At 40.2% G+C, this 61656-nt stretch overlaps 2 protein-coding genes and 1 long non-coding RNA gene across 3 annotated transcripts in view; 2 read left to right on the top strand and 1 right to left on the bottom strand.

Moving 5' to 3' along the window:
- Positions 1 to 8769: 8769 nt before the first annotated feature.
- Positions 8770 to 40341, top strand: LRCH2 (leucine rich repeats and calponin homology domain containing 2). The gene is made up of 22 exons (XM_017737486.1): positions 8770 to 8781; positions 12810 to 13030; positions 15145 to 15271; positions 16003 to 16108; positions 16209 to 16345; positions 16568 to 16701; positions 16831 to 16918; positions 17240 to 17351; positions 17627 to 17724; positions 17821 to 17888; positions 18122 to 18226; positions 19889 to 19966; positions 23437 to 23505; positions 24806 to 24854; positions 25964 to 26080; positions 28043 to 28087; positions 28494 to 28544; positions 29614 to 29671; positions 30304 to 30416; positions 31600 to 31737; positions 32036 to 32113; positions 33254 to 40341. The coding sequence occupies exons 1-22, from the start codon at positions 8770 to 8772 to the stop codon at positions 33371 to 33373; spliced, it is 2124 nt and encodes a 707-aa protein (XP_017592975.1). The 3' UTR covers positions 33374 to 40341.
- A 15488-nt stretch (positions 40342 to 55829) lies between these two features.
- IL13RA2 (interleukin 13 receptor subunit alpha 2) overlaps positions 55830 to 61656 on the top strand; it is a 14000-nt gene continuing 8173 nt past the window's right edge. The window contains exons 1-2 of the mRNA XM_017737615.1: positions 55830 to 57418; positions 60248 to 60399. Coding sequence (XP_017593104.1) covers positions 57340 to 57418; positions 60248 to 60399 — 231 coding nt within the window. The 5' untranslated portion in view covers positions 55830 to 57339. The remainder of the gene's footprint in view (positions 57419 to 60247; positions 60400 to 61656) is intronic.
- The window catches only part of LOC108447476, an 18128-nt gene continuing 16877 nt past the window's right edge, over positions 60406 to 61656 (bottom strand). The window contains exon 4 of the long non-coding RNA XR_001863074.1: positions 60406 to 61495. This is a non-coding gene — a long non-coding RNA (uncharacterized LOC108447476). The remainder of the gene's footprint in view (positions 61496 to 61656) is intronic.

Here is a 61656-nt window from a genome sequence, read left to right on the forward strand (position 1 = left end):
CGAGCTCTCCGCGGTGCTCGGTGTGTGCCGGCGGGTGGAAGTCGCTGTCCCCCGGGTGGTGGGAGCGGAGCCGGCGCTGTCGGTGTGCTCGGGCTGCCGGGGAGCGGGGCTGTGCGGGGAGGAGAATGCTCTGTGTGCGGCGAGGGGAAGGTGCTGCGGTCTGCCTGCGTGCAGGGAAGGGGGGCGGTCTCAGGGAATCGGGCGTTCGTCCCCTGTGTCCGTCTGTACGTGCCTTAAGGACGGGAAATTGCAGTTGTTGTGCCCTGAGCAGGGTGTGCAGGGTGAGGGGAGCGCTTGAGTTCGCGCTGGGGGGAAGGAGAGCTCCGTGTTGTGGTTGGGTTGTGCCTTCAAGGGTGTCGGATCCCTTGCAGTAAAGCGGTATCGCGGTCCCGACTCCGCAGGAAGATGGTTCCAAGTGCGGGTGCGAGGGATGTGTGAGCATCCAGCAGCGAGTATGGGGAGCTTGATGTGTTCACTGTGTTGGTAAATGCTTGGATGCCGTGAGTGTGGGCCTGGATTTACCCAGGCTTTTAGGTGAAGTAAACATGGAGGCATTTTTCTATACAGTTCCTAGAAGACAAAGCTACATTTTCCACGGAGGTTCTCTCATATTGTGGCTCATCCCCGAAGTGCTTGTGGTTTTTTTTGCTGCTGGAGTAGTTGCTTAAAATGGATTATTTTGAATAATGTGCTAGACGAAAATATTACTGAGAGGCCCAGGGTCTTTTGTTCACAAATAGTAGTGGCTTTCGAAAATGTTGTTTGAGTGAATTAATGCTGTGGGGCTTTTTGTTTTGTTTTGGGGCTTTTCTTTCCCCATGGTTTAATAATAGCTGGTATATTGTTTGGAATAGGAAATTGTCCATGATGGTACCTGGAAATAAAAAGAGGTTCCATGAAATAATGGAAGCTGGAGTTTTCCTTGTACCAGCATAAAAATGTATTAAGCAATGTTGTTGGTCACTGCTTCGTGAAGGTATTCAGTAACCAAAGCGTTCAGAAAGAAAGAAGCATTGTAGGCATATAGGCAATCTATTATTTAAAAGACTTTCTGTATCCTGAAGCTGGTCCATCAAGGATCTATACTTTTTGTTTGCTTCTAATTATTGCTGGTTGCATTTTGGTAGGTTTTTTTGTCCATTTATTTTGAATCTCAACATTTGAGTCAGAGCTGTCTTCAGTGATCTTGTTTCTCTGTTTTAGGGTGTAGTAGAGCCCAGTCATTCCCATCAGGATTGAATTGTTGTTGTGAATGATGGTGTGAAAATGTTTTAAGGGCTGCCTCTGACAGAAGTAGCTTTATTGCTTGCTGCTCTAAAATCCTGTACTGAAATAATCAATCTGGGTCTATGAAAGTACTGTCTCAGAAGAATCCTGATTTAATGTAGTCCTGGTTTATGAATGAATCCTGATGAAGTACACATTTTAGACATCTTTCAGATGATGCTTGTAAACAAAAGATCTGTAGTCTCTATTTTGATTTAATCTGTAGAAATTTTTGTCAAGTGGGTAAACAGTGTTCTGCTGGTGAATCATGGACATCCTTGACAGTGTCAGTGTGGCCTGGAGCTTGGTGGGGAATTAGCAGCAGCCTCAGAGGCAACAGTCATGCAGTTATTGGTGTTTCTGTCGAACTTATCCTTGTTTCACATGCAAATATCCCTGTGAACAAGGTTCTAGATGGAGTCAGAGATGTGGGAGATGGGGGCTTGGGTCAGAAATATTTGCAGAGTTTCACTTTCTGTTTTAAGTCAGTGACTACGAAATTCAATTCTGTGGTATTAGGAACAAATATTTTAAAAAAGCAGCCTCTGACCATTGTGGATGTAAGCAATTTCTTCTCTGTATCACCAACCCTTAGGCAGTAGATCTGCAGCGTTACTGTAAACCCAAAATATTCTGTCTTTATCTCAATAAAGTCAGCAAGAGCTGTGTTGAAGCACAACTGCTGATTTATCAAAAATAGCTTGGGATTTTATATTGCATCTAACTTACATAATGGCTTGCCAATATTTAATTTGCAAATACTGAGGCATACTTTTTGCATCTTAAATTAGGTGTCTAACGCACAGTGACCAAATCTGGCTGCTTAGCTCTTTTTTCTGTTTTTTTTTTTAACTGTGAATTGTCCGTGCAGCACTTTGGCCAGGAAATCCTTATTTTGTTATTTATCTGAATTTGTCTTCTGGCTGCCCAAACAGATCGTGTGCTGCTTTTAATGAACTTCAACAAAAAGTAAAATCATAGTATCAAGAGAGATCTTGAATATTCCACTAATTTTATGTGTAATTTTGCTTCTCTGTGTCTGAGCAACATTAGGCCCCCTGGCAGTTAAGTAATTGAGTCTATCACATCCATGTAATCACAGTCTGCTTAGCTGAAGAGTTGTGTGTTTGCTGTTTTATTTTCTTAGAGATAGTTCAGGATGACAGTGTAGCACAGGAGCCTAAGTCAACCTGTGCCTTTAGCAATTTGCCCCCTTTTTAGTGAACACTTATAAAAAAATGAATTTAGTAAATACGGAAGGTGCATGACCGACAGTTCCAGTTAAATGCAGCGGTGCCATCAGGCTTAATAGTTTATAGCTTTGTCACAGCAGCTTAAATTCCCACTTTTTAATTCTGAGGGAGCTTCCAGGCAATTATAAGTAGGTGAATAATTGCCTGTAGATAGATGAATGTTGAAATTTCTCCTTTCTCACCACCTGCTTCCTCATAGCTGAGGAGTAACACCAGTATATTCCAGTATGACTTGAGAGTGAGCCCTCCTGTCATGGCCAGTAACAGTCTGGGCATGGCATTGTTACAGATGCCATTGTCACCATTACTTGCATGTCTCACTTTTTTTACATCCTAATTCTGGCCCTTCTAAGGTATATTGTCATTCACGTGATTACAGATTAAACCCCAAAGCTTAATATTGAGAGTGAAATGCAAAAGAATGTTAATTTATAATGCGGTTCTGCCTCTCCAGTATGCACTTCCAAACCAATTATATTTTCCTTTCTGAATAAAATTATTTCTGTTGGTGGAGCCAATGTTGATTAAATTGAGGATGGCAGTAACTGAAGAGCAGCAACAAATCCAATATTCAGCTAAAAAAACTAGCACTCATATTTGACATATATCCTAAATCTAGACTACATTCTGGAAATGTTGCAAAATGTAGTTTTTCAGCAGCATTTCCTTCAGATTTGAACAAAAAGAGGAACTCTTTGGGGGAGAGGGACCAGTGTTTATGCTCTGAAATGCATCTGATGCAAAATCTGGTAGTGAGAGTTTATAAACAAACAATTGTGGAAATTTTCCACGGTGTTTTCACAGCCTGTCCAGTGTTTGGGCTAAGGGGAAATGAGCTGTGTGTGCTTGAGGCTTTCTTGCTGAAGGCCAGTAATAAGGATCCTTGTTAAGGATACTTGGTGTGATGGGCAGGTTAGGAAAAGTCTCAGTTCAGTGACTTGAAGTCAAAGGAGCTGATTATGACTATTTGCCTGCCTAAAAGGATTGTATTATGAAAAATTCTACTTATATCTTAATATTAAAAAACCCCTATAACGCAGTGTTATAGCCTTATCTGAAATACTGACCTACAGAAAACATGCGATGTGTAATTTTTTGACTTCTTACCGTCTCCATCCATCAAAATTAAATTTGCTATTGCATTGACTATTTGTGTTTTGTAATATCCAACATCTAGCACTGGTAGTATTTCTGTGTTTGATCAACTAAGGAATTTTTTTTGATACTTCATTACTGATTATTTGCAGAGGGGGCAAATTATTTAGATTGCGAATTGTATTGCAAAAACTTGTGTGATAAAGAAAAAGGGAGTAGCTTTTGCTTTTGGAGATACTCTTTTTGGTGAAGTGTGTTTTCCCATTTGAGTTGTGCTGCTTGGTTGGAGCCGATTCAAAAGTACATACTCATATTCCCTGCAAGCCTGGCATTTAAAGCTGAAATCTGTCCTTAGCAAAAAGGTAACAAAACCAGGGCTAAAGGCTGGAGTTCTGCAGAAAATGCAAAGATACTTGGATATTTGATATGTTTTTAGGGATTTTTTGGGGGGGGGGTTTTGGTGATAAAAGTTTTACATGACAGTGTGAAGAGACTTCTGAGTTCTCTGCTTTTCTGTGGCTGTCCAACAGTCTAATGTTCATCTGTCTTCCAACTAGCCTGGAATTGTTTACCACTTGCTAGGAGAATGTGCTGACAGGTCTAGAGAAGGTCACACACTTCAGGTGAAAATAAAAAATAGAAGTCTTATTCTCCGGTATAGAACTGAAATAGTTTTGTGCTTGGCAGACATAATTATCACAAATGTGTTCCCAATGTCAACATATGACTTCTGAAAAAACGTTTGTGTAGTTAAAAGGCTTGAAGGAGCCCTGAGCCCAGCCTTCTGGCAGCTGAGCAGCCGGTGTAACTGCACCATGAGCAAATCCCCGACCATCTGGGTATTAAACCAAACACTCCTGCCATTTGTCACTTTACTTCTGTTTCCATAGGTGGAAGCAGGATGAAGTGGACGAGAACTTGTTCTTTTGAAGACTGACCTAGAACTAAAAGGTTTCTGAGAGTGTTTGCTTCAAGTCATTACATGCGGTAATGAGAGATACTACGTAATTATTTTTAAGCTAATAGAAGTGGCTGTGGCCATTCTTAAACGCTGCCATGAGGTCTGGCATGAGTAGGACAGAGTCGGCAGGAAGCACCAGCCAGTAAGAACAGATGCTGAAGTTGCTACAGCAGGGGCCTCCAGGTCTCAGGAGAACATGCTGGAGTTGTTGCTCGACCCTGCTTACTCAGTGCTCATGGACTGCTGCTTTACCCAGTTTCTTCAGGTTTTTTTCTGCTTTCATCTTAGTGCATTTGCCTTGTTTTCCAGTGTTCTTTGTCTTCCAGTAGTTCAGCTTACTTGAAAAATGTTTCTGCTTAGTTTATTCAGTGACAAGCCATTTTATCTGCACAAAAGATAAGTCATGTAGTAAACGCTGATTACTGCAGGTTGATTGTAGCTTCTGTCTCTGCCTCATGTCTATTTAGAATGTAAGCTCATCAGGACAAAGGCTTGGATGTGTGTTACTGAGCATACAGATGCTGATGTAAGTCTTTCCTTGGGAATTTTGTGTATATTTGAGCTATTCCTTAAAAAACCCAGGCTTTGCTTCATTGTTGAATGAGGGTTACTTTACCTTATATTGTCTGTGAAACGGAAATTTGGAGTTAAAACATTTCAAAGCCAAAAAAGAAATTGTCAGAATTAAACCAATAAATGATGGTGAGTTTAAGTGGGAGGAAGATGCCCTGTGCTGTAATATGCCAGCTGAAGAAGTCTTGCTGACTTGTCAAGAAAATACATTTCACTCTTTCTGGTAGAAAAGCATTTTAACAATTATAGTCTAGACTAAATACTAAAGTGCCAAAACAAAAAAAGCTTCTGGTGGGATTTTCTTCTTACCACTTTAAACTCCAAAAGCTCTGTGGAGCCAAGACACCTTCAGTAATGGAGAGGAAGATAATCCTTGACATGAGGTAATGTCCTTTTGACATGGTATTTGAATTTACATCTTCATGTGCCAGATTGAGGAGTGATCCTGGTGATGTGTTCTTTATTTTGCATTTAAATCAAAATTAAATAGCTGAACACACTCCAGAGCTGGAGCACTGTGGTATCTTGTGCTGGAAATGTCTGGATCTTTCTAATGTTGCAACATGGTGAAGAATTCACTGAACTCATCTGTTGGGTTCATCCTCATGTTGCAAAATGTGGAATGTGTGAGATTTTCTTAAGAAAGGATATTCTTTGATGTTTGATCTTTGTGTACTTTCAAGCCTACTCAGCAAGGAGGGAGATTTAATCAGTGAAACAGATAGCAACTAACATGTAAGTCCTAAGTGATGTCCAGGTGTTAGAAAAACAAATTACTGGTTTAAGAATTGCCTTGTTAAGATTTAGGGCTTGACAGGCTTCAGTGATCTCAGATGTGGAGGGTGGTTTACAAGGCTTGGGAAGAAGGATGTACCACTGATAATGGGCACAGGGAGTGCAGAATTTAAGCGCCACAAGGACAGAACTCCCAAGATAAGGATGAAACCTATAAAGGCAACTCAGCATCTCTGTTGAATCAGTTCTGAGTGGGTCAAAGGTAATTCCAGCATGAGGAGATCACAACACCAACTCACAGACCACCAACCCAAGTAACCCACTGACCCAAACGAAGAGAGACTGGGCACATGGACTAATTAGCGAGAGAGGTCATTACCCAATAGAAGGTAGAATACTGGTTATTGAGAGAACCATGTAACTTGCAGCCAATGAACACTAATTCCTTTCTTTGCTAAAATGTATAAATAGTAAAAAGTTTTTATAATTGGTGTGCTTGACTCGTGGAATACCACTGAGCACCCACACTTGCACAACTCCAAAATAAATAATCAGTGCCTCTCTCAAGTGTGTAATTATTGGCTTGCTGCACCTCGAGTAACAAGTCTGATTTGTATGGACGACACTGGCATTGGTGTGCAGCAGATCAGCACCAGCATGCCCCCCAGTTATTCCAACCTTTAGATCAGAGCTTCTGGTTTAGTTTTGTGCTGGTACAGATTTCAGGAAAAACCTCACATACCTGAACCAGCATGTGGTGAGTGGAGGCAACTTACATGAAAAACACGAATTGCTTGAACCAAACTGCCAATTTAGACATGTTCAGTGTAGATGCATCCAACACAGACTGGGAGACTGGGCTCAGAGAGGGTGGACTGGAATAGTGGGTTCCTTAAGGCTACTTTGATTTCAGAGCCAGTGTGCTGGATCTCAGTTCTTTCTCCCTGGTAGCAGAAGTGTGAGAGAGAACCATTGGTCTATTCCAGTTACAGAAACATTTCCTTCATGTGGAAGAACTATGGTTCAGTCTGACAGGGTGTTTTATTTTTTATTGAAGTCTCTAAAGCAATAAAAATGTATTTTTGAAAAGGATTTTGGTTTTTTTTGAAAGTGCTGATTAGCATGAAAAGCCAAGAACTCAGAATCTGTCAAATGGAGTTTGTGGTTGCCTGTACAACCCTCCCTCTGTACTTGATAAGAAACCTCAATTATATGGTTGTGTACAGTTTCTTTGTTTGTCATTTTAATTGCACAGATCAAGTCTGTAACTAAACTTGGGGGTGGGGTTAACCATAAAGCAAGTATCTCCTAGCACTTCAGCTGTTGGATCTAGAATCCAAATACCATTTTGATACCTGTTTGTAATACGTTTTCACAAAACCAGAAGCTATTCCATGCTGTCCATGCTGTCAAAGAGCCAGCTGAAAGCAAGTAAAAGCTGCTTGTAGCCACCTCTAGTCTTGGGAGTGTTTTTTCTTTCTTTTAAGCAGAAGACAGCCTGCTTCTACTTGACTTGAGTATACACAACACATGAAAATCAAGTTAAATATTGGTACATAAGCTTTTAAGAATAGACTTTAAATGTATGTAGCTTTTCTTGTGACAATTTGTGGTCCAATTAGTTTCCTGGGAGCTGCAGGGTTTTGGCAGGCATGCTCAGTTCCCTTACTGTGCATAAGAGTTGATGGGTGCTCAGTTTGTTCTGTGTTGTCCTTCACCATAGCTCTTAGTGTTGGAGAGGAAATGTTGATTTTTATGTGAAATTCACAGTTACATGTAGAAATTATGTTGCTGTAATTCTTGACCATTCTTTGCCGGTAAGATGTAAATTTTTGGTCTCCTTTGCAACTGAAATGGTTGCTGTTTATATCAGTATGGGCAATCATTCTACATCTGGATGTATTTTAATTGTTCAGTACTTCATTTTGCAACATAAGTAAGTCTGAAGAATTCTGATATTTATTATTTAATTACGCAGGTTCATTTTTCTTTTGAAGGGAAAATTTTAAAACATTTCTGTGTTTAACAATGCTAGTCATTCATTAGGATTGTTAAACTGTGAAACTGCAAGTAGATGTGTAGAGTTTGAGGGAAATGCTAGAGAGACATACATCCCATTTGAGGTGAGCTTGGGAATCTTAAGAGTTCCTTTCTTCTGAGGCTCCTTCTCCAATTTGCTGAGAAGCTAAGAAAGTCAGGAAGAGATCTGTCTCCTGTTACTAACCACAGAAATGGCACTTAGCATGAACAAACCAATTTCACTGTTTATGTAACAAAGCTTTTTTCAATCAGAATGATGGTGGTTTGTGGACATGGACAGCTTGTGCCTCCCGGAATTACCACATGCAGGTGTTTCTGTAGTGTTTGAAGCTACTTTTTTCTTCTCCAGAACCATCTTGCATCTGACAGAGAAATGAGTGTTCTGTGTGATGATCTCAGATGTATGTGTAGATTGACTAAAAGAGTATCTTTGGGTCAGCTCTGAACACTTGTTTTATGCATCCATTGTCTTCATTAGTAGGACTAATTATACAGTTACAACTTTTCTTAGACTTTGGTTGGGTTAGGCTAAAGCATTGCTAGAAAAGCTGGCTAGGAAAATCTGTATCTGTGATGAGTTAGAGCAGTTCTGGCTTTTGTGGGGTGAGGAATGTGAGGCTTTTATGATCTAGTTTCTTAATGCCATTTTGGAGCAAACAAAAGCCTGACACCAATATCCTGGATCAGCAACGTATTTTTATGAAAAGAGTATAATATCAAGATCAGGTTCAAGTGTAAATTTCCGAGCTGAGCCTCGTATTTCAAGTTCAGCATTTAGTGTATGTAATATGTGAATACAAAAGGGATTGTACTGGCTTAAATAAAAGGCCAGTCTGTTATATCAGGATGTTCCTGACGGTAAGCAGTACTGCATCCTTAGGGAAAAGTGCAAAAACAAGGCAAATGTGATGTTAACACTACTTAACTACCTTGCTGCACACTGCTATAACCTGACAGCTTGAGCTTTTTGTTCTCCCTTTTGATCATGGCTTAAATTTTTACAAGATAACTTCTTATAGCTTCCCTTCCAGACTGATTTCCTAAAATTCTTTCCTTTTTATCTTTCTATATATTGTTTTTTTAATCACTGTTTTATAGTAACTAAAGACTTGACTTTTTCTGTCAAAAAACTAAACTGCAACTGACTTCTTCATATTTTTCTAGTTCCTCTTTCAAATTTAACCTTAGTAATGGTGTACTTCTCACTTTTATTGTTCCTGCAGAGATAGTGTATTGAAATACCCTGCGATTCATGAGCACCCTTCCAGACTGATTTCCTAAAATTCTTTCCTTTTTATCTTTCTATATATTGTTTTTTAATCACTGTTTTATAGTAACTAAAGACTTGACTTTTTCTGTCAAAAAACTAAACTGCAACTGACTTCTTCATATTTTTCTAGTTCCTCTTTCAAATTTAACCTTAGTAATGGTGTACTTCTCACTTTTATTGTTCCTGCAGAGATAGTGTATTGAAATACCCTGCGATTCATGAGCAGGCATGGATAGTGTCTTCTATTTAGTCCTCACATAACACTCCCACTGAGAGTTTTCCAGTCTAAACTGGTTAAGCAAAGGATTCCTATAATCTCACTTCTAGAGTTGTCGTCCTAAATCATCTGTGCTTCTGCATTTAGCAGCTTTCCTTGCTTCTCCAGTCTATTAACCCTTACAAAGCCATTCTCAAGTGCTAGCAGCCTGTTTTCATTTCAAGTGAGATGAAAGCTGTCTTGTTTATAGAGAAGCAGCCTATTCCTAAAGTTTTTTCCTTTTTTTAGACCACATTTTCTTGGTCATCCATTGTGTTATTAGTCTTCAAAAAGTACCTAAATTGCATAAGTTTCACATCTACATTTTATTTACCATAATAGACAATACTGTCTCATAAACTTCTTGCTTGTTATGAAAACATTTTTGGAGTAGAAATCATTCTTTAGTTTGGATAAAAATAGCTTTACTTGTTTTAAAAAAGCTGCAAGTACATTCAATATGAGAATATTGTGGAAAACTATAGATACTCAAATCTTTCTCTTCAGAAAAATCTGAACCAACCCCTGGAGCTATTCTAATGCTATTTTGCAATGTTGGAATGAAAAAGTTGGTTGGACTAGAAGTCATGCTATCTCCCACCTCTTTATTTACCTGTTTTATTTTATTATTGAGAGATAGTGGGTATAATTTCCTGTTTTAATAGGATTTCTGGGTTTCATAATAAAAAAGTTTAATCCTTCCCCCAGAGTGTCTTCAAAGGCATTGTTTTCAGAGAAGTGGTCCTAAAGTAATACACAAATAATGTGACCTTGGTATATATTTTGATGTGCAGCTGTATGGGGTTTTTGCTGAGGGGCTTCAGCCAGACTGTGCTGATGTGATTTGTGTCAGGCCGGGGTAGAAACCACAGCCAGTTTATGTTGCCCGTATTACACTGCTGGTCCACTTATCCAGAGCAGAGAGTTGGTGAATCCTCTGCTTGTTTTCTGGTCTGCCTCTAGAATTTATTTCTGCAGAAGAAATAGCAAAGCTGGTTTTTAACCTGGGACTTTCTAAGATTTGTGGTTGAGGTATGGCTGGAAGCAAATAAAGCAGCAAAATTTTCATGGTGCCCTTGAGCCTTCTTGTTCAGGTGTAACCTACAGTCCTGCTCCTGGGACCAGTGGCAGTAGGGTGGGATTCTTCATTTCTGTTTTTTGGACTAGGTCTTTGTACTAGCCTTCAGTCACCTTTCCAGTTGCTGATAAAACAAATCAGGAAGAGGCTTAGACCTGTTTTTTTTCGGAGTGGGGTTGTATCAAAGACTTCAGCATGTGGTGGAGGTTGTAGAACTGTGCCAGCAATAAAACTGTGGGCATCTTTTCTGCATGCAGGTGTCACACTCTGCTGAACATTAGAACAAGACAGCATTTGTTTAAGAAGGGTTTTGCAGAAAACTTTCACGTGAAAGTTGTCATTTTTCTGTAACATTTTGAAATCCGATGTAGTGGAAAACAGAAAGTGAACCTCTTGGTTGTAAAAACTCTTTCAAGCATGCGAATTTTTTAAATAAGCTTTTTATTTTTTGTTGAGGTGTTCAGTTTTAGTTAACTTTGTTCCATTTTTCTCACAGTTCATTAGGAATGCCACTCCTCCAACCTAGGAGTGTCTTTTTCTGCCTCTTGCAGGTAAAGTTTGCAGAATTCAGTATTAGCAGTGGATACTCTGATCTATTGGAAGACTTTGTGATACTTAAGCTTGAGAATGTTTCTTAGAAATAATGGAGTGACAGCCAGATGACACACAAAATTTCACATAGTCTAGACTTCAAGAAGTAAAATTAAAGCTGCTGCCAAAAATGACTCCACGGGAAGGTGGTGTTTCATTGTACCAGTCCATTTTATTTGCTGGTCACCTGCAGCACGCTGTGGATGGCCATTCCCTCTGCTCAGTACCCTGGTATCTTGCATTCAGCCTGTTGTGTACCAGCATCACAGGGTGTTCTCTGCACAGCTTTCCTCTACCCTTCTGTCCTGCAGCTCACACTGGTGTGAGCAGGTATCTGCCACAGGTGCAGGTCTTTGCACTGGCCTTTATTCAAGGTGGGTGTCTGCCAGGTGAGGTCCTGGCTCTCATCCCGTCCCTCCAGCATGTGAGTTGCCTCTTTGCTCCCTCCAGCTGGATGCTGTCTGTGCACTTCTTAAGGCACATTCTATCCTGTTTGCCAGGTTGGTGATGAAGAAACTAAACAACATTTGATTCCAGTGTTGGCCCTGAGAAATGCTGCTTGTAGCTGGTTTGTCAGTTAAACTTCAGGTCATTGAGCTCTCTTTGAACCGGATAATGACTTTAAGCCAATTTTCCACCCCCTTTCTAGACTTTTTGCAGAATTGTATGTTCATTCCAATGTTAATAGAATGGGAGCTAAGCAGAAACAGTTATGCCATGTGAGTGTTAAAAACTGAGAACTAAAGCCTGAAATAGCAAGGGATCTGTATTACTTCTCTGTTAAAAGAGTTTGTTCAGCATTTCTGAGAAACCACATCCTTTTAAAATGTCTTGAGTTGGGAACCACAGTTACTTTCAGAAGACTGGGCAGTTGTTCTCAAATAAATACCTCTTTCTTCCAAGGTAGTTGGTGGACTTTTGATGACACAGGTTTTGGTAGTTTAGCTGATGATTTTCAGGATTCTTGGGTCACATTTCATTTGTATTTTCTGGTTCTTTTCAAGGTTTCATACAGTCAGAGGTGCTGTGCATTTTGGTAATGCGCGGTTTTGTCATAACTCCTGCATGCAGATTTGCATAATGCAGTCATGCATTGTCAGAATAAATCTAGCTCAACTATTGTGTTCCCATGGTCAAAGATAGCTCCTCTTTCCGTTTTTAGGCCAGGCTAAATTGCATCTTGACTTTCATACATAAATACGTGTGGCATTGGTTTTTGCAACTTTATGCTCTTTTTAGCTAAGTTAAAAATGTGCAGCTGGAGAATGTCAGTTACTGTGTAAGGGTGTTTTGGGAGCTTGGCTTTAGCATTGCAGATACATTGTACAATGACATTGGATTCTAACGTAGCTGTCAAACAGGAAAAATGACATTGACTGGGTTTGTACCTTGACTTACTGTTGTGCCCAGAGTTGGAGGGGAAGAAATCCAAGAATTGCACAGAACAAAGACCTGATAGAAGAGGGACAATCATAATTGATATTCAGTGTCATTTAACTATGTAGTATGAAATGTATTTTTGAATTCCTGTCGTTCTTCTACCTTCTGTTGTAATTGCATATTGAGCAATAATCTTTTAGTATGTTAAGGCTCTTTTGTGTATTAATTATATGCGGTAGCATCTGGTAAAACTGAATTATTTTACACTGCCTGCAACACCTTAATTTTTAGGAGCATGACAAGAATAACAGTGGGTACTGTTATCTCCTCTTACTGCAGGGAAAATCTTGACTAAAAAAGGATTTTTTTTCCCCCATTTGCTTCTAGATCTTTCAAAGAACAGATTTACTGAAATTCCTCCTGATGTCTGGCTTTTTGCACCACTGGAAACTTTAAATTTGTATCACAACTGCATCAAATCCATTCCAGAATCTATTAAAAACCTGCAAATGCTTACCTACCTTAACATTAGGTGAGTAATGGTGGTCGGTTTTGGTCTTTATATAATGTATCTCATTGGAGAGTTGGAATTTTGCTTCATCAGGTCATTGTGTTTGCAGTTTTCTTTGTTTCTGATGTTATGTACACAGACAGTGTTCAGAAACTACAGGTATGAAAATTTGCTGCCATCAAGAGGGTAAATTACTCTGGCTCATTTTGCACATTATTTACATCCACTGCTGTACTGCTCTTTTTAAACTTGGAAAACATATGGTTGGATTTTCTCACAAGAACAGAAGATGGATATGAGCTCTGGCAGGAGAGGGAATCTAAAAAACTCTCCTGACCCTGTTTTCCACGATATTCCTTGTTTCTGATATTGGCTGCATCAAATCCAAAACAGTTTTCTCAGTTAAGAGCTATTTAAATCCCCAAAACCTACTCTGTCTCAAAATCTGCAAATATCAGTTCTTCTAGTGCTAATTCATGAGTAATGTGCTCTGTGGCACTTTTAAAGAGGATTAATATGATACAAAACTGCAAAATTTTCTGAAAGAAATATGGCCTTTCTTCAGCAGCAGCCCATTTCTCTTTTGATGGTGTTTGAGGTGCTGAATACATTTCTTTACACAGAAATGCTGTATAGTTCTAACTCTTCTTTCAAGAGTTGACTCTCCTGATCATCCTTTCCCAAACTGTGCTTTATCCTCATTTCTGTGCTCCTATCCAAAGACTTTTCACAGCGCAGGAATGTGTGGGCTGTAGTATTGGAGAGCAGGCTAAAATCCTTTCTTCCTAGCCCAGATGCTTTGTTACAGAAGAAAACCACACGATCTCAGATTCTAATTTGGGATTCAGATGGTGGAAGAATCGTATTGTGCATTTCATAGTAAAGCAGGCAGCTCCTAAAAAAACCCAAAACCTGGAAAACCAGAGGAAATCTATGTACGCAACATGAATGACTGCTTCATTGGCACTCTTTTATAGTCAGTTTAAGAAAAGCTTACTTGCACATTGTGTTTTTGCTTCTCATACCATCAACCAAAAAAGCCTGGCATATCTGCCTGAAATGCAACATAAAAAGAGACTTAATGCACACCTATATACAGAATTTATTTGTATTGTCCACTTTAAATTTTACAGAATAAATCTGTTGCTTTTATAGAGAGACTGTGAAAAGGTTCTAGTCATTTTATGGTGTAATTTGCAAGAGTATGTTTTTGTTGATTTTGCAGTTCTGTAAACTGTAGTCGTGGAGAAAATATTAAAAACCCCCAAGATTTGTAGATCGAGAACAATGCTCTGAATACATATCAATTAAGCACTAAAACTTCTGTATTTTTCTTAATGTAGTCTGAGGACTTAAAAGTTTTTTTTTGGTCAAAAATGGAGCGAGCTCTACCTAAATCAACAGCAATTACTGATTTTAATTTTTTTACTTTTATATGTGAAAGGAATTGCTTTCATTTCATACCATATCTGAACAAGCTTGTTTTCCAATGACTTTTTAAAATGTACCTTATTAGAAACATTTTATGTATTTCTGGCAGTGGAAGTCCATCAATGTGGATAGCTTTTTCAATATAGATTTAAATCCAGTAGTGGGTAAGAATGTATTTCATAGCAGGTACACATGCATGCAGCTGGAAAATGATATACACAGAAGAAATATATTTTAATTAAGACTTACTTTCCGGACTGTTGCTCAGCAAAATAAATAAATGTTTAGGGCTTTTTGTGTTGGCTCAGGAGAGACACAACAACATGACATGAGAAGCAATGGCCTTATATAATGTTCTGGTTTGGCAGACTATCCCATCAGGTGGTTCTTCTGAAGGTATCAGCAGGATAAAAGCAAGTGTCAAACATTATTTCTTTTAACACATTTCTCTGTACATTTTGGTGTTAGATTCTGTCCTAGTACATACTCATTTCATCAAGTAAAATGGGGATCTAAAATTCACATACCTGAGATAGGCTGTATCTGGTAAGGAAATTGTGGTGGAGATTGTAGATGAAATTGTAATAGGTGGAGAAAGTAATCTGGGATGGGAGAAAAGTTGTACAATATTCATCTCAGACTCCCTGAGAGCTAAAAAAGAGATTATAATCTAGTCTTGCTTGTCCCTTTTTCTTTCTTTCAAGTCGAAATCTTTTGTCAACATTGCCAAAATACCTGTTTGATCTTCCACTGAAAGTTCTGGTTGTCAGTAATAACAAGCTGGTCTCCATTCCAGAAGAAATTGGAAAGTTGAGAGATCTAATGGAGTTGGTAAATACAACTGTGAATCTTTGTACTAAGTAAACTTATAAGCAGTGTATTTTCAGTATAATAAATTATTAATATTTCTTTAAATATAGAACTACAAAATTTAAATTCAGCTACTGTGTTTTATTGGTATTTTCAGTTTATTTTTCAAGGTTATCAAACCCAGAATGCATGCTCGATGATGATTAAGGACATAGTAGAGAGAGTTTCATTCCAGTACCTGTGATATACCTGTTTAGAACATAAGAAGGCTAGAAAGACTCTATATGATTGTTTAATCACTCTGGTCTACATAAATTAATACTAAATTAGTGTCAGAAATAGCTGTAGTCTTTGTTCACTTGATGCAGTTTTGTCACCCTCTAGTGCTTGTATCCAAAAAGCTGGTGAGCCTGCTATTGCTGTCTGTACTTTTTTTAGTTTTATGGGTTGGTTCAAGGTTTATTAAGGAAAAAGAATTTTTAGAAGAGGGCAGAATGCCAGTCAATTTCCAGCAATAGCACAAGAAATTTTATCATTCATTGATTTAACTTCTTGAATTGTATTTCTGGAACATGAATCACTAAATACTTTAAAAATCCGCAAGACCTGTTATGGTTCATCTTCTCTGTGGAAAATCCAAGGTAGTTGGGATTTCTTTTAATAGTATGCTTTATAATAGTTTTGACCGCAGTATTCCTTCGTGTAATTTCACTTAAGATGTTCAGTTGATTTATTAATTATATCTTTCTTAGGATATTAGCTGTAATGAACTTCAAGTTCTTCCCCAGCAAATAGGAAAATTGCAGTCACTTAGAGAATTGAACATTAGAAGAAATAATCTCCATATGTTGCCAGATGGTGAGCTACTCATCTTCTCCCCATTGATGTAGGCAAATTAGGTGAAGTGTTAAGAAGATAACTGATTCTTTTTTTGTTTTCTTCTTTTCCCCAAATGCAGAATTAGGAGACCTTCCCTTGGTAAAGCTGGATTTTTCTTGTAATAAAATTACAGAAATTCCAATTTGTTACAGAAAGTTACGTCACTTACAAGTTATAGTTTTGGATAACAATCCAATGCAGATACCACCAGCACAGGTTAGTATTAAAGCACACAAATACAGAAATTTGTATTAGGATCTTAGAGGAAGCTGTTCTAATTTATACCAATCAAGTTTTCATTTTTTTAACGTGTATTTCTTGTATTTCTCCTTTTGGGGTGTTTTGGCTGCAAATGCAGCGCAGAAGGTATTTCTTGGGGTATATTCTCAGGGACCATGCTGTGTAATTAAGACTTTTTGTTCATTTGTTTCCCAACAGATATGTTTAAAGGGCAAAGTACATATATTTAAATTCCTCAGTATTCAGGCGTGCCTCAGAATAGATAAAAAACCAGATTCTTTGGATCTTCCATCATTAGGTAAACGAATCCCCTCCCAGCCACTCACAGACAGGTGAGTAGTGGGGTTTTTGAGTATAGAGAACATACTTTGAAAAGGATGTTTGTTTTATTTTAGGAAAGTGAAACTACTGTTTCTTTAATTCTTGTGTGGGTTTTTAATGTGTTGTTTTTCTTAATGTAGCATGGAGGACTTTTATCCCAATAAAAATCATGGACCAGACTCTGGCATTGGAAGTGATAATGGGGATAAAAGGTTGTCCACTACAGAAGTGAGTATTTTTTCACTGTTGAATTTTTAATTTGTGGATCTTTAGAATTTTTTCCTTTGTATTTTGTATCGTTTGAGAAATACCTCAGTAAGTTGCATTTAATATCCTTTCAGTATCTGCACAGTTGAGTTTAAACCATTAGACTGCCATATCAGACACAAATTGTTTATGTATTTCTTTAACTTTTCTGGTTAAGGTCAATTCTAATCAATATGATATGACTGGAATATATTGATATCCCAAACAGTAAGATTTATTAGGAAATCATATAATAATATCATTTCCATGTCAGTTCTGTACTAAATGTGAGTGTCTTTGCAGCCATCTGATGATGATACAATCAGCCTTCACTCCCAGGTATCAGAGTCAACAAGGGAACAGACATTAAGGAATGACAATCACGTAATGGGAAGTAAACTTGATCCACAGAAAGGTAATACCAGTTGTGCATTTGTCATTTTAGGTCACAGATACTTTGCCTAGGTAATCTAATGTAAAAAATGGCACAAAATCACAGGATCATGTGTTGGTATTGTATTTTCATCATTTCATAAAATAACATAATAGTCATAAACAGACAAGGCTAGAAAGAAAGGGGGGAAAAAGATTATTTCTAGCTTAAGAAGGCACAATTTCTACATTTTATCTTTATCTGACATCGGTCGAGAGAACTGTTCAATATCTCTCCTCTTCATAAATCCTCACTAGACCAGGAGGCGTATGACTACATTGATCCCAGTGCAGAGGAGGGAGCTCTTCCTGAGCAGGGAGATGCACAGATTGGCCCACTGCTGTCCTATGTCAAGGTACCAGAGATTGACAAAAGAAAAACTGTTCAGTAGCCTTGATTTTTTTTTCTTTTTTTCCCCCCTAATTCAATTCTAACATTTGTTTTGTTTAAGGAACGGGGAAAACATCCTGAGAAATCCCAGAAAATAGAACAAAATGAGGACTGGCGAGATGAAAAAAGGTAAATCTTCTTCATCTTTTTTGAGTAGGTTTTACTAGTAGTGGCAGGGGTGAAAGCAAGGGTTTTTTTAGCTCCTTGCATGTGTAGGAAGCAGTTCTCATATTGAACACTGAGTGCTTCTCTTGGACAGAGAATACGTTTATAGGAAGCACTGCTTAGTTATTGCCATAATGAGCCATTTCTGAGTCTTGCTTCACTGAAGTCAGGTAGGTCACTAATGTTTAATTTTTCAGACTCCAGAAAGAGCAGCTGCTGGCTGAAGATGATGAGGAACTCAAAGAAGTGACTGACTTGAGAAAAATAGCAGCTCAGTTGTTGCAGCAAGAACAAAAACACAGGTATAACAATAACTTTTGTTACAATTAATTTATTCTTTAACCTCTCTTATACCCAAAAGCTTTTGACACCTTATTTTGAGAACAGTTTTGTCCAGCTGCTAAAGAGCGAAGTGACAGACTCTGTCAGGATACCTGTCTTGTGTTTCTTGTCTGAATTACACAACCTGCATACAGTTTGTTTGTGACTGGTTATTTTTATTCAGACACAAACTAATTAAGGTGGCACTTCCTTCAGTCAGTATCCTGCGGACTAAGGGGAAATTTGTTTGAACATTATTCTGTCAAATGACATTATCTGTGTATAAAAATAAATCATTTCAACTGCCTGCCTTTCTCTGCTTCATTATGGGCATCTCAACAGAACAATTCTTGAAAAGGAGCCAAGGAACAAGCAGCAGATTAAAGGAATGTAACAGAACAAGTTAACAACTGTGTAAAATGAAGAACAGGAAGGAATACCTGGAGTCACATAGGATATGGCCAGGCTGGGGTAGGAGCAGTTTCTGTACTGTTCCTTTACCAAGCAGGCAAATGCTGTAAGGTACTTCGAGAGTAAGCTCTTCTGAGAGGTGAAAGTTGTAGTTAATAGTAGTTCATTAACTAAAATACTTCCTAACACTCATTCAGTATCCCACAGTAATAGATGTAAGTTCATACCAACTTAATATAGTATTTTTTTCTTTCAAATTTCTGTATAATTATGAGACTCTCCTGCTTTATTTTCAAGATGGTTGAAATACATGTGAAGCCCTCAGAGAAACTGAGATCACAATACTATGATTTGCAGGGTCTTAAAAATTCACCAGCATTTTATATTAGTTAAACAGTAACAGTAGTGTGCATGTGTGGAAGATAAAATAGGTTTTTCTTAGAACTCCATGCTCTGCTTTCAAGAATTAGTTGTTGTTCACAGGAAAGGGAAAAATAAGAATGAAATCTTAATGCTAGTGTATTCTTAGTATCAAAAATACTGCAAATAAGACCAAGAATGCATAATTTTCTCGTATTACTGAAGAGAGAATGAGGGTGTTTTTTCTTATATTAGGTTTTTATATGATGGTTATTTATGCTGCATGGGGGTCTTGTTTGATTACATATTTCCTGGTTATCTAATCATTTGAAATACCAAGCCACTCCTCTTCTGAAGTACTGCAACTTGAATTTTACTTGTCATATGTTGTTGTGTCTTACTGCAGTGATCTTGCTAATTGTTCTGCTTTGTCTTGAATTATGCAGGTTATGCAATCTTAATAGTTCTTAAGTTTTACTTCTTAGTTTAGCATTTAGATTTTAAAGTTTGTTTATGTATCTTTAGGTACATGAGCTCAAAATCTCCTCTGATAGAAAATGTAGCCCTGATTTTGAATCCATGGGTTTTTTTAATCAGCAATAAGAATAATATTTAGTATTTAGTGAAGATATTTCTATGCTTATTTGTAGAATATATGTTCAATCAGTAAAGAGAATCCTCAGGGAAGTTAAGCATCACAAAATAATTCCTTACTAATCACATTTCTGTTTGTTCAGTGTATGTTTTTGTAATATTATGCAGTCTCCTTTCCTTTTGCTTGCTATGCTAATGACTTCCCTGTCCTCTCCCATCAACCTATCCTGCTTCCTTCCTCCGTCTTTGGCTTTGGTGTGCATGAAATGTGAATACAGACGAAGGCCACTAAGCTATAGAACTTCATTCAGTGAGAAACTCTTCCAGAGGACCAGGGCGGCAGGACGTGCATCAAGGTATAAAGTGTTTGTAGAGCTTCAGATTTCCAGAGTTAAAATGTGGACAAAAGAAATGCTCTTGGCCATTTCTAAAACAAAAACAGAGTTCAAGGGATTGGCTGAGCTACCCTAAGATGTTTGTTATCAAAAATAGCTTCCAATACATTGCTTGTTCTTTAGGATGAAATACTAATTAAGAAAAATACTTAGTTAGGCAATTCTCCGAAGAACACTTTGAGTCCAAACCTAAAACCTTTTATTTTTCTTTAAGTGTACAACCTCAGATACAGTGCCTCAGGCAAAGTGGTGCTTCTGGTTTTTTGGGGTTTTGTTTGTTTGGTGGTTTTGTGTTGTTTGTTTGATACTTTGGTTTTAAAGTGATCATTTTCAAGTTAGCATGACCAGAGATAATTTGTTTTGCATTTGACCCATGGTGGAAGTATTTGTAACATGCAGACCTCACCAGTAACATGAAACTTGAATATAGTGTAGACAATACTCAAACATGTAGGTGTTGAATGATTTCAAACTTTGTTACCTTATAAATTGAAGCTCTGTAACTTAGTCTGGATACTCCTTGTCTTTTTCAAAAGGCAGTAGAGTCGTTTAGATTAAATAATTTTCATTGGTTCCAAATGAGCCTGTTTGAATTTGCATCAAAATTAAGTCTGGGTTCTTACTTGGCAGCAGTGATTTCCTAAAACTGTCTAAATCCAGAAGAGCACAACTTCAATCACAAAGCAGAGACAGATGTGAAGTCAGTGGACTGCTCTGGAATGAATTGAAAATAAATCATCTTTGTCTCACTGCACAAGATTTCTAGTGTCTTTTTACACTTTAGAGACTCAAGGTAGTACTTGCTTGCCTAAACTTGAGGATAGCTAACCTTAAGTAAAACTACCATTGTTCACTTCATCTGTGTCCATTAATCGTTGTTATGTTTGCACAAAATGTGAAAGTGTAAGTGGCTGAGAAGAGATTCCACTCTTCAAATCCTGAAACTTGAGAAAATATTTTACAATATCATACTTGGTTTTGTCATTGCCTTTTTCTCTCATCTGGTCAAGCACTTCAGTGCAGATATTGTGCTTGCATAATATAGAAGTAGAAAAATGAGTCACTATGTTCATTTTGTGTTTAGTATGTAAATATATGTCAAATATATATAAATATGTGGTGTTGATTAATTTAGATTTTAAAATTTGTGTGAGTTTTAGAACCCTTTCAGAGGATTAATTGTTATGCTACATCTGTAACAACTGAATTGGTGTGATCTGTAAGACTCATGAGTAGGAAATTGATTGCAGTTCTGGAACAGATGTCCTGTGCAAGTTCTTAGTTCACTAAATCAGAAAGATCATCAGTATATGGCACAATAATTGACCTGTACAATAAAAGTTTTGGATTTAATGAATGATAGTAGGAATGGCAACAGTTGCTGAAATTGTTGGACCATCAACATCATGTAACTTCTGAACCTGAGCTACTTCTACTTTCATTTTATATACTCTGCTTTGCATTGTATTTCTTGAAAGACAGTAATTAACATGCCTGCAGTGATTGCCCCAGACCCCCTTCAAACTGAACAAATTATTTTGCCGATTTTCTGCAATTTAGTAAATTCAGATTAGTTTTCTTCACTATTTTCTTTAGTTAAAAGCTTTCAAGTTCGTTATTCCGCAGGAAACAGATTTCTGTAACTGAGCTTAGCAACGTGTCAGATACTGAACTTGCTGTTACTTCCCCATCAGTATTCTTCAGTTTTTAAACAGGAAGTTTCAAAAATTACTGGCTCTGTTTTAGAAAGTATAAAAATACACTTTGTTTAAATATTTTTAGTTCATGATAAACTCAGTCATTAATTATATACGTGTTGCACAGAAACAGTATACCTGAAAAGTGTATGTATATATATGTTAGAATTAGCTTGAATAGTTTTTCCTTGCATTTCATATAATAAGTTTCAAAAAGGAATAGCCTTTATTATATACAATCATTGCATTTATACTATAGTGTCAGTTTTGGTGCAAGTGTTGCATCAAACTGTGTATAATTTTTTTTTAATTGTAGTCATCGCTTGCTATAAAGTCTCTCTGAATTTCTCATTGCTTTCAGTTAAGACTAAGCTAGTTTAAATGGGGAGTCTCTGTAAAAGGTAATGACTTTAAAATAGCATGAGATTCTGGTTTGGTGACCCATGCTCTGAATATTTTTTTTTGGTTACACTTTTTTCAGGCTGTAGTATAAATTAAGTCTGTAATGCACCCTCAAAGCTAAGTTTCTGAACACAAAATATAGGAAGCAGATGCTACAGACTGAGTGCAGCAGACATTTACAGGCTTAACTTTTACAGGCTTAAACTTTTACAGACATTTACAGGTTTACAGGCTTAACTTCTCATAATCCCATTAAACTGAAGGTCACACAATGAGGGGTTTATACTGCAAATGAGATAACTGAGTTCAAAGTTATCACCGTAATCAGAGAAGTTTGATTGAAAAATCATCAGTCATTTAAAGTTAATGACTGTGCTGCACTGTGGAATAGTAATGAAGTATTAAAAGGTGACTACTGTTTTACTTTCTTCCATTGAAGAGTTGGTTGTGTTCTGATTCTTAATACATTCTAATTCTATATTTAATTCTGTGTAAATACACTTCCATCACACTTCTGCGCATGAAGTCACTGTCAAAATGTAATATTGCTACCTTCAAGAGTTCAGAATTTGTCACTTAAGTTCAATGTGATGCTTACTTAAAAACAGTTTTAAGTGTTACTGATTGATTTGTTATTTTTAACACTTAAAACATCCATAATAGCTTATATCCTCTTCCTGTGCACTCACACATGATATGTGTTTGCTCCAGATGAAAACACATTTCTGAATCTCGTTGAGTTTAGGCTTTTCTGACTGTTTACCATTTAGAAAAATGGAATTTCCATTGGTTCACTTCTGCATTAAACTTTTCTTTTACTTCTTAGGCTGTGTTTCTCCATTTTCCACCCCTCCTTTTTCTCTTCAATTCCTTTGCACTTGCAGTGTTTCTTACATCTTCGCATCTGTTACTGACTGACTTTCCTGTGCTTGGTCTGTCTCTATCCTTTCTGGTCTGCTTTAAATTGACTATCTTTCATCTTCTAATTTTAGTGAACAGTGGGTCTTTTGTGTTGAGAGCAGCATGACTTTACACAGGTGTGAGATCAGCTGAAATAGTATCTATTTAGGGAGAAAAATAAGAGGAGACTTCATTTTGGTTTGAATTATCACCAAGTTTTGCTAACTTGAAATACTTCAAGAGCTGGAAATGATACTGTTAATTCAAATGGAAGCAGGAACGGGCTTGGATTTCATATGTGTACACACACATTTTAGTTTTATGGAAGATGCCACTTAACGTTCAAAACTTGTTTATTTACAGGAAATGTGATGCAGTGAAAGTGACATACTGTAAGAAAATTGTTTTAAATACCTATTTTTTTCGTTCTAGGCTTCTTAATCATTCAGTTTCAGTAAACACAAGGAACAGGCCAAAGCAGCCAATGGAATCTGAAAAATGGTATTGTTACACTTAAATGTATCACAGCTTTCAATATTTTATTAGCTTCATTTTTGTTTATTGTGTCACTACTGCCATCTTCTGTCATAATGCTTTTAGCTCATGGTGAAATTGCAGCTACAAGAGTAATCTATTCTTGAGCTTCTTTCTTTCAGATTGAAAAAAAAATAGCCGTTCTTCTGAGTATTTAGGAAAATTGATGTAATCCAGAAACAAATTTGTAGGTCTGATTATGGTGCTGATTATGGCAGCAATTCATTTATGTTTAGACCTCCAATTCCAGTGTGGAAGGTTGTACCTCTTCCCATAGGAGATTGTGTTGTGCAGGTATTTTAGATTCTGTGTTACACAAGGTGGCACTGGAGCTGTGCTTAGGCATCTAGATTTTCCTCCCTGGCAGTCCTTTTGTGCTCTCAGGAGCTGTTGGAAAAGTGTTACTGGGAGTTCAGCCTACAAAACCTTTATTGTTTGAGGAGCATGTGTAACTGAGGAATCCACTGTCTGCAGGAGCTGTACTTAGGCTTTTTCTTTGAATTTAAAAAAAAAAAAGTACAACCCCCACATACAAAACAAAGCAAAAAAAAAAAAAAAACAAACCAGAAACCATCAATAATCAAAAATACCCAAGGCTTGTCTTTAGGGAATTGGGAAATGTCCAAACCGCAGTGGGGTGGGAATGGCTTTCTGCAGTTCAGCTACACCTCAGGGGAGCATCTTGACCCAGTACAGCTGCTTCAGTGTGATACATCTTATTTTGGCTGTCTCCTGTCTCATTGGTACCTGTGGTTTTGCAGAGCTGGCTGCACACGTCCTGTGGTTGTGTGAATCATGCTGTAGCTGTTCCTTGGAACCTTCCAGGCTTTGCTCACTTACCACAGGTTCTTCTCTTTGAGTTGCTGCCACCTATTCAAGTGTACAGCTCTGTTAGGCTTTTTTATTATAGGGTAATGCAGGAAAAATTAAATTTGCCTTTTCCTTGTTTGTTAATGAAACAGGCAGTTCTGAGACTTAAAACCAAAACAAACTTTAAACCTTCAAGAGAAGCTTTTTCTAAATAAAGTACTGGGGGGTGGAAGACCCATTGTCAAGTTATGGTAAAGGAGAGTCAAATATGATTTCAGTTAAGTAGTCATACTTTTAAACCACATTGTGACATCCATATACCGATGGCTAAAAAATACTGTAGTGCTGTGGAGAAGCCACTTTTTAAGTGTTCACTTTTTTTATATTTTCAAGTACTTTGTTTTAAAGTCCACAAAAAAATAGTATGCTTCATAATGCCTTTCATCTCACTTTTTAGTGTCTCAACAAATGAAGTGAATTCCCCAGTGTCCCCATACAGCTGGCAGGTAAATATTCAAATGTAAATGTAGTGCCTTTATATTTGAGTAGTGGTGGTGGTGTTTCCTTGGTTTTGTCTCTATGGCAGAAAACTTGTAATACATTCATATGGTTGCTTATACACATAGTTCTTGAAGGTGTCTTAATTGTGGTGGAAAATGTAAGATCTTTGAAGATCTTATGCTTCAAGATAATTTGACTTGTTTGTAATGGAGCCCTTTTGTTTAATAGCATGTGGTACCATCTTTAAGGTCTTGAAACTAGTGAGGCATAAGTTTTACTTTCTTGGTTTTAGTGTATCTTTCCATATAAAGCTACTGCCTCACTATAATGTTCAGTTTGGTTTTTAGATGCAACTTCTAGATGGATTGGAGTATGTAGGCTTTCATTTTCCGTCCCTCAATGAGAAGCTTGCATGATATGATAAAATTTCAAGTTAAACTGTAGAGAGTATTTTTTTATTATTTTTATCTATTAGTTATCTGCAACTGCTTTAAATGCCCTCCTGTTCTAGTTGTGGTACATTTAGGAAACATCCATCCAGATTGTCTGCTTTCAGTTTTCGTCAAGCAGACAGTCATATATATTTATTATTATTTAAGAATCAGTCTACTTTAGCTGTCTCCTCAGTATATATTGCATAATACAGTACTTTAAAAGAGAGGTTTCTCTTACAGCTTCTTGGGGTGTATAATCTTTTAGATAGGAACAGCCAACAAATACTCAAACTGATTTTGTTACAGCCATCCTTTCTCTGTGTGATGATTATTCATAGTGAGAAATTAGATGTGCTAGTGGCTAACCACATTTGAAACTCGTGTGCTTCTGGCAGCCTTTGGTGGATTCCTCACCTACCTGCACAACTGGTCTCAATGCAGAAAACTGTTATTTTCTGAAGAATTATTTCATAGATTCTTTTTCTTCTATGAAATACATTTTAGGATTTGAACAGAAATAAGTGGTTTCTACCAGAATCACCATTAAGACTGTTAAACTTTCAGGTCATAAAGCTAGATTGAGACAGGCAAATAATTAACAACTGTAGTTCTTCATAATTTGTGCTAATGCACAAGAGTTATATTTACATTTTACATAGAAGTATTTCTGACCATTATAGCCACTGGAAAACCAGAAGGATTCAATGGATGAGCAGCATTGGCCAGAAACACAGCCAGTAATCTGGCAGAATGAAGAAAGAAGGAGAAGTAAACAAATTAGAAAAGAGTATTTCAAGGTAATGGAGGGAGTGAGGGTGGGTGACACTTTTTTTTAAAATAAGAGAGAAGAGACTATAAAACTAAGTAAAGGTAAATCCTCAAAGGTCATGATGCTTTTAAATTTGCATGTAACATAATTTTTGATTTGACTCTTTTGATTAAAAAATATATATATGTATGTATTTAGGATGATTTGAGAGTGCTGGACAATCAAGAAGAAAAAATTGATCAAAGATTTTGTTTATCCTTTAAATAAAAGAAAGTAATTCATTGTTGTTTTCTGGCAAAACCAAAACCTAATCTTGTCATTGGTCCTTCACCATCTATTGGTGGGATTTTGTTTAATTATTTATTTACTTAATTTTAGTGCAAAGAAAATACACGTTGCCTTTTCTTTGCAGCAGGGTTCTAGGAATGATTTATGCATTTTGGGTCTTATGGCATTAGTTTGCATTTCAGAAGGGAAATTTTGTCTGTGTTCTGTTGCTGCTGTAGTGTACACCCTCAGTCAGCAGGTGCCAGTATCTGCTTTCTGCAGAACACAGGGGAAGTTCTGGGTAACATTTATTTTGGGCTATGTAGAGTAATAGGAGAGTTCTGAGCAGTGCTGGGTTGAGTTAAAATTAAATTGGTCACTTACGAAATTAGTTTCTTGGGTCTTTGCCATCGAACATATTTGTGAAATGCCAGGAAACTTCAAAGAAATTAAATTCTTGGGAGAACAGAGCATGCCATACAGCTCAGATACATTGTTGTGATTACAGAAAGCTTTTTTTTTTCCTGAAGAGATAATGGAGTTGTAGTCTCTTTCCAGGGTTTTCATCCTGAAATTATTTTTTTTTTTTGCTGTGGAATTTGAGGAGAGAGAGAAACTTCTAAGTAGAACAGAATTCAGGTGTTTGACTGGCTAAAGAGCTGTGCTACCAATACAGAAGTGGCTCCTCATAGTTTACCAGCACGGCTTTAAATGCCAGTCAGTAGTGAGCTCTGTGATGGAAGCAGATGCCTGAAATCACATTACATACAGCTATAGATGGGTCTCCAAAGTGAATTAAACAGTCTATACCAGTAACAAAATATACACAGTTTCATTTTCAAAAACAAGGCAATAAACCACTGAAACAGAGGCTGTCTTCCATGGCAAGCTGGGAAAAAAAATAGGTACCACTGCTGTTGAGAGAAAGCAGTGACAATGCAGTTGGTGTCTTGCTTAGCCCACATTGAGTGTCACATCATGAGGATGAGTGGCCTGGTCATATGCACTCAACAAACTTAGACTTTTGTAGTCATGGTCCTTTTAATTCTATCTGCATGGGGCTTTTCCTCCTTTTTGTACACTTGCTCTGTGGACAATGAAATACATTTATTTTTTTTAAATACCACTTCTGTAAATTTTTTCCTTCAATTCCTCCTTAATTTCCTACACTTTTAGCATAATCAGGGAAGTGGGACAGTGATGAAGGCAACACACAACAAATCACACAGACCTGTGGGAAAAGCATTGTCTTAAATATGTAAAAGGATGTGGTTAGACTTTGAAGTTTTAAAGGCAACCTTAATCTTTTTTAATTTAATTTTTTACGATGTCAAGTCAGTCTCTTAAAATGTAAGCAATCTTAGTCACATAAAAAACATAAAACTAGCTTTCACAGGTTGCATAATTTTTCCTAAGAAACAGAGCTTCATGTTAGCAATTGTTAAGATGTTTTCGCTTGGATCAGCTGTCACATGCAGAGTTGACATTATAAAAGTATTCAGTTTTAAAATGCTCTTATCCCTTCAACTGATGAAGATCTTGACTAGCCTAGAAATGTCGTGTTCTTTAATGTTGTTTCTTTCTTGCTCCTTTGTTTCTGTAACATGGCTTTTGTTCTCAGCAGCTCCATCAGTAATAAGTAACATCTGAGTGAAAGCAAGCCATTTAGTTCAAATGAAAACCATGCTTTCATTATAAAGTAATAATTGTGTGTGTTTTGCAGTATAAGTCTTCCAGAAAGAGTTCAAGTGGAAATGAAAATGATGAGGTGAGATGTAGTAATTGTGTGAAATATTAAGAAATAATTTTATTCACTTGTCTTTTTTGAACAAATTAACTTTGCATTCCAAAGCCATAGCAGAAACCACTATTATACTCCTTTATTTGAAAGAAAAAAAAAAAAGCTCATGATTGCCTGCTGGGGAACAGTAGGACATTTGCTTGCTTTGGTAAGAGCAAAGTTAATTCACCTATCAAGCAGAGGTGATGTAAAACTAATATTTGATGTAAACAGCGGATAGTGGTTCCTTGCCTTACATATTTCAAAATTTAGTTGCTGCCAGTTTGTAGCATACTTGACAAATGTTACATGTCTTGTGTATTTCATAATTTCATGTTTCTTGTTAAATCATCTTTTTCATTTTTATAATTTCATCTCTTTGATTTCTTTTTAGCAAGACAGTGATAATACTAATGTGTCCCCACAGTCTCCTGTGTCGTCTGAGGTACAAGTTTGTGGGTTTGTTTTTCATTCAACAAACATTTCTTTGTGTTCATTGCTGTCACCAGGTTTTTCATGCAGATACAAAGTTGTTAGTTTCCTTGGAAATTAAAATTAGAACTACTTCATCATAATAAAAATACAAAACCAGAATGAGAGACAGATGTTACAGCTTGTTTTACCTTTGTAACTCTGATCTCCCCTAGAGTTCTTCTTTTTGACTGGTGTGAGGAAAGGTGCATTTCTCTGTCTCCATTATCTTTCCTGATGAAAATACTAATGAAACAAAAATCAGATTTGCCATATTTGATAGGCCTTCCTAAGGAAGACTGTTCTTCAGGGCACATAGTCACTGAGAGATTTGGAGCTTGTGGTTTAGTACTTTATACATCACCCATGTATACGGTTCCATACGGGAGCCCAAAGGTGCTGACACTTCTCAAGGAGTTTCATCCTTCTCAGTCCTGGGTGTCACCTTTGTGGTGCAGCCTTCCAGCTTCATTCAGGGGTGTCATCCATGGAGTCTTGCTGTGAGAGCACTGCCCTGCTTAGCTTGAAATAAAGCAAATATTATTAACATGTCCACCTCATGTCAATAAGGAGCCTGAGAGAGCAGAATTAAAACATGTCCCAGAATACAGTGAAACAAGTTGAAACAAAGATATCTCATGTACATGCCAAAATATTGAGTGCATTTCTCTTTTTAGATGGTGAAATGAGAAAAACCTAGTCTTCATAGTTGGAAGTAGATTTTGAATCTAAGCATTGGGAGAATATTTGAATCTGCTTACAGCTGGCTTAAACTCTGTTCACAGAATGGTTGCAGTAGTTTGAAATATTTTGCAATAGATTTTAAATAATCTGGTGCTGCTTTTCTTTCTCATTATGACAATTTTATCTGTATGTAGTAGGGTTATGTTCATTCAATTTATTTTATATTGTCCTCTTCAAAAGACCGTTTTACAGTTAAGCAGAAGGACTCTAGGCAAGAATAATTTAAACAGTATCTTGATGGGAACAAAAGTTATTTCTTTTAATGCGTGGAAGAAAATTGACTTCATCTCTTTTAACAGGACTATGAAAGAACAGATAGTAACACTCATGGTCCATTTGGTCTCAAACCAAGGTCAGGTAAGCTGCTGTTCTCTAACATAGTGTGTTTATTTCCCAGGCTGCTAGAGGCAGTAAGCATAGCACATGTCACAGTACTGCAGTTCACTCAATTTACTTATCACTGGATAGTACTGGGAAAGGCGTACAGAGCAGCTTTGGCAAACAAATAATTGGAAGCTCCTCAAGTTGTAGAGTGATTTGGTTGGTTTGTTTGTTTGTTAAGGGTTTTTTCCCCACTCCTTTATTTTCGGCATATTTAGTCACTTTCAAAGAACAGGGAAACACTATACAATTGTTCTTGAGGTTTGATGGCTTAAAGACTTTATACTTGATTAAAAGTAAAACACATGAAAATACTTTCAAAGCTAGATTGAGATTCTTGAAGAAGTGCAAATGGAGTTGTGTGTCCCAAACTGATACTTCAGTATTGAAGTTAGTTCTGTCTCCATATTTTCCAATTATCCATTTACACTTAAGTAAGATGATTTCTGCATTTTATTTGAAAGATGTTTCATAGGCAGCATCTTTTATAGCAGGAAGCTTAAATATATTTGTTCTTAAAAGTTCTGCATTTTTTTCCTGTTTTTAACCTCAGTTATAGATCTTCAGTTTTTGAATGTTTTTGATCTGACTTCCCTCATGTTTGATAGCTTTCAGCCGTGCCTCACGCCAGGACTACGGTGCAGTGGATCCTGGATTTACTATGAGGAGGAAAATGGAACATTTAAGGGAAGAAAGGGAACAAATCAGACAGCTTCGCAATGTAGGTACCTTTATTCACTGTATGGCTGCAGTGCATTTAGTTAGCTCTGTACCACAATGTAAACCTTTGTTTTAAAGGCCTCCAAATTATTGCAGTTGTACAAGGGCATCTCTGTAGTGGTATTTCTTCCTAAGGAATTTCATATAACAGGCTACACTGGTACTAGTTTGGGTCCAATGAAAATACCAACTGAGAAGTAGTCGAGGTTTTTTTCTTTCTAGAAAACAAAGTGAAATTATTTTTTTTTTCTGAGGTGTTAAATTTTCTAAGGGAGACAATGTCTGCTTGTGTTTGCTATGGTTTGACCTGAGATCTGAAGAAGAATGATTATTGTTTTATAAATAGCCAAATGCTTTTTGAGTGTAGAAAGTTGCTATAAGTTACATAATCCTGAATGGGATCTACATTTCAGATTTCCAGTAAACTGGCTTTTGTGTAGTTGTGTTTTCAAGGCATTTAAGAGTTAGAGTTAATTGAATCATAGCTGCTCTGCTGTTCAGGGCAGTGCTAATTTATGGTGTGACTTCTATGAAGAATGTTTGTTTTGTCTGGTTCACTTCCTGAGCAGTAAAGTCTTGTTGTTGGGGTGGGAAAAATCATTGTTTGCCTTCTCTGTAACAACACAAGTGTGGCCCTTGGCCACCTCAGCTTAATTGTCATCTGTACAAGTGAAATAGCCTTTCCCACAGTTGTGTTCCCTTCTTTGTCTTTTCCTCCTTCTCATTAAATCCTGTATGGTTTCAACTCACAGATTCTGCCCACTAAGCACTGATGACATATTCAGCACAGCACTTCTGTCCTTAAATTCTGTGCTTTGCTGTTATGAGCAGTGTAGGGTCACTGCTCATAACAGGAGGGTCACTCTCATAGGGTCTTGAGAGCTGTGTATTGTGGTCATTGTTGGCAGAATGTCTTTCTCAGTGTATGTTGTTGTGTCATTTAAAAAACTCCAAACAATAAAATAACATACCCCCAAGAAAAACCTAACAATACAAACAAAGGGAACATGGGGCCAATAAGGAGAAAAGGATGTTTATACTGAGTAAAGTGTAAGTTTATTACATATACTTTAATTTAGTATTAAAATGTTCCTTTTAAACTTTTGCGTGCTTTCAAATACCCTGGATTTAAAATGAAAAATTACCTGATGTTGGGAGTAACTTACCTATGGCCCTTTTCCTAGAATCTTGAATCCAGGTTGAAGGTAATTTTGCCAGATGACATTGGAGCAGCATTGATGGATGGGGTGGTTCTTTGCCATTTAGCCAATCACATAAGGCCACGTTCTGTTGCCAGCATTCATGTCCCATCGCCAGCAGTGGTAAGGCATAAGTCATTTATCTCATTTTTTGGTACATCTTGCATGAAAACAAGCTTTTGAATTTCAATACTAAAACACTGTGACTCAGGTTTACCATATTAATTTGCTACATTATTCACTTCAGTTTTTCTGGAAGGTGCATTATAAAAGGCTCAGAAGTTTAGTATAAGAGCTGTTTTCCTCATACTGAGTCCTCATAGAACGTGTCTTGTGTTTTAGTAACTGTAAGTGAATTTACATCAGAAATATACAGTCCTTCATGAATGTCTGATGAAGATCTGATATCCTGTCTTCACAGCCTAAACTCAGCATGGCAAAGTGCCGAAGAAATGTTGAAAACTTCCTTGATGCTTGTAAAAAACTGGGCGTTCCACAGGTACACTAATTGCTTTATTGATTTATTAATAACCACCGAAAACGTCAGCAAATACTGATGTTGGGGGTTTAGAGGAGCTTTATTCAGGGAGCAGTAGTGATTATGACACTGACCAGAGATCTTGAAGGTATGAAGAGAAATTCCATTTCAGGCTTATAGGGTGAATCTGAGGAAGCTACTTTATGGGTTTCTAGTCAGTTCTTTATAGTAAAAATAACTCTGACCTCCTTGTAAAATGAATTGTCATCTAAACAAAGGAAGGGACTTGAGAGGGTGATGTTCTATTATTTGAAAGTCTTGAGTTTAGCTACTTGCTTTGCCATGAATTCAGTCTGTCTAGGAAATATCCTGCAATTACAGAAGTCTGTAGCCTGAATGATTTGCTATCTTTTTTAGCATGGCTGTAGTTGTTGTTCATTACTTATGCTTCTGTTGCTTAAGTTTATCCTCTTACCTCCTTTTATGAGGGGAAAAAACCTGAAAATTCAATCATTTCCTGCATATTATGAGACACAAAATTCCCTTGATCTATTTCAGTGCAAGAAGAAAATTAGTTCATTGATTTAGAACCTGGTTTACTGCTCTGCCATAGCTTCTGTCTAGTGTGGAGCCACAGGCCATTCAGAAGCTAGAGATGCTGAGATTTACCTCGTGAATTACTTGTAACACCAGCTGGAAGTTGGGAAAATTGTCCAGCTTGTGCTCCATTTTGAGACTGAATGATTACTTTCTTGGAGAATGGTTCATTATTGAGTCTATCAGCACTTCTAAATTATCCCAAGGGAAAAATTGGTACTAAGCCTACAAAATAGGGGAAGGGGGAAGAAGGCCACTGAGCCAACAGCACCCATCAACTTGTTTTTCTTATCTGCTTATGAAAAGAAAGTCCTGTACTTTATGAATTTAGCAATCTCTTACGTGTCTTCTGATGTTGTCATAGTTTGACACTTTAAACAGATAGTTACTATAACAGGTTTCTGCCCATTCTGTTACTGTAGAGAACCACCTGTGACATTTAAGGGCAAAGGTGTTTTCTCTGCAAGTGTCTTCATGACACGTGTGGCTTCAGAGAATGTGTTTGTTACCCACCCTGGGGACAAAGGCATGGAACTGGTTAAATGTCCTATATTTTTTTTGCAGGAGAGACTTTGCTTGCCCCATCACATTCTGGAGGAAAGGGGTCTGGTGAAGGTTGGCCTCACAGTTCAAGCTTTGCTTGAGTTGCCTGCATTGAAAGTATCTCAGCTTTCTTCCATGTGACGTGACTTCTTGGCAGCTAGACAACTTCTCATTTGCTCTGTTGATATGGATTGCTCTGAGGCAGTTCAGCCTCCCACATGGGAACACCCAAGCCATCAAAAACTGAAATCTGTCCAGATGCTGTAGAGAGCCTTACTTTGGAGCTGTGTGTGAAAACCTTGGAGTCAGTTCACAGTTAAAAGAACATAACTATTCTTTTTTTTTCTCTTGTAATTGGATGTACAAAGAGAATGTGGTAGCATCAGGTTCTCTTTCTAGTTAGGTTAAAAGCTGCCATTTAACATCTCAGTGTTAGAGTTAAATGCTGGATTTCTTTTTTTACGTTGGAAATGTTGTTTGAATTACTTTGGAAAGTACAAAGCACACTCCCCGCGTCACTTTAATTTTTCAAGTCAATCATTTGATTTAAAGATAATACAAAAATGTAGCGATGGTATGATGGTGAAAACATTGAGCAACTGATCACTTGTAATCCCTTTTCACTCTCTGAAAGCTTAATATTTGCATTCTTTGTTTTTTGCACTCCTGATTGTAACTTACGCACTTCTAACATTGCCAGTATTGAGTGTGAGTGTATGGTGATTACACAGAACAGGATACAATGGGAAAAGGACACAGTTTATTGAGTTTTTCCAGTCTTCTAGGTTGGTGCCAAATATTTTTTTTCAGTTGTACTGTAGATTGTTTACATGTGAAGTGCCTGTGTAATTGATAACTCTTAATAGTCTTAAACATTTTTGAAATTTCTTTGTTTAAAATAGATAAAATGGAAATTTTTTAATATTTTAATAGTTTTTTTGTAAAATCAGTATGTGAAGATTTAAGTAATACTTCACTTTTTTGACGTTGGGTGTTTTAAGTTTGTTGCACAATTTAATTGGTTATTTGTTGTCTAATAATTAGAAAATACTGTAAATACTTTTTATTTATGATATTTAATTTGATAATACCTAATTACTTTTGGTTTAATGTATTGTTGGACAAAAAAAAGTTGTCTACTTTTCTTTGTTTGGGACAAACAAATACACATGATGAATAAGACATGAGGACTAGTGATTCATACAGAGTAATTTAGGACATTTTGATAAAACTGCCAAAATCTCAGGTTTACGCTGTGATGTTCAGGATTTTGTGTAATATTGCTCCTGATCTCACATTACATTTTTACAACAGGTATATCCATAATTTAGTTGGGAAGTATCAGTGTTTTCTCTTTTTAGTGTTTGCAGGATTTGTTGTGTAATTTACTTGAGTGTGGCATTAGCACACAGGTCAGTTTGTACAAATGTCACTGTGCTGAGACATTAGATTGATTGATAAATGTGAAGAAAAGAAATTTCCACTGTGGTGGTTTTTTGAAACTTCTGAGTTTATGTATTTGTTTGTTTCTGCACAAAATCTTGGTGTTTTGAGAACATTTTGAAACCATACACAGTTGAGTTCTCTAAACAAATTGCAAATAATTTCATCATTTTGGTAGTAGATCTGTTTGTATTAATTTGTTTTTCATGACTAGGTAGCTCCATTAAAAAAACATTTTGACTGCCACAGATTTTCTATTTCAGGCTAAGTTATTTTCAGTTGAGGGATGTGTTTGCCAAGCATGTCGCAAAATTTGGTTCTGCTCTTTCCAATTGATCAAGACCCCATGTAATATAATTCATAAAAGAATGAGGGGAGGAGTATTGTGTATTCCTTCTACTGTAGTACTTATAGGCAATAGCTGACAGGAAAAATAACTTTTTTCTGATCATAAGTTTTAAAAACTTATTTTTAAATCCATTGAAGCAAGTTGGTGTATATGTAATAGTTAAAATCCTCTATTGTTCATATAGTGTTGTCTTAAAATACAGCTTATGGAGAGGCTGGTGTATAAATTAATTTGCAAAGTCCTAGATATAAATCTTAGGTTAGGTAAATATGTGTTTAAGGAAACTGGATTGCTTTGACATTTGAAATATTGTATTTCAAATCTATCTCTAATTGGTTTTTATATCTCTTCTTAATGGTTATTTTAACAACTTCAATCTCTGTTTTCATTAAAGGCATTATCTGAAAAGTCATGCAAAAACTAATGAAAAAGTTATAATTCACTAAGCAAAATGCTTGCCTGCTATATTTGAAGGACCCAGCCATTCAAAAAGAATAAATCCTTGTCTTTCATGTCACTGTTGTTGCTACTACCAGAGCAAAGTTTTAGTTCAGTGTTAGCCATGCAAGTCCTAACTATAAATTGTCAGTTATCTGAAAACTGGTCTCCACTGCTATTTCATTGTCATATTTAAATACATTTTCTGATCTTAAAATAACTTCTTTCCTTTTTGAACTAATTTTATTGAGTTATATCACAGTGTAAACATTAAGAATTCCCTTAATGTAGCATGGCAGCTGCTTACCAGTTAGGGATTTTTAAGGTCTTCTTAGTAAGTTGAAAACTGGGTATGAAACTTATGTACTCATTTTAAACTGAAAACTACTAAAATATTGTTTGGTTGGTTGGTTTTAGTACTCTGAAGTTCTTCCCCACAGACATGCTAGCAACAGTCTTGCTTTGACATTCCTTGGAAATTATTGTGGCTACCTTCTTGCTTATGGGGACAGATAATCACGATTCTTCCAAGGCTTCCCTTTTAGTATGGCAAAGATTAAAGCCTTCAGCTACTCTTAGGAGTAGTCTGAGAAATGATCCACAGTGCTTGGATGAATCTCTCTCACATCTCTAACTGCTTTTACAAATAATAATAATAATCATTATCTAAAGCCTTCCTAACATTGGCTTGTACCCACTGTGATTTCTTTAAGAGCAATTTCAAATATGATGCTAAAAAGATTTGAATTTTAAGTTTTCATTTCCAAGCAGCCTGTGGAAATATTGTGTCTCCTCTGTACAAGAATCTGCATACTCTGCTGCCTTTTCCCTTTCCTTTTGATTCCCAACATCTTACTTTTTGTGCATTCTCAGATCTAGTGCATTTTTGTTGTTGGGTAACTCTGGGCCACTTTCCTCCTTCTTATTTAATTTTTTAAGAAATGGTTCCAGTGGCATTGGTGAACTATTGTGATTCCAGAATCCCTGCTTCAAACATTTGCAATGTTTGAGATACCCTTTTCTCATTTTGTTTAGGATGTGATGCCATCACTTAGTACTGGTATAGCTGATAGGATTCTTAAAAACAGAGTCCTGCTCAGTTCTTGTTGCACTTGGTCAGTTTTCACTTTACGACATGAAGAAAAGTTAACATTAAAAGGTTTAGGAAGCTGCATTAAGTTTTCCTAATGAACTTAAGAGTTAACTGCAATAATGTGGCATGAACTGTAAATTACAGAGTGAATCAGCATAGTGGCTGAGCTTCTGTCCTCGTGTATTTTTTCTGTTTTATGTCACTGGATGCAGCATGTCACACATGACTGATCTTTCACTTGAGCAATAATGTCCCAGATATGGTGAGGTCTTAAAGCAGTGACAGTAAAATAATTGTTGTGAAGTGTGGTGCCTTCCCACAGAGTATCTCGGAAATGCTTCACATCTGTTCTCCAACACTCCTAATCCAGTGTGCCCACTGGGGCAGTGCTGGGGATGCAGAAACCATCTAGACCCCTGTATCTGGAGGCCTTCCAAAATCTAACCAAGAACTATGAGCATAAAATAGGGAGCAATTGATTTGAAACAATAAATAAATGACATGAATCATAAGAATTTCTTTTTTAAAAAATCCTGGCCTTACTGAAGTCAAGGCAAGTTTTAGCCACGACTTCAGTAAGTTCTCGCCTTTTTGATTTGTGGAACACCTGAGCTGGAGACCATAGCAAACATGGCTTAAACTTGTTTGACACTAGCAAACTTTAGTGTCAGATTTTTGACTAAAACAGTGATCTCTGGTAAGTCAGATGAAGTTGCAGAATGTTACATGGATTCATTTAATAAAAATTTTCTGATAAGCCAAATACAGTATTGAGATGGTAGGAAAAATTACATTGTGGTGAGGTGGGAAGCTGTATGATCTCAATAAAATTGTAGGCGAGGACCACTAGTTTTTTACTGCACTAAAAACTTTATTTCAAATATCATATCATTTAGTGACAGTTTTCTCAGATTTTGACATAAATCTGTAGCCAAATCCAAACAAAAATGAAGACGTGTTTTCACTAAAACGGAACTTCCATGTGTTATGTTGGTACTGAAGAGAAGGACGAAGGTCTGGCAGTTCTTCCTTCTGCTGGTTCCTTAAATGTTTGTTTGAAAGGCTGATTCCACTGATTTCAACTGACAGCAACCTGTGGGAGTTTTTAGCACTTCTGCAGATAGGAGATGTGATTTGGTATTGGTAAATCAAATGTCACTTCTTCCTCACCAAGTCAGGCTAATGTCTGTGTTTCTTTTGGAGGATCTCTACTTGAAAAGCAAAAGCAAAAACACACTCCAACATAAACAAATTTGGAATTAAAAAAATGTCATTAAGACCAGGAATGGGAAAGGCAAAGTATAGTTGTCCAAGCAGAGAGTGCTCTGAGCCGATTTCATGTTGAATCACTTCACCAGGAAAAGCCTTTAGTCTTAGCAGAGAAAGAAGGACGTGTTTTGTAGCTGAGGGACGTGGATCCTTGAGTGCGTGGATCTTTCAGTAGAGCTTAGAACAACAAGGAATTTGTCATCTTTGGTTTGGGTAGCTGTGTTCCAGTGCTGCAGGAAGAGTGGCTGGTGGTGCAGAGAGCACTGCCCGTGCCCAGCCCTGGGCAGGGAACCTGGCATGTGCCACTTGTGATCCCCTGGTTTTGTGCCATTGTCTGTGCATGACAACTGCTGACAGAAACACCTCCTGGCTCTTAAAGAGATGCTGCAACCTGAACAAAAACACTGAGTGATAACTTTGAGAGTAATCAATAATAGATGTTTACCAATATTTAACTTTCACCAGCAGTGAATGATGTAGTAAAGCAGAGGAAGCTTTTGCTCTGGGAACTACAGACCTTTCCTGATTGAAAATTGCACCATGGCTCTGAACAGGTTCATGTGGCCCTCGTGCACTTCCATGAGGGAATGAAAACAGCATTACTGGGTTTGTTCCATGTGCAACACACTGGGTTGTGTGTAATTAATTCATTTACAGAGAGAGGAAAAGGTGAACTGTATTCTTAATGAGGAATGTTATGGTACAGGTTTGTTTTGTAAAATACGAAGATAAATTTTCTTCCTGTGAAGAAAAATCCTGCTGATCTTCACTGGTTAAATAGAGAATATATGTGATTAATTGAATTTTAGTTTAAACTTGCCACTGCACAGGAGCAGTTCTGGCTCCTGTGTTTGTTACATAATAAAAAGCCCTTTGCTTTATTTGTCTTTAAGTATTTCACATTGTACAATTTTGGCATTATCATAAAATTGTGGTTATATGAAGTGTTTGTTCCCTCATTGGGTTTGACCATTTTTTTTCAGCATGAGAGGCAATGGGCAGTGAAATTGCTGCAAGGTACCTGATCAGTTTCTAGGGAAGGACCACCAGTTATCATAAAATGACATGTAATCAATCATTTTTAGTTCAAATTATATATAGCCAGTTACATTTTCAAAAAACTATTTTCAGAGCGTTTTTTACATTTTAGAGTCCTAATTTTAAAACAAGCAAAAACCAAAACTTTTTTCCATGGTTACTCTAGTATCTCAGCAAATTCTAAAGGAGAAGAATAGCTCAGACTGACAGCAAATTTAATTGTTGTGAAAAAATTTTGATTTTGGCAGTGTTAAATTTGTGGTTGAACTTGATCAGTTCAGTCTTTTCCAACCTAAATGAGTCTATCATTGTAAGACTTCAGTGAGACCAGAATTTCCCTCCAGAGTTTTGTAACTCAGTTACAACATAAAGTCAGTCATTTAAAGTAAATTCTTGGCACTAAGGAGGGTTTCCTCACTTCATTCAAAGTTGTGTGAAGTAAGGCAAACATAACTGTTTCCATCATAGTTTTATGAAGGCAGATTGTAAAATAGAGCATATTTGGAAATGCCACAAGGGTATTTTTTTGCTTTGTTTAATTTTAAAATGAGTGAACCAGTGAACTATTTCCAAAATTACTGTATTTGCATAGGGTTTGGTTGTGCCGTAGCTGGCACAGGAACTTGCAGTAACTGTTCAGTATTAATATGTATTCTGAAGTTGTGCAAGACTGTGTCTTCACATGCAGATGTTGATGCAGTTGTGTTTGCTGAAGGGATGTGTTACATGGAGCATTCCTCCAGCCATGGGATTTCCTGGCTGCAGCTGTTCTTGGCTGTTGGCACCAGCAGCAAAGCAAGGCTGAGATTCCCAGGAGGAGCATACACAGATGTAGTGAAAAAGGGTGCATTGGTGGAATACATTGGGAATAATGTGTATACTTTTTACTATGATGTAATGTCTAGAACAATGAAAATGTGATTGCTTTACAATTATCATTCAGTTGGTATTCAGTTACTTTATTTTGTAACTTGTCGTTATAAAACTCAGAAGATGCAATGTAACCAAATGGTCAATATGTAAATGTGTGCAGGATGTGGCAGAAGTAGTTCTGAGGGCACAGATGGAGAGTGATCATTAAAAACAGATGCTCAAATTGTGTATATACTTGCAAAACTTTTTGATAGTGCATTTCAATTGATTTCACATTTCATGTTCTTGTAAAGTGCATCTTTCACACTTTTGAAGATTGTCTACTTGTACTATACTGTATTAAGCCTTTTTTTAGGATTTCCATTATTGCTGGAGCTTCCAACATACATGTTTCTTTCAAAAAATGCTCTTACTGTTATTTCTTTTTGTAAATAGTGTTTTGTATTAAATTTGCATGGATAAAACCCACATTTCCAAAACCGGTGTACATACGCTGTGTATAAAATACAAACTGTTTCATAATTTTCATGTAGTCAAGTTATTCAATTTGCTTTCATTTCAGTTTATATATTTGTAGTAAATAATGAGAATTTGTTGTATGTTCTCTCTAATGTCTGTGTTGTCATTTTGATAAGTGGCCTGCCTCATTATGTCAGGAAATACATCCTCTGACAAACAAAAGAAAAGCTAACTGTAGGACACATTATGAAGTATGTTGGGATTTTGGTTTTGACCAACAGTGGTGGGAATATGTGAGGATCGAGATGCCTTCACTTGTAACAATCTTTATACATGTACACACTTTGCTGTGAAAACCGCCCAACTCTTCTAGCATATATATTTGGAACAACAAAGATTTTTGAACCTTGTTAATGATAAGCTTAAATCAGTACAGAAATTCCTCCCAACAGAGGTGATCTGCTTCCCTTCTGTTCCCTGGGCTGGGTCTGGAAATAGCACAGATCATCAATTGCTTGATCCAGCATTGAGGAAACAGAGCTGCCAGGTTTGGAGCTGTAGTTAAGTTGGGTTATTCAAATGTAGGTTAACAGAGAATTTTATTTTTAGACCTGAATATTGAAAGTAAATACTCTCTTTTGAGAGATGTTTTTCCCTCTGAGACCTTGTTCTGCACCTGCACACATCCAGCTGCTCTTTTGTTTTCTGATGAGGCACATTTGGGGACTGTAAAGCAGAAATTGAGGAACAACGTTACAAAGAAAGTGAACACCATTCCTTGACAAAAGCATCTCAACAGTTGGACCTTTTTTTTTTTGCAGTTACCAGTGAGGGGTTTCTGGTTGAAATTGTCTGAGAGTCTCTTGTTCAGTTTCCAGCTCTGAAGAAAACTTTCCTCTTATGAAAAGGCTTTTTGGATTTTCAAGGGCAATGATACCCTGTTCAGAAACCTCTGTTCCAAGCTGAGCTCCATGAAGTTCCAAGTCTGATGAGGAGCAGCTGAGGGAGCTGGGGGTGTTTAGCTTGGAGAAAAAGAGGCTCAGGGGCATCGTTATCACTCTCTACAGCTCCCAGAAGTGAGGTTGTAGCCAGGTGAGGATTGGTCTCTTCTCCCAGGTAACAAGTGACAGGATGAGAGGACACAGCCTTAAGTTGTGCAGGGGGGGGTTGATTGAATATTAGGAAAAATTTCTTTTCTGAAAGGGTGGTCAAGCATTGGAACAGGCTGCCCAGGGCAGTGGTGGAATCGCCATGCCTGGAAGTGGTCAAAAGCTGTGTGGATGTGGCACCTGGGAAAAGGGTTTAGTGGTGAACTCAGTGGTGCTGGGCTAATGGTTGAACTCAGTGGTCTCAGGATTCTTTTCCAATCTTAATGATTATTTGATTCTGAGACGAAAATTAACTCTGTCCCTGTTGAAACCAAGACAATGACATACTACCATTTTTATCTTCCACGAAACTGTTAGAGGTACATTTCCTACTGTTCAGCAGCGCAAAGATGTTTGTTGCTTTTCCTCTTAATGCATTTCCAGATATTTTTCTTCTCCACAGTTAGTGGAAGCTGAAATCGTTTTGCATCTTGAGTGAGAAATCCTGATATCTTCAGTGTAAATATGAATTTGTGTTAATAAGAATATGACATTCCAGATAGGTCTAAATTCATGAGCTGATGCCATGTTGTTTGTTTCATCCACTCCCTTTTGATCTCCAAAATCTCCAGCTCTCCGAAAGAGAAGAAAAAGGCAAAGCAACAGACACCACCATATTTCCTAGCAGAAGATTCCAAGTGCATGAACTTCTGAAGAATACTTAATAAGACAAACCCTCCCACATTCCGTGTATTCTTCAGCCCCTAAGAAAAGGAAGCAAAAGAAAGCTTTATCTTGGAAAACTTTCAGGGGTATAATTTAGAAACAGATAAGTAGTATTGAATTCAGTTCCAAATAATGTTTATGTGAAAGCTGCTCTAACTCCACTAACCCCTGGGCCATGTATCGAGCTTGCACTTTTCACGGCGTACTGAAATAGCTCATTCTGTTCTTTCTCCAGTAAGGACATTTATACAGTGATGAAATTGAGATGCTCCTGCCAACAGTGATCATTTTGTAATTTTTGGCTCAAGCAACGTAAACTTCTCTTTCCCAGGAATACCAGTTTAAATGATGGTTTTATTTTTTTTTTTCTGGTGAAATGAAAGGGGAGTTCCCAAAGTTTTCTTCCCCCTGTATATGCAAACAGGATTACAAAAGTGAGGTAGCAGATAGACCACTCCAGTGAGTGAACCATAATTTATTACTTGGTGTTAACTGCCCTTCTGTGAGCAGTGCCATGCTAGCTTATCTGTTTTTGTAGCATTGCCTGTATATGGCATTATCGAGCCTTATTTGAGTATTTGGGAACTTTGAAACTCTTATTCCCAGTTTTTACTTTTGCTGCTGGCTTAGAAACAGCCTTATCACACAGACTGCTTCTGATGTGTGCTCTTTTTGATAACTTGAATTAACATTTTATTCAAAGTACTTTCATTGCAAATTGAGGAGTTGTGTTTGATGCATAAATTGAAATGACAAACATTTATTTAGGAAAAATACTTGATTCTTTCAGGATTTATGTGCTGCCATACTGGGGTACATTCCTTTGTTTTGGTTTGGTTTTCTTTTTTTTGTAACATTGTCTGGCCTTTCAGATATTAACAAATTACAAGGAGTTCTGTTTTGACTAAAAGCAAACTCAGAATTGCTATAATGTGCTTAGAAGACATCTATAAAACAGCAGATCTCACCACTTCTGTTCCCACAGGTACAGATGGGGAAAGACACCTCACCACCATCTGGCTTTTCTCACTTGGACTTTCACATAAACCAAGAAAGCCTTATGCACAAAAGGGTCAATTTAGTTTCTCTAAAATACAATTTTTGTAAAACTAAATTTATTATTGTCTTTTTAAAAGCCACAACAAATTCCTGTCTAAATTGACAGTTTACTCAACAATGGTAGAAACATGAGGTACTTTTCACTTTCTGATGGACTGCGTCTGCTTGACAATATTGCAACTTGAATTAATCCTGTGTTCGCTTCTGAGTGCAGGTTGTGCTCTGCCTGCAGACAGTGAAGCCCCTTTGTTTTGGCCAGAGAACTGCTCCTGCACTCTGGTTTCCAGAACTACAGAGCATTCTGCTGTTTGCCACTTTTGCAGCTTGTTTATACAAATAAACACTCGATGATGCCACTGAAGCTGTTACCCTTCCATGCTCGTAAACGTGAAAAAGCCAAGCAAAGGATGTGGGAGTCAGGATCTGGGCAGTGCTCAGGGCTGCCTGAAGGAGGTTCAGCTCTCCACCAGCTTCCAGCAGAGTCACTGAGTGTGGCTGCATCCCTTCACCCCCTCACCAGACTAGGTGAGCTCCACACCTGCCTCCCCTACAGGGCTAAAACACATTCTGCTTAGATTTTAAACCAGGTGCCCAGCTGTTGGTGTGTTTGACCCATTCCTGCCAGGGGGGTGGAATAGACAGTCTCCTGCAGTCCCTTCCAGCCTCAGCACTGATCTGCAGTGTCCTGCCCTGCTTGCTGGCTCTGGGTTCCCCAGGATGGTGCCTCAGGAAGTCCATGTTGGCCAGCAGGCTTTAGACACCTGTGGATGCTGGTTTGTGCCAAATCCTATGATTTTTTTAGGAAAATGTCTGAGGAGCACACAGGTACTCCTGTCAGCTGGCAGAACAGGGTGGGATGTTTCTTCACAAGCAAGAGCATCATATGCTCTGATATTTTCAAAATGAACAGCTGGATTTAAGTGAAATATATCTCAACTGCTGGTTAATTTGTCAGGCACGCTGTGATTTTGATGGACCGAAGGAGGATTACAAAGGCATTTTTACCCTGCCCCACACCACACTCTGTAGTTGGGCTCACAGTTTTGAGTGGACAGTTCATGCACTGTGGTGCCATGAAAAGCACCCACAAGAAGTGCTTGTGTGGGCCACAATTTTTTCAGACAGTGTAGGAGACAAATTGCAAGTCACAATAAGGCATTTGAAACAGGGCTGTCAAAAGTGGTTAAGGCTGGGGAGTTTATTTACTTGCCTCCCACCCAGCAGGAAGAAGACAGTGGTTGTGTTCTCTTGACCAATCCTTCTCACAGGGGATGAATTTCTGACCTCTCATGGATGTTTTCTGTGCCAGACAATACAGAAACAAAACCTAAAAGTATAAGAAAATTTGCTTTATGCTTGATGCTCCCAGACTGTGAAATAGGAAACCAGTGAGGGACAGATGGTGTGAACTGAAGATGAGCCAAGGCTGTGGCTCATTAGCTTCAACTGGAGCGATGTCCCTTTTGTTCTGGGCAGTGCCCTCTCTTATCCTTTTTCCTCTCCTCTCCTCAGCACACTCACAACCAGCAGAGTATCCCCAGTGGTCACCCCCTTGCCCAAGGCAGGGCAGGCTGGGCACCAGGCTGGACTGGCAGCTCTTGCCTGAGCAGAGACAGCAGGACCAGCTCTCTTTTGCTACCTGCAATCCCAGCCTGTGGAATTAAAGGTGATGCCCTGGAGCAGCAAAGCCATGACCACTTCAGTGGCTGAATGTTTGGGGAGACTTTCCCTGCTTATCCTTTCCCTGGCAATATAGTGGTTTATTTAAATATGTTTTGGGCTGAGCCAGTGCATGGATCAAGGGAGTTCAGGCCTTGAGGGGCTTCGTGTGCAGTAGGACTTCACAAAGAACGCATCACAAGGTGCTTCTGTTCCCGTGGCAAGTTCCCAGGGGCTTTCAGCAGAGACAGGTGGTGTAGGACTGGGAGATGCTTGTGAAGAAGGAAACTCTTCAAGATTCAAGGCTAGTAGCTGGATTAAAAATATATTGTAAAGTCACTGCTCAGTCACCTTGTGGGGAATTAAGGAGAGCGCAACTTAATTTTAGAAGAATGCAGATTTCTGCACCCACAGGGTTAAGGAATGTCTTTCACAAAAGTAGGCAAACTACTGAGATCCTTTCATTAAAATAAATATTTTTCTTTTCTCTATTAAGGCAAATCTTCCCCCATCAGCTAAAATCCATCTTGTAAGTGGCAATTGATTAATATATTGGTGAAGGATTTTTTGGTATATCTCTTAAAGCCTCTTGAAATATTTGTTTTTCCTGTTGTAGATTTACAACAGGAATCCGAAAGTCACCTCTAACAAACGGAAAACCCCGAGAATAGAGCAGAACATCAGTGAAAGTCAGAAAAGGGAAGAGCTTGTCAACTCTAACGAATGGAAAACCCCAAGAACAGAGCAGAACATCAGTGAAAGTCAGAAAAGGGAAGAGCTTTTAGGAAAGGAAATAACATGATGATCTTTGGGCTTAATCCTGCACACCTACAAGAGCCTGTACCTGTAAGACCTCTGTATTTCTCAAGCATTATATGTCAGTTATAAGGTGTTAGCTAATATTTTTGTTTGCAAGAGCAGTCTTGAAACTGTTTGAGCCCTGCCTTCAAGGTGAAACTGGAGTGCTCATTCTTTCTTACCAGCAACTGATCTGCAATTAAACTTTCCCAGCCTGGGTTTGTTTTGTTAAGTGTTGATTCACAGCAGAAATGTAACTCCTTAGATTCCTTTAACCTAAGGTAAAGTGCAGTGGTTGGTGCAAATGCTGCTTGGTGATCTTCTTCAAAAGGAAAACCCAACACAGCCTCTATTGAAAAGGATCCTCAGGAGACTTGCATGGAATGGCCCTCCCAGGGCTCCAGCTTTGGCAATTTGCTGTGGTTTTGCAGAGGTTTGAGCAGTGTTATCTTCAGGTCTGGTCACACTGACCTAAGTCTTTATCAGTACTATGAATTGTTGGTAAATTATCTGGCAGAAACATCTGGCCCCAACACCCCAGGGACAGCTCTGGCCAGAACTGGTGCCTCCCAATGTCAGAGCTCACCTTTCCAAGCACGGCTGAGTGGGATTAGCCAGACCACCCCCTCAAGAGGGCCTGTGTGTCCCACCCTCGGCCCCCCTGCAGACCACAGCCCTGCAGCAGCTGCTGGACAAAGGAATCCTGCCAGTAATGCCTGCCAGTAATGCACAGCAGCTCATCCATCTCCCCTGGATTGCTGCTCCTCTGCTTCCCTTTCACTGTTCCCTGATGTGTGCATGCTCCTGGGCTGTACAGGGATTTCAGTGCTACCAGAACAGTCTGGTCTACCCTTTTCCCCTAACCATATTTCCTGCTGTGGAACAAACCTATGTAAGAGCATCCACAAACCTGCTGAGATCAAACCTCTTTCTGATTTCACTGGCCAGGTGGTGCTGGGAAGAGCAACCAGCCATGCCTTGGAGGGCAGTCCTGCCAGCACTTCCGTCAGCACAATGATTTATAGCTGGTGAGCCAGCATCTTCCTCAGGATGTGAGGTCTGAGCTCTCAGTGAATTAGCTGGATCCCACCAGTGTCACTTCTGCCTGTAACTGCTTGATGCAGTTTTTTCCAGCAGCTGAGTTGCTGTCTGAAAGCTGCAATCATCTAGTCAGGACCTTGGTCAAAGCATATTTCACAGGAAATAACAATGGAGCGAGGTTTTTCTTTGATGAAGGAGCCCCATCCAATTTGAAAGCACCCAGTGAAAGCTAAGAACAAAATTTCTCATTGGATAAAAAGTGTTCTACTTTCCAACACTTGTGTTTGTTTTTTGGGGTTTTTCCCCAGAAATGAAGAAGTCCAGTGGTCATCTGCCTGTCCTGGGTTGCAGTGTATTCTATTACCATCCTCAGGAGCAGTTGAAACCAGCTGGGGCAGTGTTTCCTTGCCTCCTCCCCCCAGACTATCTTTCTGTTAATGGCCCATCATTGTCCTGCCGCCTGACTCAGAGATAACTCCCTCCGGACTATCTTCTGTTAATGAGCCTAATCAACACTTTGCCTCATGACTCATTACCCCATTGTGAGATGCTCCACCCAGAGGGAGGAACCAAGCATCCCATCGTGGATATAATCTGAGGCTAAACACCAGAGACACCGGCTTCCCACTGGATTATTTCAGAGGGACGGGAGCTACACAGCCACCACTGGACCCTCTGAGGAGGAGCAGACCCTTTGTTTCTACAGGATCACCACTTCGGGAGGACTGCAGCCACCATTCTACCAGACTGCCACCACCACCCTGACTAACACGGTGCCAGGTTGTATCCTAACTCTGTCAGTTTAACCCAGTGTTATCTGCTTTTATTGTTTTTTTTTTTTTCCTTCCCCCCCTCTTTTTATTTCCCCATTAAATTGTTATTCTGACTTGGTGTCTCCCACTAGTTTGTTTTCAAACTAGTACACTGCCTACGGACAGTTGTGCCTAGCTAAGATGCTGGTGTTAGTCCAGGATGTGCAGAGCTGCAGCAGTCACCATGCTGCAGGTGATGGGAGCTGGGAGACCTGTGACTTCGAGACCAGCCAGGATTGCCAAGGTTTTCCCATCTGCTGGACACAGAGCCCCCAGCCCCAAGCCCAGACCCCGGCTGCAGTGAGCCCCTCCGTGCTGGGGTCTGCCTGTGGCACTGTCCCACAGTGTCCCACAGCCAGGCAGGGCTCAGCTGGAACCACAAAGCTCTTCAGGCCACAGTAATCAAGTTTTTCCCAATCAAATTGCATCCTGTGATGGGAAAGTCCCTCACACATCGTGTGGGGCTGTTTGCTACCACCCACATGTGCAGTGTGCTTTGCTGCCTGGGAGGGGATGTTGAGCCTGACGTCTGTGAGCACTGAGTGTCTGCTCTATTTCTTCTTGAGCATCCTACACACAGAACACTTTCAGGCTGCCTGGTCAGATGCAGCTGATTGAAGCTTACTCTCTAGGAACAGGAACATATGCAGGACTGTTTTTTTTCCATTTTACTGTTACAGCTTTCTTTTTTTAAGAGCTAATAAGTATTTTGTCTTATACGTTACCTAGCTTAAAGGAAAATCCCAAAGTGTGATGGTAAGTTATAGCTACTTTATATTATGATTTTATTTTGAATGTGTGTGTGTGTTTGAAACTCAGCATAGCTGTTCAGTTGCAGTGCAGAATTTGGATTTATGCATACCATAATTTCTATATAACTTTGAGAGTTTTCCAGGACCTCTTTATTTTTAAGTTTATTTCAAGAACACACACTGACGTTTGTGTTCTTGAAATAACTTCGGTTGCATCTGCTCAGAGTGCAGGGTGTTTAAGCTGCAGATTTTCAGACAGCTGTGTATGTGTATCTGTGTTTACACTATTGTTGCACCAATATGTGTCTCATCCTTTTCAAGCCACATTCTGGCTGTTTTGAAATCCATCTTGTGGTCATTCCTAACTTAAGTATCTTCCTATACTTTTCCTTTTATGGGAAGATATAAACAGCTTTTCATATAGCTTACATTCTTTAGGCTTGTCCTAATCGAGCACTGGCTTGCTGATAACAGCTGTCAGCAGATATCATGCTGTCCTGGTCAAGCAGTTATTCTGGGCTAACACTTCTCTCTTAGGGGAGGTGTCAAAGATCTGCATCAGGAAAGAACAAATCCTTTCAGGATTTTTGGACTGGTTTTTTTTTTTTTTTTTTTTTTTTTTTTTTGAATAATTTCTTCTCAGTTTGTTCACTGTCAGGCCAAACTGTACTTTTAATAAAACATTTCACAAAGCAGCTTTCAACATCAGTAAGTTGTTGATGTGAGCCATAAATGCTTGGGCTGCTGTTTGCATTGGTGATCCCTGGTCACCACACAGAACTGGGAAGGCACAGGAGAGCAGGCCAGGACTGCTACCCCCTCAGACTCCAGGAAAACCTCCTGCCCTCAGGGAAAATGCTATTTTCTATGCCCAGGGTTGCAGCTCAGGTTTCAAGGACCAGTCTGTGAGGATGACCTGGACCTTGCCCTTTCTCCTGCATGTGCCAGCTGGCCAGTTCAGGCACTGACTCTGTGCCCATCCCTCTGGACCTGGCTGCCACATCCTGCTCACAGCAGCAAAGGCAGGATTAGATTCTGGCTGCAAGGTGCCCCAGGGCTCCCTGGCTGCATTGTTATTGGGATGGACCACTTCTCCCAGCTGGCCTGCCGGGGGTGCCTGGCTGTCCTGGTGTCCTTGTGGATGTCCTTTTCCTACAGTGGGGGTGATGGCTGCTCGGCCCCTGGCAGATCCTGCTCTGCCCAAGGCAGCAGCCGTGCTCCATCCCCATTGGAGACCAAGGCAGGAAGCAAAAAGGAAGAGACTGGGAAGTGCCAGATTCCATGGCAGCCCAGGTCAGGGCGTTCAACTCTACAGAATATCTGTTTTTTCACTTATTACTCCCACTGCACAGTGATTCCACCAGAGCACCTCTGCCAACATGTCTGCAAACTCGCTGATGCAAGGCATTGGATGGAGTTTAAAGGAGAAGGGAAGGGAGATTTATTTTGCATATCCCAAGGACTTAGAGGCTTGTGGAGAATAAATCAGCTTTAAAAGACAAGGCAGGGAAGCAGAAGCCAGGAAGTTACTCTCTCTTTAGGATGGCCTGAATGCTGAGTGGGATCACTGGCTCCCTTTGCTGCCTGTGCCAGAGCCATCAGAGGCAGCTGATCCCTGCATGTCAGGAATGCTGCTTTGTTGCCTTCCCCATCCACACTCCCTGGGCCAATCTGCAGAGTGCTGCCCTGCTGCCAGCCTTGTTTTCACAGTTACTGTGACAGCACTTCAGGTGAAATGTTTCTGCTTTAATAACAACTCTCAACCTCTTATTTTATATGTCTGTCTAATTCTGGACCAACCTGAAAACAAGGCTGGAAGTACTTACCACTGGGAGTAAATACTTTTACCACAAAAGTAATTACTTTTGGGGGCAAATGCTGCTGGGATAAGATTGGTACAAGGCAGGGCAGGTGGCCAGTGGAGATGGTGAATGCCCACCAGCAGGATGTGCTGGAGGGAGGCTGGGCTGAGACCTGGGCATTCACCACAGGCAGAAGGTTGAGTGTGGCTCTGGCAGGAGAGTCCCAATGAGAAGTCAGCTCCTTCCAGGATTTAGCACTGGAGAAGAGATTGAACGCCTGGCTGCCATCGGTCACGTCGCTCTGGCGACAAAACTGCTCTCATGGAAAGGCACCAGGCTCCTGGCACGGTGCTGCACTCAGGTTTTCAGCAGCAGGATGGCAGCCAGCCTGGGAGCTTGCTCTGCTCGCTCCAGTAACTGCAGCTCAGACTGCGTTCAGGATTGCACCAAGATTTAAGACTTCCGCCTTTCCAGGTAAGCTCAGTTTTGAAGTGGAGAGATTTTGGTCTTTCCTAAGGCAGCCTCTGGGCCAGGGGTGGGATCAGTTGTATCCACCATCCCCCCCAGCAGGCTGGTGGATTTGGTGGGAGGCAGCAAATGGAGGTTTTTCTAACTCTTAATGAGTGCCTGCATGGTCAGAGCCTGCTGCCCAGGAGGCTGTGGTTGGCTCCTGCCCAACCTGCAGGACAGGCAGGGGGAGATGGTGTGGGTGAGAACAATTTGTCTTTGGATGTTCTCTGCTCCACTGGGGCTCACAGCTCAGCCTGTTTGGTACGAGGTGTTATTTCTGTCTGCTCTTGCCTGAAGAGCAGAAAGTGGTCCTGGAGCAGCCCTGGGCTTTCCTGCATGGGGTCAGCAGCTCCCCCTGACTCTGGGCAGCACAGATCCGAGTCTGCAGGCAGGGAGGAACAGGAGCAACAGGGGAATGGCACCTTCCTGAGGAACAGGGATGCACAGCTCTTCCATGTAAGCCCTGTGTCCCCTGGCAGAGCCTGCCATAGCCACAGGACCTCACTGCACCCAGTGCTGATGGTGCTGGGACCGGCCAGGTCTGCCAAGAGCAGCCATGTGGCAGAGCTCTGTCTCCGGTACACGGCTCTTTGTCGCCCCTAAACTCTTTCTGGGAGCTGTGGCAGAGCCTCTCTGTTCTGGAGATAACTTTTAGCTTTTTTTACATCTCCCTCTGGATGTATTCATAACCCATTGCAGTTGTTGCTCTGCCAGCTTTGTGTCTTCATTTCAGTTTTTTTCTGTAATGCCCTGGTGCATTTAGCAGCAGAATTTGGGCCCTGGCATTCCAGGCTGTGCTCCTGATCCCCTTCCAGCCTCTCCCCAGCATGCCCTGCACACCCTCAGCCCCTGAACCCTTTTTTCCTGCAGGCTGATTCCCAGGCATTGCTACACATATTGCTCAGCGCTGTCTAATTCCTCAGCCCTGCTTTGTAATTCTTTTCTACAAAAGTTTTACATGCTAGCGTACAGTCACCGAGTCCTTTATTAAACCTGACACTGTGCCATGACAAGAACTAAATTATTCTCACTGTGTCTGCTAACCAATCTAAGCCCAGTTGCATCTGAGGGAGAGTCAGAGCAAGTCCTTGTGTGAGCAAAGGGTACATGCAGGCTGTGGAAGAAATTGCTCCAGGAGTGAAAGATGACTCAGTGTGAAGGCAGAAGCCAGCAGGTTGTGGATCCTTCGGTGCTCCCAAGGTAGCAGACACACCACACAGAAACCATTTCATCAGGGATTGCAGGAAAATGTTGATGGATCTGTGTAAGGAGTGCCTCGTAGGCAGTGGGGAGGCTGCCACGGAGTCAGCTGAAAGGCAGAGGGAGTGTGTGACGCCTGACTTTGGGCTGGATGGGTCTTTCTGGGAACAACACTGATTACAGAAAGCAAAGATGTCAGTGGAGCCAGCTCCATGGCAGCTGCCTTGCTGGCTCACATGGCACAGGCACATTCAAACAGCTGCTGTCTCTTCTTAGGATGCTGTCTAAGCCAGGAGAGTAGCCATCAGCAAAGAAATATGGAAAACTGAGGTCTCCACCCACCAGAAAAATAAATATTGATACTGAGTATTGCTAGAGAGTCTGGATTCCTTCCATCATTTCCTGAAATCCCATAACAGCCACAAGTGTTTAATTTATGAATGCAAAGAAGGGATTTTTTCCTTGCAACACTCAGTCTGTTGCCAATGCCCCGTGTTCCTTTTCCTGGCACTTGACCTTGTGGTGACATCCCCTTTCCAGTGCAATCCGTAACACTGCGCTGGAGGCCACTGGTCTGCTTGGAATTACTGAGTCCTTTATCCCAGCGCCTTGGAAAGAGCTTGTTTAGTGCAAGTTTTGTAAAAGAGACTGATTTCCCTGAAACATGAGGCAGTTAAAAGGCTTTTACAAATCATCCATTTTCCACGCCACTGGCAATTTCAAAACTATCCTTTTGGATCAAATGAAACATGCTATTTCACACCAAATGGTGTCTTCATAGCTGGAGCCTTTCAGTTGTTACTTCAGTGATTAGAAAGCTGCTTCTAAACATGGAGGTTGCAAAGTTGAAAGCTTTTATTTTGAACTATCACATCCCAATATTTTAATCTAGCTTGACAATGGATTGCTTGACAGAACCAATTTAGCACAAATGGGATGAATATATCAAATATATTTTAACCAAAAAGGATTTGGCCCATTTTTTATATTTAGCTCCACTAATGGTCTTTGCCAACTGCTTTGCCATTTGCAATGAAATATTTCAGCAATGATGCTGCTGTTCCTTTATTTCCTCCAGCAGAAGCAGATTTTTACAGAAGAGCTTTTTAATTTCTGCATGCAGCTGCATATCTGTCATAGTCCAAGATCCCAGCTCAGGGGATTCTCAGCTCTTTGAAATCTCTCATTCAGCCTGGTGGCACCTTCACAAGTTTGCATTCCCCTGGCTTTAGTGCTTTTATTAATCTTGCCCCAGAGAGCAGCTGTGAGGCTCTGGGAGCTCACCATGCTCTGGGAGGATGAGGAAGCTCCTGTGAGATGGTTCTGAGCACACAGAGACTCCAGGAGTCGCTCACGCCGCTGACAAATCCTAAAAAATCTCATTCATGAGCAAACCAGATGAGTCACCCTCCAAATACTGTTGCAACAAGGAAGGCAGACAATCAAAGGGGAAACAGTCCCTGTGCCTTTGCTCCTTGCTGTGCTCAGGGGAGTTTTGCTGCTGCTACCAGGGGCCTCCAAGGACAGGTGGGCAAGGGGGACACAGGGCAGGCTGAGCCCCGCCAGCAGTGATGCCACCAGGTTCTGCTCAGTGCACAGAGCTCTGGCAGGACACCCTCCCCATTGTGTGCAGGGCTTGCTGGTGAGCCAGAGCTGGCTTGGTTTTATTTTCGTCTTCTTCCATGAGCTTATCACCTTATGACGGATTTTTTTTTTTTTTTTGCAACTTAATCGCATTTACAGAACAGTTACTAAGATGCAAATCACCTGCCTGTCCCTGCCCTGACTTCGGGGCCCTGAGGCTCTGGTCCAGCACAGCCAGGGATTGTCCCTGCCTGTCTCACAGCTTGTTGGGACATTGCTCAAGCTCCAGTCAGTAAGGGTGGTACCAGCTAAGGTCTGAGTCCTGTGCAGAGGTGTGCCCTGGGCCACTGATGTCTCTCCCACCCACGGGCAGTGCCTCCCCTCAGCTTTGCTGGAATAGGGCATGGATCCCCTCTGGTGTGCCCTCAGCTGAGCTCCTCCAGGACCAGCTTGGAGGTTGCACCAGCACTGGCAGGGGCAGGAACAGAGCAGGAACAGCAGGTACCAGCACAATGGCACAAGGAGAGGATGAGAAAAGCATCTGTTGTTCACAAAGGGAGTTGTTCTGAGCAGGAGGGTGGCCAGAGCAGCTGGACCAGCAGGCACTGCTCAGTGCAGACCTGCACTCTCTGCCCCTTCCTGGGTGCTCCAGCGCTGCTGGTTGTGGTGTGGAGTCCTATCGCTGCAAATCCCAGCTATGCATTTTTGTCCAGTCTAATTTTCTCAGGAATTGAGCCTGTTCTAGCATTCGGGAACTGGCATTCACTCTGCTGGCAAATGCTTCTTATTTGTTCCAAACAATGTGTCCAGTGTGACCTTTTCTGCTTAAATAGCTTACACAACGAGAATACATTAATGCTCAATTCTAATCTTGCATAACTCTGAAAGCAAGGCCATACGTTTACAAGCAGCAAGGGACTTTTTTTGCCATTCTTTGCACAAAGTAAGAAGGAAAAGCCAGCACTGCAATTCCAGTGAAGGGACAACTCATACATAACTCCCTTACCCCCAAAATTCACAGGGCTCTCAAGGAGAGAGTTTTAGCACTACACATTTCTGCATGTCTTCACACACACACAGAGAAATGCAGAGGACAGCTGGCACCTGGAAAGGGGCCTCGTCTTGCCTTTGCTGCTCCAAAACATTCTCATGGACTACGGCTGGGAAGGGATAACACATTCATTCAGGCCTCAAATCAAACAGCGATACCGTAAGACTTGTGCAGGTGCTTGGAGCACATTTTTCTTCCCAGCAAGAAGCACTCCTTCAGTTCCTGGTGCCATTTCTCATCTCCTTTGTATGGCTGAATTCTTTCTCAAGATGCCTAAATTTGGCCATGGGAAGAGTCAGCCTGAGCCACAGCCTGCTGCTTGTCAGGGCATGTGCACCACAGCTCTGCTCTTCCCGAAACATCCCCCTTGTCCCTCCTGGAGGGGAGCTGCTGCAGTCAAATTCCTTCAGCTCACAGGAGGCAACACAGCCATAACTGACTCATGTGTTCCTGGCCATGACCTTGAATGGTCCTTAGAGCAGCAGGAACCATCAGATTCCTTTTTTCAGTAACAGATTTCTCACCTGGGATAAACCAGGTCTGGTTGAAGCACCTGCTCCTTGCAAGAGTTCTCCAGGCTGGGGCAAGGGAGGGCTTGCAGGGTGATGCAGGAAAGCAGGGGTGAAGTAAATGGTGGCAGGCAAGGCTGTAGAAGGCTCAGGGCTGATATGCCTGGCCACAGCAGAGGGGCGAGGGGAGGGATAATTCACTGTATTTCCTGCAGAGCCCCAGGAGCCAGGAGAGGCTGGATTTTCTCCAGAGCCAGCAAGCTTATGGGAAGGCTCTGTGGTGGGGATGGCCCTGGGGACCCCCAGGTAGAGCCACGTGGGCTGAGGCGATGATTGGGGCTGCAGTGAGTGGTGGGGCTGTGGGTGCCAGCTGCTGGGGACAGCTGTGTGCCTCCAGCAGAGAGCCTGCACTGGTTCTGCCATTTGGTTTTCATCTTAATTAATCACTTCAGTATTTCAAACGTACCTTTGACCCACTTGAGTACATAACAGCAACAATTAACACCAGCACCTCATAAATCACGGCAATGTTCCTTCTGGTGCTTAATAAAGCCTCTGACCGTGTGGCCGATGCCGTTACATTGCAATGTGATTTCTGATCCCTGGGGAGAGCAGAGAGGAGTCTTTAAAAACCACAAGATTTCTGTGAAATACAAAGCTTTGAGCAGAGCAGACATGAAGCTGCTGAGGAGCCCTACACTCCTGAGGTAGATGGGCTCCCATGCACTTAGAGGTCCAGGTAAGAGCACTTTGAAGGTTTTAAACCTCTCTGTGAAAGCCTTTGTTTATTTTTACTCGCCTTGTGAAATCCTATTAGTATATTCAAATAGCTGTCCTGGAAATGAAAAGAAGCTTTCTGTGCTAACACTCACACACAGTGCTTGGACGCTGCTGCTCATCAGCTCCGAGTTAGAGCTGCTGCTTCTCCCAGCTCTGTAAGCTGCCTCTCCTTGTCACTGCATCCTTGGACCTTTCTGAAACACAGACTCACTGCCTACAGCCAGGTTTGTACTGACACAAGTTTTATGCCGTGTTTGATAGGTTAAAGAAGTAATTCCAGTAATTTTTTCTGACTACACGTTCTCATTTCACAGCAAAGCGGAAAAATTACTGGTATTGCTGAAATAATAATACTTATGTAATAAGGATACATACGTGATGGGTTTATGTGATTTAATAGTTAGAATTATGTGATGGACTGGGGGGATTTGATATTAATTTAAATTGAAAATTTGCTTTTAAAATTGTTGTGTATTTTTAGTTGCTGCTATGTGTTGCCAGCTAGAATTTCTGGTTTATTTTAAACACATACAGACACCCTGGCCAGCACAGCCTGTCTCCTCCTCTGGCTACCCTGAACCACTTTTTCCAGTGATGGAGGTTTTTTTTGGCTCCAATCCTCCAATCAGATTTCTAAAGATCCCTGCAACTTGAAGTTCTGTTGCTCAGCAGAGCCCCAATTTCACATTGTTGCATGGTAGCTGTGGTTGCTGAGGAGGAAGCAGCTGTGCCAGAGTCTGACCTGGGATTTCACCTACTTAAGCCAGGCTTGTATGGGCAATATAAAATGAATTTGTTTTCTGAATAGATCTCAGTGATAAATTGCATGCTCACATTGATCCTGCCAAGTGCTTACTCAAGTGGAGCTCGAGCAGTGGCCTCAAGCTTCCAGGAAGATTAATGTCTATATCTATACCTATTTATGTACCTAGATCTGTATATATATACAATCTATAGATCTCTCTCGGCCTCCATCTCTATGTAATCTATAACTACACCTGTATCTGTATGAAAAAAATTAAAACCCTGTCAGCATGTGTTTTCTGGCATGGGGAAGCTTGCTGAGCTGGGGTGTCTGTAGGCAGTAATTTCTACCCAGCTTCAGCATGAAATCTGAAAGAAGGAGTAGCTCCCTCCCTGGAAACTCTGCTCCTCTCCCTCTCAGTCCCCATCTTCCTTCCAGCAGACCTGCACAGGAATATAAATTTGTCCCCTTCAAATATTGCCATGACAACTAAGAAGAATTCTCAGAAGCATTCCTACCATTCCTACCAAGTCCTGGAACAGGAAAGGCAAAAGGTGGCGATAGCTGCATAAGATGTGTCTGCTTATTGGATAAGGCAAGGCTCAGGCATTCTGGTTTCTTTTTTTTTTTTTTTAATGAAAATATCATTGGTCCAAGGCATTTCCCATGGCAGGATGTCAGTCTCTTGGTTGAATCACTTTCCACAGAAGACGTGAGACAGGGGGCTGGTGACTGGAGTACAGACTGACACACTTGTGGAGAGTGTACTTAGCTGGCCAGAAATTATTTCAAAGCCATGTGCCACCATCACCAAAAGTTGCAAAGAGAAGTCCTCTGGGAAATGATTAATCAGCCTTGGTAAACAAGTAAAGCCAGCTTATTGTCAGTGCTGAGCCTGCAGAGGGAACACCAGGGCCCCTCGGTGAGGCTGAAGCTGTGAACTCCGCTGTGTCTCCGCAGCCCCCTCGCACCCACGCTGCTGGACTGCTCTTCTGACCTGCACCTGGCCAGTGGAACCCCTGACCTCTGATGGCTCCCTGGAGGCTTCCCGTGCTCCCCGTGGCTCTGGTGTGGGGCTGGGTGTTGGCCTCCTCCTCCCCCACCACAGGTAAAACCCGGTGTGCTGTTGTGTCACTGCCTAACTCCTGCTTCGTGTTAACTTGGGCCCTTTGTGGAGCTTGTCCTTCAACCCAAACTTCTGTGTGTGTGCACTGCTGTGCGAGTGGCTGGTTTATAAACCTGTAATCCATTGTCTAAATATATTATGTGTTTAGTGGATGTTTTTCTGAGCGAATTTGAAAGGAGAAGAGACTGCCTTTGGTGCACAGCAAATACACTGTTTGACAGAGAGTTATCAAATATAAACTCTGCTCAGATACATAAATGCTCCTGAGCATGGTCCCTGCCAGACAGACTGTGCTGGGTGTAAGAACCACAAGGCTTATTTGTACTTGGAGAATGATGCTTCTAAGACAATACTGCTCTTCAAGCTATCACTCCTGGCAATGGCACTTGAAGCACCCTTTGCTTCAAGCCCCTGAGCATCTCTTTGCTGCACTGCACCTGCTGGCTCTTTTGGCCTCTGGCAGCTGGCACTTCGCACCCAGAGAGATGGTGAGCAGGTCTGGCCCTCCCTCCCTGCTGTAACCAGTGCGTGGTGCAGAGGTGAGAACTTGCCCAGGAGGCCACTGAGAGACTGCCTGTCTTGGCAGCCAGCACACACAGAAAGCTGCCAGCAACCCCCTGCTGCCACGCTGAGCAGAGCAGGCTGCCTTTGAAATGGGTTTCAGAAAACGTAAGTGTCACCTCCACCTCTCTGAGCAGCACAGGGAAGTGCAGGCACAGAGGTGGAAGATAAGAGGGGGACACCTGGCCGGCTGCCATTTTTCCACTGGCAAAATAGGTGGAAATTTGCAAACCCCACGTGCTGCTTGCACTGCCTCAGAGGGCATGGTGTGGACAGAGGTGGTGGGGGGCAGCTGGGGACAGGCAGGGGTTTGTCACCAAAGCAGTGATGTTGGTGACATCAGCGTGCCCAGCAGCCAGGAGGGGTGGCTGTGAGGGCAGTGGGTATCCCACAGCCAGCTCAGCATCACCTGACTCACCACCACAAACATCAGGGGGAAATGCTGTTAGTTTGGTTTTTTACAAGAAACATCCAGGAGCAACTTTTCTTCAAGAGTGGATGATGGAATAGAGCATTTCTAGTCCTGTGTTCTGTATGGGTGATGTGAGAAGGTAATGCATTTTTGTGAGAATGAGAAACTGCAAGAGGCGGTGCTGACATTTAAAAAACAATCAAATCCCAGAATGCCAGCAACATCCCAAAAAGAAGCTTTTCTGTTCCCTCTGAAATCCAGTCAAAATTTATTTTGCAAGAATTGCTGTTTACAATAACAATTCTTTTGAAAAAACACTGCTGTTTTGCTCAAGCTCAGGATGTAAATAAATTTCAGAGCATACTCATAGCCAGTCAGAAATTCCAGTTCTGACCAATCTAATCATCTCTTGACAGCTTATCACCTGGCTCATGACAAAGGCTAGCAGCTTTTTGCTTCCTTGTTTGCAGTGCTGCGAGGCTCAGCATTTAAACACTCAGGAGGAGCTTCCCAAGCACTTGCTCCAGTATCATCCTAAATACATGTCCTACTTCACCATCTACTGTAGCAACAAATCTCCCATGGAGCTTCACATCTGGGGGAAAGTGGGATTTTCAAATGGCTGCCCCAAGTGTGTTTTGTTTCATTTGGGAAAATTTCTATAGAAGAAACATCGTCCAGCAATGTACCCTGCAAACTTTTCAGGGAGCGTATTAAAGCTGGACTTATGTCACCATATTCCACTGAAAAATATTCTTATGGTCTGCTTTCACCACGGGTTTATAAAAATAATAAAAGGGGAAAATGGTGTAAATCCTGATGAAGACATGAAAAAGGTGTTAGAGAAGCCAGTGATCTGGAGGCCAGATTCAAAGGGAGAACGGTGGTAGTGCTGGACTGACACTGACAGGAGATGGGCTCCAAATTCCTGGGAAATAAAGTGTATCATGCAGAAACCAAATGGATAATCTCACCTTTAGACAGTGGAGAAAAATGACCTTAGACATCAACAAAAGTTGACTTTGTTTCAGCTAATAAAACTGAGCAGCCAAACAGCTGTTGTTATGTGAATGACAACTCCATACAGAGCTAGACCATTAGGACACACCTTAGTATGGAATTCATCCACAATACTTACTTATTTATTGACATATATCAGCACCTTATATTCTTATAAAAGCCAGATCAACTGTAAAGGCACTTTTTGTGTAGTATTGGTAGATGTCCAAAATAAGAATTATTCTAATTCTCTGCTTTTTGCCCTTTTTTTTCCTGTTTTGTTTTTTTTTTCCCCATTAATCTTTAATATACTTGAAAGGAATATTTAAAGCAATATGGATGATTTGTGTCTATAATGGTAAAGGAATAGAAATCCCCCTGACAGCATGCTTTGACCTGTCATCCTGCATTGGTGTGTGTGCTGAACACAATGTTTGCAGGGATAACTGTCCTGAAGGTTGGTAAATATCATGAGTTGAAGGTCAGCAAATAGAGGACATGAAAGGTCACCCCAGGACAGCAGTTTTGCTTAAAACATCTTGAAAGAGAGTGTCAAAAAGTGGCATTCTGTGTGCATTTTCAATGGTCCTCAAGTGTTTTCTCTGAGCACCAGTAAAACTGGTTTTTCGGGGGGTGGGTGGGAGCAGAGCTTGTGTGATTTGTTGAGAACAGGGTATTCAACATCCAGGGCTGCAGCCAGCAGCACTTCCCTCCACATCCAGCAGCTGCATTTCAACAAATCATATCAACTTATCATACCAACAAATTTCATGACTGCTTTGTGTTTGTTTTCTTCACTTTGACACCCAGTTTTACCCTCTGCTTTGTTTTTAATGTAGTTGCTCCCCCACGAGACCTTCAGATCACTGACCCTGGGCTCCTGGGTTCTCTGGATGTAGAGTGGAAGCCTCCACCCCACGTACAAACCTTCAACGAATGCACGGTGAAATACAAGTTTGAATATCGCAACAGCGGGGACAGAGACTGGAAGGTAGGGCAAAGCATGAATTAGTCCTCCCAAACCAGGGCTATTGTTCTGCCTTTACTTCCTGCACAGGTTTATGTTTGCATTTCAAGGAGGAGTGGAACCAAAGCAGTTCCAGTTTTCCATGAAAAACCAGAATGTTTCAGTGGTTTGAATGGGAATGTGTTTTGAAATGTAACAGCAGTGGCAGCAGCCATGGAGGGGTAATTTCTGTCAGAGGGCTGGGTGTTTGCTGCCCAAAATATTTCAATAACATTCCTCACTGTAAAAGGAAAAAAAATTTACACTTTTCAAAAGCAGCTTTATGGGACTTGAACTGAGACAACAGATCCTTAGGGATGCAGAGTGGTGAACAAATAAAAGTGAAATTTCACTAATTATCCTAATGTTCCAACATTCCCTCTACCCAGAAGTGTGTTTTAAGTACCATTTGCTTCTCTCTTTTAGATATGGTTGACTCTAACTCAGCTCTTTAATAAAATTGTCAGTTTTCTCTCACTGGTGTGCAGCAGGGCAGTAGCAGGCACGGCACAGAAAGGGTTGTTGGAACATATTTTGTGAGTGCTTAGAAGATGAAAACTGCTGCACACTTAGGAAGGTAAATGGAATGGGGAGAGGAGAAACCCAGCAGTGGGAGCTGTTTGGTTGACACAAGGTACTGAGGAAAAATATGCCGAGGATCTTTCCCAACAACCTAAAATACAGACTGGTATCCTGAAAGAAAAAAGGGATTTTTTTGTACAATCCTAAGGCGGGAGTGCTAGAGGGCTTGCCAGCTCAAGAGACCAGGAAGAGAGAAGGAGCAATCCATCAGGCTGGCAGTGCTGTGGAGCCCAGCTGCTTGCTGGAACAGCTCATCTGCTTCACCTGCCTGAGTCAGCAAAGCCAAGGCTGCCAGGCCGTGCTCAGCCACCACAGAAATGGGGTTAGCCCCAGCCATCCCATGGGAGCCTGCAGAGGTGGAAAGTCCGGTTTCAGCCGTGCATTGTAAATGCAAGGGCGTGGAAAGGGGCCCTTGGGCCTGATGTTGGTCACGATGCAGCTCACACTCCCAGATATGCAGCAGGGTGTGTCTGTGCAGATTCCTCCAGGATGATTTTAACTGCAATTTGAAAGAAAAGCATACACTGTTTCAAAAAACACATCAGAATTCCTGAAATCATGGGTAATAAAAGTTTCTTATATGAGGCAGATGTACAGACTAGAACAAAATCACCTCTGACACCTTGCCAAAATCTTGACCTCAGATAAGGTCATGAAGAG

The sequence above is a fragment of the Corvus brachyrhynchos genome, unplaced genomic scaffold (assembly GCF_000691975.1).
Source record: "Corvus brachyrhynchos isolate BGI_N302 unplaced genomic scaffold, ASM69197v1 scaffold346, whole genome shotgun sequence".
NCBI classification, from domain to species: domain Eukaryota; kingdom Metazoa; phylum Chordata; class Aves; order Passeriformes; family Corvidae; genus Corvus; species Corvus brachyrhynchos.

What these genes read in the sequence shown, in the direction of transcription:
- LRCH2 (XM_017737486.1), top strand. An exon ending in TCCCAGCCACTCACAGACAG is followed by an intron (nt 16,702 to 16,830) that starts GTGAGTAGTGGG and finishes TTCTTAATGTAG; the next exon opens with CATGGAGGACTTTTATCCCA. An exon ending in GTGGAAATGAAAATGATGAG is followed by an intron (nt 28,088 to 28,493) that starts GTGAGATGTAGT and finishes ATTTCTTTTTAG; the next exon opens with CAAGACAGTGATAATACTAA.